General features: G+C 40.7%; 1 protein-coding gene across 1 annotated transcript; it reads right to left on the bottom strand.

Annotated features, from left to right (window-relative positions):
- Positions 1 to 46,356: 46,356 nt before the first annotated feature.
- Positions 46,357 to 48,382, bottom strand: LOC133663619 (uncharacterized). The gene is made up of 2 exons (XM_062068224.1): positions 47,551 to 48,382; positions 46,357 to 47,045 (listed from the first exon to the last, which is right to left on the bottom strand). The coding sequence occupies exons 1-2, from the start codon at positions 48,075 to 48,077 to the stop codon at positions 46,862 to 46,864; spliced, it is 711 nt and encodes a 236-aa protein (XP_061924208.1). The 5' UTR covers positions 48,078 to 48,382; the 3' UTR covers positions 46,357 to 46,861.
- Between the last annotated feature and the right edge of the window lie 12,566 nt (positions 48,383 to 60,948).

Genomic DNA, 60,948 nt, shown 5'->3' on the forward strand with positions numbered 1-60,948 from the left:
GGATGAATGAGAACACTCAAAAAAAAAACATACTTAAACAATGGCAGAGGTATTCTCTCCCGCAGATTATATTTTTCCTTTAGTGATAAAGACAACGTCCAAAACCCCCAAAATAATGCGTGTCCTTGGCCATATTTAGACAAATGTATGCGTCGAGAGGAAACAATGCCCAAAACCTTAGTTTTTAGTTGTTTACTCTGTAAACCAAAATCCTAACTGCTCTCTTCATTGAAGACGTGGAACACAAATTTAGGAACACAAATTTAGGAACACACATTAAATTGAGTTGAGTTCATGGAAAGTTTTACTGCACATAACTATTACCAACTGTTGCCATTAAACATAGAAGTCATTGTTTTTTGTCAAGATATAGATAGATGCTGTTTTCTTTTACTGTAGGTAGAGAACATTAAGAACCTTTTAGGGGTGGACCAAAGAAAAGGCAAACTAAATAAATACATACAGTGGGGTGTGGAGACCACTAGAGGTAGTTGTGGGGTATCCCAAGTTAAATGACAGATAGTTAATAGTAATGGATCCTTATTGGGTCATTTTGTACACTCTCAGTTACATTAACATTGATATTATACATGTAGGCCCATAGATAGAAATGCAGTTAAATGTAGCAAGCTAGTTTTGTCATGTAGCTTGTAGTGTAACTTGCTACAATACCCCGGGGATGGCTTCCCCTGTAATCGAGAGTAACTTGTAGCTTACCTTACTATATTTTACAAGTAGCTTGCCCATCACTGGCAATATGTTACTGCATAAGTCACCAGCCAAATTAGGAGCGTTTGTAACGCGTTTTGAAATGATTCTATTATCATTTATATGCCAAATAATACATTGTGATGTATATCGTTATCGCAGGAGGTTGCAATATATATTGCAATATAGACTTTAGACAAAATCGCCCATTCCTAGCAGGAACTTGCCTATGAAAAATCTACATGGAATGGCAAATTATGAATTATTGTTTAGAATTAAAAAAATCATCAAGCAAAAACCTGCTCAAAATAATTCCATACATAAGTACATAAGTGGGCTGCACAAAATATAGGAAACATATGTATGGCAATGGGCATTCACACTGACAGCCAATCTAATTTCTGAACTTTACCAGTTATTTTGTTTACTTAACGAGCTGCATCACAAACAAACACTAACATTGTACTCATGGACTCACACTGCATTGTCGTTGGCATGGCGCTGTACAGACTGGCACATCCTTCTCTCCCCGATCCCAAGCAAGCTTCGTCAGCCAGGGTGAGTTGGCTCTGCTACCCTGGTTCTACATGTGGACGGCTGATGCCACCTGTGGCTTCTTTCATTCATCTGGTCTTGGGATGTGTATTGCATTAATGAATTGGCTTTTCTGTGGACTTGTTTTCTTTATCATGTGCATGAAAGTAGTGCCTAGCCAGCAAGTGTGACAGGTTTTTCTTTCAGTTGTCCTCTGGAAGGCCATTGGACGCTTATTGAAAGGAGAACATGACAATGATTCAATAATAACACAATTATTTTCATTTGCGATACAATACCGATACTTGGAGCCCTGCGCAGTGGCCAATACAGATATTAATTCGATACGATATCAGTACAAATCATAGTATATTGTTTTATCGTGTAGAATTTTATTAAATACTTAATCAAGTGAAATTACTCAGAGAGCAATGGAAGGTATGAAAAATATTACCCTAATGACAGATTCATTCTTTTAAAGTGGAATCCCCGGGAAGAGCTGGACGAAGTGGCTGGGGAGAGGGAAGTATGGGCTTCCCTGCTTAGGCTGCTGCCCCTGCGACCCGACCTCGGATAAGCAGAAGAAGATGGATGGATGGATGGACACAGTAAGTTGAATGATGTGGTTTATTACTAAAGATTTTCTACATTTTATGTGTAAGTAATATGCAACTATAATTATATCATACTTGTTTATATTGACGAATGTTGTGTTTTACACGGCAATATTGTTAAATTAAAGACACTTATCATGTATGTCTAGCTTGTGTGCTATTGTGTCCTTAGCTCCTGTGTAGCTGCTTACTCATTATAGAGATATTTAGAAGTTAAGCTTTGCACAAGTAAACACGCTGAAGGATTGATTGATTGATTGAAACTTTTATTAGTAGATTGCACAATACAGTACATATTCCGTACAATTGACCACTAAATGGTAACACCCGAATACGTTTTTCAACTTGTTTAAGTCGGGGTCCACGTATATACTATCAGCATAATACAGTCCTCACACAAGTTAATCATCAGAGTATATACATTGAATTATTTACATTATTTACAATCCGGGGGGTGTGATGTGGAGGGGGGTGGTCGGGCGAGGGGGTTAGGTTTGGTTGATATCAGCACTTCAGTCATCAATAATTGCATTATCTGAGAAATGGACCATGAAACAGTGTAGGTCTGACTTCGTAGGATATGAACAGCGAGCAGTGAACATAGTGAGTTCAGAAAGCATAAGAAAAGTATATACATCTGATTATTTACATTTGATTATTTACAATCCGGGGAGGTGGGATGTGGAGGGGGGAGGGTGTTAGTCTAGGATTGAGGTGGGATGTGGAGGGGGGAGGGTGTTAGTACTGTTAGGACTGCCTCTATCAGCAAATTTAGATGCAAGCCGATATGATCCAATACTTGTTTTTTTTTTGTTGAGATCGGACCGATATCCTCTGATGATAATACTACGTTTGTAATTTAAAAACAGTGTTTATGGTAGGGACTGTGTGTGCATGTGAAAACAATCATCTCAGAGTATTGCAGACTTATAATTCTCACTAAGAAAATCCCTAACACTTAGTACACTCTTTTTTTCCCCCTGCCATCATATTCAATGAGATCACTGAAAAGCCCAAAGTCAGTGATGTCCCAGTAGCTACATATTAAAATAGAAAGATAAAGAGGTTACAAAGCAGGTGTAATATGAAATAATATGGTGAAAGGTGGTCCTGCTTAACAGATTCATGAGCTTTATCTGTCTCTTAGCTGTCACAAATTACTAGTAAATGCTGGCTGTGTATTCTCTTTTGTGGTAGAGGACAAAATGTGTTGTTGTTGTTAGGATAGAATAGCAGGCTTTGTCTTCACTTTCTATATGTGCAGGCCTGAGTTACATCCCAGTGGAGCTTCCTTTGTCCCTTCTTGGAGGACAGCTGATGTGTGGCTGAGCTGAGGCCTGCAGCGGGCGGGAGGAGAAGTGGAGCTGTGAAATAGATAGGACTCTGACTTCAGGTGGGGTCACCCAGAAGGCCGCGTGACACTTGGTAAAAACAAAGAGGATCTTGGCCTCAGGCTGTAGTTGGATTGTGACACGAGACAGTTTGTTTTTGTTCGACTTCCCTAAACCGCAGACGAGGCTCTTTGTGAAAGTTTCCTGAACGCTTCAGACTGTTTTGGGATTTGTGGTTGAGCTGAGACTAGGATTCCCCTCGGTGAAAAGCATTGAAACCATTTTTTTCATGCACATTTCAATCAAGCTCAATTGTTGGATTTTACTTAAATGACCATAACAGAAAATTCATTTTAAGGTCATGTTTTCTTTAGAAATCGACAGTATTGATCTACTAAGATCCAAATAAGAGCTAAACAGCGTGTGCAAACTATAAAATTGTTTGTACTATTGTATTTGAGTGTGTTGCGTGTGATTTACTAAGTTAAATTGATAACAAGTGCAAAATTGGTCTAGACCGCCCTATTTAAATGAGGAATTTGGATGTATACCGACTATCAACATGGAGACACTCATGTTGTCCCTCCACATTCCCTCTACAGTACATGTTGAACATGCAGCACTAGACTATAATCTACAATATAGAATCACAATCTAGACAACAGAACCTATTTCTAGCATACTGAAGGTGCGATTTAGGTGGCAAGTGTTTTTGCCACAACACCGCATGGTCATATAGAATTTTTTCATACAGCAAATATATTAACAATATAGAGGAGATACTGTATATTAAAGTATATCTCCTCTATGTTTGAAAAAGAAACGCCATTAAAAAATTGCAAGCAGACATCGTTTTGGTGTTTGTCTCTAAAACAGCCCTCAGGTCATTCATCAGCTCAAAGATGGAATTGCTGGACAAATGATTTTTATTTCTGACAGAAATATGTCGATTGTCGACTTCATCATGGGTGATTCTCTCTCCCCATCATCTGTCACAGCGAGCGCATCCTTCTGACCGCGGAAAGGCCATTTGTAGGGATGGGAATTGATAAGATTTTCCTGGTTCCGATTAAACTTTTGATTCTGCTTAACGATTCGGTTCTTTATCGGTTCACTTATCGATTCTTATTTGGGAAAAAAGAGAACAAAAAGGTGGATTAACATCAATTGTGTTTATTTTAGAGGTAACATGACCTTACAACGCCTAAATTGAGGTCTTAAGAGGCACATCTGTAGCATAGAAAAAAAATAACTTTAAATGATCATGGCTTGAATTTAGAAACTCAGAAAATGTGGGGTTTCAAAAACTGTAAGCCATGATCATGAAAAGTAAAATAAATAAAGGCATGATATATCTCACTTTGCCTGTAATGAGTTAATATCATACATTAAATTCACATTTGAAGTTGAATTGCTGACATGAATTCTTGTTTTCAAGTTTCACCTGTTTAATGGAAAAGACTGAAATCTGGTAGATGGAAAACATGCAACTTTTTATCCGAATACAATTTAACCTTCTGAACAACAACTGGTTTTCGATACCCATCCCAGCCGTTTGTGCCAGTTTGCAAGCACATTTTAAAGGTTCCAAAACAGAGGCCACAGAAAAGTTTTAGGGCTGATAAATTACTTTGCAAGTGCTAGACGCCCCCAAACTGAAAAAATAATAAAATCTGCGGTAATACAAACGTCATCCTACCAATCCACCCACACACCCAAAGCTAAGAGGTCAGATCGTGTCCAAATGGGATTCTGAAGATTCACAGAACGAAGACCATCCCTCCCTCTATTCATCTACCCTGGACTGGTCACCAGTCACACATAGGGTACATACAGACAAACAATCATACTCACTTTTACACCTATGGGACTAATGAGGTTGGCTGGGTAATCTGTTGCTTATGGCGAATTGTTTGCAGCTGATTGCAGGTGATTATTATATGATATCTACTTGTAAATTATTTACCATTCCAGGTACCTTCTGTGTGGACATTAAGGCTGGAACGATTAATTGATTAAATCCATGACAAAAATGCTCTGTTTTATATTCTGTTGCTTCAATTAATCATTAAATGAGTGCAACAAATAAAATGTGATAATATCCAGAATGCATGAAAAATGTGGACATAGTTTCCACACGCCTCTGCAATAGAGTGCACAGGAGAGCAGTGGTTTGTGGGTGGCGTATGTGGTCTTTTCTTAATGCACTCATTTATGCATTAATGAGAACAAAATGAAGGCCACGGCAAGCAGAAAGGTTATTGTTTATTTCAACTAGTTTCCCTAAAATACGCATCGAGGCTCCAAGGTGTGTTTATATTCGATTACCCAAGTAATCGAACAAACTAATCCATAACGAGGGACGGCGTGGCGCGGTTGGGAGAGTGGCCGTGCCAGCAACCAGAGGGTTCCTGGTTCAATCCCCAGCTTCTACTATCCTAGTCACGTCCGTTGTGTCTTTGAGCAAGACACTTCACCCTTGCTCCTGATGGGTCGTGGTTAGCACCATACATGGCAGCTCCCGCCATCAATGTGTGAATGGGTGTGTGAATGTGGAAAAAGTGTCAAAGCGCTTTGAGTACCTTAAAGGTAGAAAAGCGCTATACAAGTATAACCCATTTATCATTTATAAATTACTTGATTACTAAAATATTCCTAGCTGGCGCCTTAATTGACACACAGGTAAGGTAATTGCAAATTTGACCTGAATGACAATACATTTTTACATTTGTTATGCTTTTATAATATATTCATTTAAGAAGACATGTTAATGAATAACACCAAGTTAGTTGAAAAACAAACAGGCTGTTTTTCTACTACTAGGCCAGATAATCACCTTTTTACTGTGTACAGAGTCGAGATCTTTATCATTAGATAAGATGCAAGCCATCAAGCTGTTCATAAACAATTCCATTACTGCTAATGATTTCATCTCTCTTCAACTGATGTTTGTATGAGCTATTAGAAGAGAAGTAATCCCCAAGCAGGTGCTTAAAAGAAAGTGATAGCATCTTGGTTGGCCCACACACAACACCAATGTACACCGATGAACCGCCCACACAAACACATTTCCCTCCCTCTCTTGACCCTCCTACGTAAATAAAAGTAATTTACTGCCCCTGAACACAACGGTGCCTCGCAGTTTCTGCACGGCAAGTTCAACTTAATCAGTGCCGAAAGCCTGCTAGTGACAGCAGCTTCATCACAGAGGAGCGGTGTGGAATACGAGATTGGTTGGAGATGGCACACCACGAGGGGAGGCGGGACGCACGTCTATTCTGCTACATGGATGACTACACACACCCACACATGTGCATGACTCTTGTCCCCCCAGCCACACGCACATTGAAAAATAGGATCTCCACACCTTTTATTGCTTAGTTCCGATCTCAGCAGGGCAAGGATTATATTGTTCAGCGTTCAATAGGAAACAAAGCTCTGGTCACACTATGTCTCCACACATTTGCATTCATTTCTAGTCCTCAGAATTCTTTATATTTCATCATTCACATCCCCCGGCAGCATATACTGTATACAGTATGTACTTAGGCACCGATCTACATTTCTGCCAGTGGGTGCTTGGTGTGTGTGTATTAGTGTTGTCTCGATACCAATATTTTGGTACCGGTACCGGTACCAATAGTATTTCGGTACTTTTTGGTACTTTTCTAAATAGAGGGGACCACAAAAAATGTCATTATTGGCTTTATTTTAACAAAAAAATCTTACGGTACATTAAACATATGTTTCTTATTGCAATTTTGTCCTTAAATAAAATAGTGAACATACTAGACAACTTGTCTTTTAGTAGTAAAACATAGGCTCCTAATTTAGCTGCTGACATATGCAGTAACATATTGTGTCATTTATCATTCTATTATTTTGTCAAAATTATTAAGGACAAGTGGTAGAAAATGAAATATTAATCTACTTGTTCAATTACTGTTAATATATGGTTATTTTCCGTTTCAACATGTTCTATCTACACTTCTGTTAAAATGTAATCACTTATTCTTCTGTTGTTTGATACTTTACATTAGTTTTGGATGAAACCACAAATTTGGGTATCAATCCGATACCAAGTAGTTACAGGATCATACATTGGTCATATTCAAAGTCCTCATGTGTCCAGGGACATATTTCCTGAGTTTCTAAACATAATATACTGTAAATAAAAAAAAAAACGAAAGAAGATTTTGTGATGTTAAAAAATATTGATGTAATCATAGTAGTATTGACTAGATACGCTATTGTACATGTGGTGTAGATCCACCAATGGCGTTTGTTTATATTGTAGCATCCCAGAAGAGTTGGTGCTGCAGGGAATTCTGGAAATTTGTTCTGTAGTGTTTATCTTGTGTTGCGGTGCAAATATTCTTCCAAAATGTGTTTGTCGTTGTTGTTTAGTGTGGTTTCACTATATGGCACATATTTATGACAGTGTTGGCATTGTTTATACTTCCACCCTTAGAGTGACATGTATGACTGTTGAGTAAATATGCCCATCTTTCGTGCGTGTGCTGTGTGTGCAAAGTCAGGATGATTGTGTCATTAGTACATAATCGGCCACAATGGAATCTTGGTTAGGCTTTGTTAAAGGCCTACTGAAATGATTTTTTATTTATTTAAACGGGATCTGTTTAAATAATGAATAGCAGATCCATTCTATGTGTCATACTTGATCATTTCGCGATATTGCCATATTTTTGCTGAAAGGATTTAGTAGAGAAAATCGACGATAAAGTTCGCAACTTTTGCTCGCTGATAAAAAAAGCCGTGCCCCTACCGGAAGTAGCGTGACGTCACAAGCGGTAGTGCTGCTCACAATTCCCCGTTGTTTACAATGGAGCGAGATATATTTGGAGCGAGAAAGCGACGATTACCCCATTAATTTGAGCGAGGATGAAAGATTCGTGGATGCGGAACGTTAGAGTGACGGACTAGAGTGCAGTTCAAGAGATATCTTTTTTCGCTCTTACCGTAACTTAGGTACAAGCTGGCTCATTGGATTCCACACTCTCTCCTTTTTCTATTGTGGATCACGGATTTGTATTTTAAACCACCTCGGATACTATATCCTCTTGAAAATGAGAGTCGAGAAGGCGAAATGGACATTCAGTGACTTTTATCTCCACGACAATACATCGACGAAGCTCTTTAGCATGAGCTAACGTGATAGCATCTGTCTCAAATGCAGATAGACACTAAATAAGTAAATACCTGACTGGAAAGATAGACAGAAGTTCAACAATACTACTATCAGGAGACACCGAACCAAACACTGGACATGTAAATACACGGTTAATGTTTATTCCACGCCTGTCGAAGCCTAGCAATGCTGTTGCTAACGATGCTAACTTAGCAACGGGAGCTCGTCAGAGCTATGATAAAAACATTAACGCTCCACCTACGCCAGCCAGCCCTCTTCTGCTCATCAACACCCGTGCTCACCTGCGTTCCAGCGATCGACGATGCGGTCGGCGGCCCGGAGACGTAGGAAGTCAAGGTGAGGTCGCAGGCGCTAGTGTCTGCTATCCAACAAAGTCGTCCTTGTTGTGTTGCTACAGCCAGCCGCTAATACACAGATCCCACCTACAACGTTCTTCTTTGCAGCCTCCATTGTTCATTAAACAAATTGCAAAAGATTCACCAACACAGATGTCCAGAATACTGTGGAATTATGAAATGAAAACAGAGCTTTGTGTATAGGATTTTTCGGGCTCCGAATACTTCCCTTGTCCTCGTGACGTCACACGCATACGTCAGCATAATAAAACGTTTTCAAGCGGAAGTGTGGCGGGAAATTTAAAATTGCACTTTATAAGTTAACCCGGCTGTATTGGCATGTGTTGCAATGTTAAGATTTCATCATTGATATATAAACTATCAGACTGCGTGGTCGGTAGTAGTGGGTTTCAGTAGGCCTTTAATAATAGACTATATGATTGGTGACTTTTTAATATGTAAAACGGATCAAACTAGCTACAAAGTTAACAACAACAAGATTGATTTTTCAAAAATTATTTTAAAGATTGTAAATTGCCATCAGTCCCACGTGGGTGCTCGGGCCCCAGAGCACCCACGGGATCGGCGCCTATGTATGTGTGCATTTTTCCTTGGGAATTAATCTTTGCAAGCATATGTGTGTGTTTTGGCTCACAATAAATGAGCCAATTGTGCATGACTGGTCATGTGATGTGACGTGTGAGACGGGTAACTGCAGGCTCTGATGGGATGTTTTCCTTGTGATTCGGCCGACACATCTCGCCTGTGGTTAATGTTTTTTTGCCCTTTGAGTCATATTTGTTTGTACATGTGATATAGTATTCCTGTCGATGTGTGTGTTTGTGCATGTGCGTGTGTGTGTTTGTTATATAGAGGTTGAAATGGGCCTGTCAGAAGTGAATGATCAGACTAATCAGGTGGAACATAGCAGACGGCTGGATGATGACATACTGGAAGGCCAAACCCAAATAGTCAGGGTCAACAATATGTGTGTGTGTGTGTGTGTGTGTGTGTGTGTGTGTTGTAGTCTTGTATATGTCCAGGCTGTTTTTCCATTCAATTGCCGTACGCTATTAAGAAAATGAATCACAGAACTTTGTTTGGTCTTGAGACTAACACAAACAGCATCTATTGTAAAGTCAACAAACGTGCACTTCTTTCAAGCTAGGCTTTAATAGCATTAACTGTTAAGCAGCATAAATTGGGCCTGACACCTTGTTTACCTCCCATTCCATATCTGACATACTGGAGCCCAAACAGACAGAACCTGCGCAGCAAAGACAGTGGTCTGCCTTTATCTCCTACATCTATCCATTTAGTGATCCAATTACTGATAAATGTGCTTTGTCACGTTCATTCCCTTTGACAAATATTGATGTTGCTCTGAGTTGCAACGCTGTTGGGTGGAATACAACTACCACAATTAATGGAGATAATGCTCTTGTTCATTATCGTCTGTTAATGTTTGTTTACCTAATTTGATTGGACTATCACCTTCACAAAGGCATACCATGCCCCCACCCCGCCCACACTCATGTGTTGTTGACATGAGTGCAAAGTGTTAAAAAGAGTGGAAGGTAACTGACCTGAAAAGTGAACACACTCTGTGAAAGTTTAACAAACTGTTATAGCTTTTCTATCTTATCGAGACCTTGTTTATCACACTGGAGATTACAAAAGTATTATGGCACTTTTTTAAGGGATGTAACGATTCGGATACCTGAATTTTGATATTGGTCAATACCAATGCTATTACGATACCAGAGCTCTGTTTGCTTTAATGTTGTGTTATTATCATTACTTTTTGAGGCTGGAATAATGTCCTCTCTACATTCAAATATGATATCTATGCATTAGGTACATAACAATATGAACATTTTAATCAGGGTTATGACCAAAATTATCACAGTTATTATTATTTTTACGGTATTGTTAATTGCGCTCATAAAGTATTTATACCCACTATAACATTTAAAGCAAATTTTATTAAAACAAATTAAAAAAACCTCACAAGACAAACAATATACTTTTATTGGCAGAAAAAACTTTAAAAATTGTTCTGTCTTCTTAAAGGAGAACGGCACTTTTTTGGAATTTTGCCTATCATTTACAATCCTTATTGTAGAACAAGCACAGATATATTTTTCTTCTTTTATGCATTCTAACTAGTAAATAAATGCGAGCAAAATAGAGCCAACCGGAGTTGCACTATTCTGCCTATAAAATGCTTAGAAAACATCCAAACACATCCCAAAAGGTTTTATATATATGCTGCAAGTATATAAGTAATGTAGTAACAGGCACATTTATAATAACATAATATTTTTGTATTCTGCTCATTTTAAGCATACGCGGCACATTAATCTCAAAATACAATCACAAAGTTCGCTTTTACCTTTGACAACATCACAGATTACATCTCACTGCAGACTTCATGAGACCAAACAAACATAATAAAACATGGGGAAGGGGGGGCGTGGTTAAGAGGGGAGGAGTATATTTACAGCTACAATTCACCAAAAGTCAAGTATTTCATATATTATATATATATAATGTGTGTATATATATATATATATATATATATATATATATATATATATATATATATATATATATATATATATATATATATATATATATATAAAAATATATATATATATATATATATACAGTATATATATATAATATATATATATACAGTATATATATATAATATATTATATACATTATATATATATATATATATATATATATATATATATATATATATATATATATATATATATATATATATATATATATATATATATATATATATATATATATCCATCCATCCATCCATCCATTTTCTACCGCTTATTCCCTTCGGGGTCGCGGGGGGCGCTGGAGCCTATCTCAGCTACAATCGGGCGGAAGGCAGGGTACACCCTGGACAAGTCGCCACCTCACCGTATATATATATATATATATATATATATATATATATATATATATATATATATATATATATATATATATATATATATATATATATATATATAAGAAAACTTGACTTTCAGTGAATTGTAGCTATATATATTTTTGTATTTTATTATATATATATATATATATATATATATATATATATATATATATATATATATATTATATATATATATATATATATATATATATACATATATATAAGAAATACTTGACTTTCAGTGAATTGTAGCTATATATATTTTTGTATTTTATTATATATATATATATATATATATATATATATATATATATATATATATATATATATATATATATATATATATATATATATATATATATATATATATATATATATATATATATATATAAATAAAAGAAATACTCAGTGTTCATTTATTTACACATATACACACATAACACTCATCACTTCCTTGTCCAATTCCGGGGCAATGGCACCTATCAAATACATAGTAATGAAAACACAATTGTTCTACTAACTGTACTGTGCTTGCTGCTTACTAAAAAAAAAAAAATAACACTTACCTATCACTATTTGAGTAGCCATTGTTCTGCCATTTCAGTACTGGCAAGCGATCTCTGAATCCGGGAACATATCCTTCACGGATTTGTTGAAGACATCCGCAAATGAGAATGGGATGTTGCTTCCAGCTATCAGCATAGCCATCTTTGTCTCGGCATATGTTACACCATCGGGTCTCCATTTAGCGAGGTGGCCCATAACACTGGGCTGGGACACCGGTGCTGCGTTGTCGCCCCTTTGTGCTTCGCTGTCCGTTCATGAGTGAGTATATTCGTTCGGCCACCGTGTTCAATGGAGAAGTCTGTACTACAAAATTTACAGGCAGCATACATACCCCTTCCCCTTCGAACTGTCCTGGATAAACTGAAATTCTTGTTTCCATTCGTTTTGGAACTTACAAGCGTATTTCTTCATCTTACTCGTCGTTGGCGTCGCCATGGCTGTATCTTCCTCGTTCTTCTGCTTCGTCTCCTTGTTGTGTGCGCAGTTGTGCACTCTACTCTCTAAAATCCGTAAATGTTATAACGTGATTGGGCCGGCACGCTGTTTATATCGTGGAAAAGCGGACGTGAAAACAGGCTGTCGTCACTCAGGTCCGCATGGAGCTGGTAAGGCACGCCCCCTCCAGCTCCAGTTGGCAAGTATGTAATGCGCCACACATTTTCAATGGGAGACAGGTCTGGACTGCAGGCAGGCCAGTCTAGTACCCGCACTCTTTTACTATGAAGACACGCTGTTGTAACACGTAGCTTGGCATTGTCTTGCTGAAATAAGCAGGGGTGTCCATGATAACGTTGCTTGGGTGGCAACATATGTTGCTGCAAAACCTGTATGTACCTTTCAGCATTAATGGTGCCTTCACAGATGTGTAAGTTATCCATGCCTTGGGCACTAATACACCCCTATACCATCACAGATGCTGGCTTTTGAACTTTGCGCCCAGAACAGTCCGGATGGTTCTTTTCCTCTTTGGTCCGGAGGACACAACGTCCACAGTTTCCAAAAACAATTTGAAACATGGACTCGTCAGACCACAGAATACTTTTCCACTTTGTGTCAGTCCATCTTAGATGAGCTCTGGCCCAGCAAAGCCGGCGGCATTTCTGGGTGTTGTTGATAAATGGCTTTCGCTTTGCAGAGTACAGTTTTAACTTGCACTTACAGATGTAACAACAAACTGTAGTTACTGACAGTGGCTTTCTGAAGTGCTCTTGAGCCCATGTGGTAATATCCTTTGCACACTGCTTTTTGATGCAGTACCGCCTGGGGGATCAAATGTCACCGTAGCCTGATCAGTTTCACCGGACATGTCCTCTTTTGCTAGCATGCTAGCAGCTAACGGGCTACGATAGACTGACCATACGTCCTCTTTTCACCGGACATGTCCTCTTTTGCGGAGCTGTCCGGGCGGAGTTTCTTAAATGCCTCAAATGTCTGGCATTTTTGAGTATTGTTTACACAACGTGCAGTACGCTACTTAATATGTCCGTGTGGAAACTCGTTCGGTACACCTCCGCACCGAACCAAAACCCCGTACCGAAAAAGTTCAATAAAAATACACGTATGGTACACCCCTACACCCACCTGTTCCCAATTAGCCTGTTCACCTGTGGGATGTTCCAAATAAGTGTTTGATGAGCATTCCTCAACTTTCTCAGTCTTTTTTGCCACCTGTGCCAGCTTTTTTGAAACATGTTGCAGGCATCAAATTCCAAATGAGCTAATATTTGCAAAAAATAACGTTTCTCAGTTCGAACATTAAAGGCCTACTGAAACCCACTACTACCGACCACGCAGTCTGATAGTTTATATATCAACGATGAAATCTTAACATTGCAACACATGCCAATACGGCTGGGTTAACTTATAAAGTGCAATTTTAAATGTCCCGCTAAACTTCCGGTTGAAAACGTCTATATATGATGACTATATATGTCAACATATACATGTCTATATATGGCGTGACGTCAATCGTTGAAACGGAAGTATTGGTACCCCATTGAATCCAATACAAAAAAGCTCTGTTTTCATCTCAAAATTCCACAGTATTCTGGACATCTGTGTTGGTGAATCTTTTGCAATTTGTTTAATGAACAATGAAGACTGCAAAGAAGAAAGTTGTAGGTGGGATCGGTGTATTAGCGGCTGGCTGTAGCAACACAACCAGGAGGACTTTGACTAGCCGCCGCTAGCCGCCGACCGCACGGATGATCGGGTGAAGTCCTTCGTCCTTCCATCGATCGCTGGAACGCAGGTGAGCACGGGTGTTGATGAGCAGATGAGGGCTGGCTGGCGTAGGTGGATAGCTAATGTTTTTAGCATAGCTCTGTGAGGTCCCGTTGCTAAGTTAGCTTCAATGGCGTCGTTAGCAACAGCATTGTTAGGCTTCGCCAAGCTGGGAATTATTAACCGTGTATTTACATGTCCATGGTTTAATAGTAATGTTGATCTTCTGTCTATCCTTCCAGTCAGGGATTTATTTATTTTGTTTCTATCTGCATTTGAGCCCGATGCTATCACGTTAGCTCAGTAGCTAAAGAGCTTCGCCGATGTATTGTCGTGGAGATAAAAGTCACTGTGAATGTCCATTTCGCGTTCTCGACTCTCATTTTCAAGAGGATATAGTATCCGAGGTGGTTTAAATACAAATCCGTGATCCACAATAGCAAAAGGAGAAAGTGTGGAATCCAATGAACCCTTGTACCTACAAAAAAAGATACATCCTGCACTGCACTGTAGTCCTTCACTCTCACTTTCCTCATCCACAAATCTTTCATCCTCGCTCAAATTAATGGGGTAATCGTTGCTTTCTCGGTCCGAATCTCTCTCGCTGCATTGTAAACAATAGGAAAATGTGAGGAGTCCTTCCTCCGGTGATGTCACGCTACTTCCGGTACAGGCAAGGCTTTTTTTAAATCAGCGACCAAAAGTTGCGACCTTTATCGTCGTTGTTCTCTACTAAATCCTTTCAGCAAAAATATGGCAATATCGCAAAATGGGTTTTGTAAATAAAGCAGCATAAGGATGTTGCCTCTGTCTGATGAATGCGCCAGTAAAAGTAGGTACTTAACATTAGCGCTAATGATAACAATATCGCTAATACTTGGCTAATTTTCAGGTCAAGAAAGGTAAATGGAGTATCGTTGGCGTTGGGTTTTATGGGCACAATAGATGCAATGACGTCATTTATGGTTATTTACGAGTTAGAATGCATTTTAAAAAAGACATATACGTTTGTGTCTCTTAAAAGGATTGTGAACTGGACAAGTCGCCACCTCATCGCAGGTCAATGTTTATGCCAAAACAAACCTTGATGGGAAAGATAAAACTGTTGCCAAGTTTTGAGCAAATAAAATTCATACATTTAAGTAAAACATTAAAAAAATTCCTGGATGAAATTCTGACAATGAAACTGCATTTTTGACCAAAAGATTGGAGTCTTTTTTAAGTTAATTAAATTATGGTAGCCAGTAATAACCTCTGTAAATAATCATGATTAATCCAAACTCAAAAGTGTGATTGATCTGATTAAAAAGTGTATAATTTGACATCAATTTGTTTTTACAAGTTTAGATTGGGGTAGGCAAGGCAAGGCAAGGCAAGGCAAGGCAACTTTATTTGTATAGCGCTCAAAGTGCTTCACAGACAACAAAGTGAAATGAAAGAAAATAAAAGCAAAATTAAAATGCAGACAATGAAAATAAAAACAGTGCAGACGTTAAAAGTTAAAAGATTTAGCTGAAAGCTAAGGTGAACATAAAACTCTTCAGTCTATTTTTAAAAGTAGTCAGAGTTGGGGAAAGTCTGACATCTTCAGGAAGTTTATTCCAGCTATTTGTTGCATAGTGACTGAATGATGCTCTCCCTTGATTTGAGATTACTCTGGGAACCGCTAACAGATTGGTCTCAGAAGATCTTAGTGATCTAGAGGGCTTATATAGTGGGAGCATATCAGTGATGTACTTGGGCCCTAGACCATGTAGTGATTTATATGTGAGCAGGAGGATTTTGAAATCAATTCTCTGATGTACAGGGAGCCAATGTAAGGATTTAAGAATTGGTGTAATGTGCTCACATTTTTTGGTCTTTGTTAGAACTCTAGCAGCAGCGTTCTGAACAAGCTGTAGCTGCCTGACAGTTTTTTTTGGGAAGACCTGCAAGGAGACCATTACAATAGTCTAGCCTACTGGTAATAAAGGCATGTACAAGTTTTTCAAAGTCTTGAGCTGACATGAGCCCTCTAAGTCTTTTTACATTTTTGAGGTGATAGTAGGCCGATTTTGTTACTGATTTGATGTGACTGTCGAAATGTAAATCAGAATCTAAAATAACCCCAAGATTTCTGGCTTTATTTGATGTTTTCAGGGACAGTGATTGAAGGTGTTGGACGACTTTAAACCTTTCTTTTTTAGCACCAAAAACAATTATCTCAGTTTTATCTTCATTTATGGTATGGGTATGATGTTTGTATTGGGAAAACACGTTAATAAAAACTCTACTCATATGAGTATTTACGCTAGCAGTTAGCGCGCTACAGTAAATGAGCAGTATCATGGTTATCAATCACGGTTTTAAAAGAGTAATACTAATTACCGCAGTTGATCATTACCGTTACATCCCTAGTATGAATGCATGTCCCAAAACGCAACTTGAGGGAAGTATACAGTAAGAAAAGGAAGTCAGAAAAACGTCAAGTACTGTTAACAGGAAAAATCCCAATCTGAAAACAAAAATGCAACTGCAGATACAAAACATATACACATAAAGGGTAAACATCTCAACAATTGGAGGGGGACAAAAAATTATGTCTCACATGTCCTTGTTTCGGCCGTACACTGATGTAACAACAGCGTACAGGGTTTCATTTTCCTGCAGCTAAATGGCTTGTGACTACAGTACGTGAGCAGGAGTTGTAAATCGGTGACGATGGGATTAGGTCGCCAGAGGAGGTCCATGATTTAATTTATTGTGTTATAGGTCGCTACAGAGCTTTACAAACGTTGCTGTCTTGCTTTGCAGGGTTTAGAGCGTAAAATATTTTCACACAGCAGATATTTTGTGATAAAAAGTTGATTAACTTCGGTGCAAACAAGCAAACCTCCTGTCAGCTGATGAGCTAGCTACTTGCAAACTGTTGAATTGATTCCAGAACAGAGTTTGCAAGTGGTTTAGCAGCCAGTAGAGAAACTACTGGAGTGGAGTCTTTTCAGCAGACAACAATAAACTACAAATAAAGTTCACGTATCAGACTTGTTGGCAGGTTTTGAACATTTCCAGTACATGATTCATGCTTGTATTGGAACCTGATACCGATTTAGGATTGGATTGACCCCATTCTTGCCCCACCCTAAACATTTATCCTGTTAGATTATTTCATCAATTAGCGGTAGTTCTGAATATAAAATTGTCATGTAAGATATTTTGAACAATTCTATAGTGTTTGTTGTGGAATAACTTGAGGGTGCTGACCTGACCCCATGAAACACCTTTGGGATTAACTCAAACAGAGACAGTTCAGATTCAGCAGATCCTCTGTCAGGTGCAACATCAGTAACCTTTAACCGCAAATGTGTGAATGGACACAAAATGTCACAGTCAACATCTTGTAGTCGCCAGGAAGCTGCAAAGAAAGTCCACATTTTCACATCCTGTTGCTGTAACGAGCTGTTGTCCATATCATGTCTTGTATCATTTTGTTATGTAGTGATGCGCATAATTCTGTCCATTAAGAGTTGGGTCAACCGTGTGAAATTAATTGTTGATTCATTGTGTCTTGAAGCAGTTGAGTCGAAATGCAATGCAGAAATGTTCTACAACCAGATTCAGTCTTAATGAGTTAGTGGTCCAAAGAAAACAACAGGATGCGGGAAGTTGAGGTACATCCAGTGTTAAACTAAGTACTAGTTTAATTATATTTCTCAGCAGAGTGGTTGTAACATCGCTGTTTTCTACATCAAATAGCTGTTTAGTGCTGAAGCTACTTTCGGGGCCAAGTAATGCAGTAGCCTCCACAGAAGTTTAATTTTCCGAGGCATTTCCAAACCTTAAAAGCATCGCTCTTATATTACGTAAGGTTGCCAACTGTCCCATATTAGCAGGGACATCCAGAGTATCGGGCTAAATTGGTTTGTCCAATACAGACCTCAATTGTCCTATATTCTTCTTCTTGTTGTTTTATGGCGGTGCACTCAATGTCAAAGGTGTATTACAGCCACCTACTGTATTGGAGTGGGAGTTCCCTCCCTTCTCGCTTTGTCACATACATATACTGTACCTTCCCATACTTAATTCTAATGTATAAACCTGTCTCTTTTAGAACATCACTAACATTTTCTGGTTGCTGCTTAGTACCCCTTTGAGAGTAACCTACTTCTGTCCATTTATTTTAACTTCTTCTCTTAGTTTTCTCCTTTCTCCAGACTACTATATTTCCCACAATGAATGATTGCATGTTCCACTGATACTACCTCATTGCAGCTGTCACCTAATCCTGATGGTTGTTTGTTTATAAAATGCAATGTTGTATTCAGTCTGGTCTGTCCTAATCCAATACCTGAAACGATTCCTTCCTCATATGTGTTCTCCCTTACAGTTCCTCCCGCCCCTGTGTTCTGTATTGCTTATAAGTGTCTTCCTGATGTACTCATATCCCAATGTGATTGCCACTCCTTTAAAAGAACTGTCCCAAATATAGATAATATATATATGGATAAAAATGCAGTGGTAGATTATGTGCCATTTATACGATCTGTCATATCTAATTCGTCCTCAGACGAGCCTTCCATCGTCGTTTCCAGTCATCCCGGTACTCTATACCAGACATTTTCAACCTGTGTGCCGCGGCACACTAGTGTGCCGTGAGAGATCGTCAGGTGTGCCGTGAGAAATTATTTAATATCTCCTAATTAACCATTGTTGGGTGTCCGTGCTATAATAAAGTAAGGCAGATAATGTAATACTCATCTATTTCAGTAGGTGGCAGCAGAGGGCGATAAATACCTGTAAAGACAATCGAGTTAGCGCTGCGCATCACGTGACAGTGACAGTTTGGGATCGCAGCAAAAGGAGGCGAGCAAGTGACAGTGATGGAGAAGTTTTTGAGAAGGGAAAATGCAAATGCCGAACAGGGTCCTGGACAAAATTCTGTCCCAGATGAAGGCTCTAGTATGAGTGGTCTACAAAATAAAAAAAGACGGTGAGCTCGAGGCAATAAAGCGAAAGCTATGTTTCATTTGGATTGACTTTCACCGGGGATGCGACAGCACCGACTCCGCAGTGCTTGGTGTGTGGTGAGAAGCTATCCAATAGCGCCATGGTGCCAAGCAAGCTTAAACACCATCTCCAAACGAAACACCCCGATGGACTATTTTGTACGCTTACGTACAAATAATGAGAAACAGGCAACTTTTCTCAGAAAAACCACAAAGGTAAACAAGAGAGCCCTCAAAGCTTGCTACCTTGTTGTTGAACTCGTAGCTAAATCAAAAAAGTCCCACACTGTGGCAGAAACATTAATACTGCCAGCTTGTAAAGCCATTGTAATAGTAGTGAGTATAAATACATTTAGAAAACTATATTATTAACTATATGTATTATATACTGTGTTAGAGTGTCATTTTGTGTCATTTTGGTTGGTGGTGTGCCGCAGGATTTTGTAAATGTATAAAGTGTGCCGCGGCTTAAAAAAGGTTGAAAATCACTGCTCTATACGTATAACAGCTCGTTGGTGCATCTTCCTTTAGTACATCCACAAATGTTGCTGTGGGACGTCCTCGTGACCGGTGCCTATGTGTTGGTTCCCACAGGACAAGTGTGCTGGCTGGCAGCTCCTGGTGTCTTTGGCAGTGTCCTGTGCGTTTCATCCCCCTGCTATTTTGTTGCTCACCCTGAATATTCTAGCATGCACATTCATCCAATCATAGTACCACTCGCGTGCATCAGTTGTATACTGTGCAAATGTGCCGACTCACAGGGTTGCCAACTTCGCTTATTACTAGCAACTTTGGGCTTGTTTTTTTTAAAGGCACTTGCAAATTTCATAGGTTATAAGTTGCGTTTTTTGCAAGATGCTTTTATTTGTCATTGCATACAATGAATTGATTTACGTGGACCCCGACTTAAACAAGTTGAAAAACTTATTCGGGTGTTACCATTTAGTGGTCAATTGTACGGAATATGTACTGTACGGTGCAATCTACTAATACAAGTTTCAATCAATCAATCAATGCACTAAAAGAAGTACAACAAAATTCAACAGTCAGTTTTGAGCTTGTTTTTTAACCTGTAGGTATGTATTTGGGCTTGCTTTTCTACCTGTGTGGCAGGTAGTTTGTGCTTTCTCCACCCCCGCTTCTTGGTTATTGCAGTCGACGCAGAAAACCACTGTTCTGCACCGTTCCTCTCAAAGAGTTGTTGGTTCGTTATACTTTGTTATGTACTTTTTAGAAGTCATTCGGTAGTAATTTGATTCTAACATGGAAACAATCACTGACAGTAGTTCATTTGAATCAGAATATTTCAAATTTACACTAACTGTTGTAGCTTAGTTTAGCCATATTTCTCTAGTAGGTATCGTTGGTGTAGTGAAGCAACATTTAATATACAAAAACCAGTAACAAACTTCCAAGAAGTTTGCCCAACATTGGTAACATTTGTGCAGACTTCTGCTGTGACACAACTCCCCCATGCAGGCAGGGATAATCAACTCTGGTGCTGGAGTTGAAAGATAGTAGTCAATGAAAGATTCAACATCCTATTCAAAATAGTATACGAACAATAGCAATTGGTGGTTCATTTGATCAAATACACGTGCTTATGCCACTCACTTTTACATTTGTGCGGCATTGCAAACCACTAATTATTTTTTAGTAATTCTGTCTTTTATGAATGTTTTCACTTGTCATCTTCTCATCAGTGTTCCTTGTAGCTCATGAGGTATCCCTCCCTTCCTTGTCTTCGCCTCCTTCTCTAGGGCCGCTCTAATTGAACACGGGGTCGGTGGTGGTACAGAATCTTCCAGCTGAGTAGAGGAGAAAGGCTTTAATTCCAGCTCTCAGGATGGGACAATGGCCTTGCCATCCTCTTTGCCCCCCATAGATTCCCTGCTGAAAGCCTTCTCCTCAGGCAGCTTTTTAATAGGCTTCCGCTACTCCCCCACCCTACTACACACACGCACACGTTCGTACGTGTCCACGTAAACACACATGTATTGACGCATATACCCAATACACACATACACACACATATTCAAATCCTTGACCCCCGTGTGAGTCTGTCACTTGTGCTGCAGCTCCCACTGCTTTGGACTGTTTGAAGTGCTCCTAAGGCTAGATGACAGCCTTCTAACTCTCCGCATCATGCAGAGGCAGAGCTGCTAAGCAAAGACTACTGCTCTGACTAGCCAGTATTGTAAGAAAAGCACTCAACAGCAGACTTTATGTGACTAAAGGCTCTTGGCCGGTTCCCCCCTGCATTTTAAAAGCACTTGATGTGTGCTGATTTAGTAGGAAAAAGAACTGTTCAGCTGGGTAGTTCTTGATTTGGAACTAAGATCATTTCAATAAGAAAAGTGCATTTGAGGCCAGACGGTACACAGAATTGTGAGGGTTTTAGAAATGATTTCTGCTTTGGAACGTTTGCTACTTTCTTAGCCTTAGCATCATTCATTCATTCATTTTCTCTCCCATATTCTGTGAATAGCTGCTTCTTAAATAAATTAATATATTTATTATTTTTTCAACTAATCAATTCATCTGTAGATTTTGTTTCTTTCCAACTGTTTTTACTAGAGTATTACAACATATTTTACAAATAAATTCCACCCAAACACACCAAAACGTTCTTGTAATGTATGTAATAACTTTAAATGCATGTTGTTCACCTGGGTGTACACAAATAAATTACTTACAGAGTTGTTTTACTTCCTTTGCCATTCTGGAGAATCATCACTACATCTTTAAATTGCCCGTGCATTACAGCAGTTCTAATTTGCAAAGTTTACAGAGCATGATTTTTTTCTATTACTATGACATTTTGCCCCTCAAACGGCTCATTTTCTACGGTGATAACTAGGGGTGTTTCCTTTATGTTGCCAATTTCGATACCGATCACTCATAAGTGAGATCAAACCCGATGCACCAATGGCATGCAATAATATATATATATATATATATATATATATATATATATATATATATATATATATATATATATATATATATATATATATATATATATATATATATATAAGAAATACTTGACTTTCAGTGAATTCTAGCTATATATATATATTTATTTTATTATATATATATATATATATATATATATATATATATATATATATATATATATATATATATATATATATATACATATATATATATATATATATATATATATATATATATATATATATATATATATATATATATATATATATATATATATATATATAGATAAAATAAATACTTGAATTTCAGTGTTCATTTATTTACACATATACACACACATAACACTCATCTACTCATTGTTGTACTTGAAAGTGCAATGCTTTGCACCTAGAAGCACACCCTTATATACTGCATACATACTAAATACACAGTAATGAAAACACAGTTGTTTTACTAACTGTACTGTGCTTGCTGCTTACTTACTAAAAAAACAAAAAAACACTTACCTTTCACTATTTGAGTAGCCTTTGCATACTGGCGAGCGATCTCTGAATCCGGGAACATATCCTTCACGGATTTGTTGTAGACATCCGCAAATGAGAACGGGATGTTGCTTCCAGCTATCAGCATAGCCATCTTTGTCTCGGCATATGTTATACCTTCGGGTCTCCATTTAGCGAGGTGGCCCATAACACTGGGCTGGGACCGGTGCTGCGTTGCCGCCGCTTTGTGCTCTGCTGACCGTTCATGAGTGAGTATATCCGTTCGGCCACCGTGTTCAATGGAGAAGTCTGTTCTACAAAATTTACAGGCAGCATAACCCTTCCCCTTCGAACTGTCCTGGATAAACTGAAATTCTTGTTTCCATTCGTTTTGGAACTTACAAGCGTATTTCTTCATCTTACTCGTCGTCGGCGTCGCCATGTCTGTAACTTCCTCGTTCTTCTGCTTCGTCTCCTTGTTGTGTGCGCAGTTGTGCACTCTCTAAAAGCCGTAGATGTTATAACGTGATTGGGCAGGCACGCTGTTTATATCGTGGAAAAGCGGACGTGAAAACAGGCTGTCCTCACTCAGGTCCGCATGGAGCTGGAGGGGGCATGGTCTCCAGCTGCGGCTGAAAATCGGGAGATTTTCGGGAGAATATTTGTCCCGGGAGGTTTTCGGGAGAGGCGCTGAGTTTCGGGAGTCTCCCGGAAAATTTGTGAGGGTTGGCAAGTATGCACCACCGCCATGTTGACTTTCAAAAATGGCTGCTCTGACTGTAAGCAATAATAGAAGCTCCTGTAATATCCATTATTAGCACGTTGTACTGTTGGATGTATATTAAATTTGGTAATATTACTGTATTTTTCATATGACATATGTGTACTACATCTCTAACAATGGCGTCTTAGTGTTTTATCTTCATCCACCATGTTTGAAAGTTGCAGAAGGACCTCATATTATCCAGAAGTTTTTTTTTATATTCAGACAAAGCGATAGAAGACAATAATTTGTGGATTACTGGAACACTCCTAAATTGGCTGTGACGTCAGTTCCAGTTACGACTTCCAGCTTCAGAGTTAAATGGAATGCAGCAATTCTGCATATTTGGGTATCGGTCCAAAACTATGTAGTTACAGGGAAAGTATTTGTCAAACCAATACTGATACAATACTTTTTACTTTAAAATATTTAAAAACACAAAATCTTTTATTTTTTAAATGTTTAAATTACAATTGTTCTCTTTCATTTCATACAATTGTTTAATAAAATAAAGTAAATAGTGCACAACAACAAAACAAAAGCAACAACTAACATCTAATACTCATTTAAAGGCCTACTGAAATGAATTTTTTTTATTTAAACGGGGATAGCAGATCTATTCTATGTGTCATACTTGATCATTTCGCGATATTGCCATATTTTTGCTGAAAGGATTTAGTATAGAACAACGACGATAAAGATTGCAACTTTTGGTATCTGATAAAAAAAAGGCTTGCCCCTACCGGAAGTAGCGTGACGTAGTCAGTTGAACATATACGCAAAGTTCCCTATTGTTTACAATGATGGCCGCATGAAGTGAGAGAGATTCGGACCGAGAAAGCGACAATTTCCCCATTAATTTGAGCGAGGATGAAAGATTTGTGGATGAGTAAAGTGCAAGTGAAGGACTAGTGGGGAGTTGAAGCTATTCAGATAGGGAAGATGCTGTAAGAGCCGGGGGTGACCTGATATTCAGCTGGGAATGACTACAACAGTAAATAAACACAAGACATATATATACTCTATTAGCCACAACACAACCAGGCTTATATTTAATATGCCACAAATTAATCCTGCATAAAAACACCTGCGTGTTTGTTATGCTAGCTCCTAGCTCCTCTGCTAGCTCCTAGCTCCATAGAACACGCCAATACAATTCAAACACCTGATCAACACACACCATCACTCAGCCCAAAAGACCGTTTCCTTAACCCAAGGTTCATAAAGCTTATATATTTTTAAAAAGTTACGTACGTGACGCGCACATACGGTCAAGTTATCGAATGTTTAGCAGCCAAGGCTGCATACTCACGGTACCTGATATTCAGCTGGGAATGACTACAACAGTAAATAAACACAAGACATATATATACTCTATTAGCCACAACACAACCAGGCTTATATTTAATATGCCACAAATTAATCCTGCATAATAACACCTGCGTGTTTGTTATGCTAGCTCCTAGCTCCTCTGCTAGCTCCTAGCTCCATAGAACACGCCAATACAATTCAAACACCTGATCAACACACACAATCACTCAGCCCAAAAGACCGTTCACCTAACCCAAGGTTCATAAAGCTTATATATTTTTAAAAAGTTACGTACGTGACGCGCACGTAGGTACGGTATGTGTTATGCTAGCTCCTCTGCTAGCTCCTAGCTCCATAGAACACGCCAATACAATTCAAACACATGATCAACACACACAATCACTCAGCCCAAAAGACCGTTCACCTAATCCAAGGTTCATAAAGCTTATATATTTTTAAAAAGTTACGTACGTGACGCGCACGTAGGTACGGTACGTGTTATGCTAGCTCCTCTGCTAGCTCCTAGCTCCATAGAACACGCCAATACAATTCAAACACATGATCAACACACACAATCACTCAGCCCAAAAGACCGTTCACCTAACCCAAGGTTCATAAAGCTTATATATTTTAAAAAAGTTACGTACATACGCAAAAAAAAGCCAAAGCTGCATACTCACAGTAGCACGTCTGCGTCTTTGTCATCCAAATCAAAGTAATCCTGGTAAGAGTCTGTGTTGTCCCAGTTCTCTACAGGCGTCTGTGTATCCAAATCAAAAGTCCTCCTGGTTAGAGTCTCTGTTATCCGAGTTCTTCCATCTTGACTGCATCTTTCGGGAATGTAAACAAAGAAGCGCCGGCTGTGTACTGTTGTGGCTGACTACGTTCGAAAAATACGTCCATTTCGCACCGACAACTTTCTTCTTTGCTTGCTTGGCTTCCTTCTCCATAATGCAATGAACATGATTGAAACAGATTCACGAACACAGATGTCCAGAATACTGTGGAATTATGAAATGAAAACAGAGCTTTTTCGTATCGACTTCAATGTGGAAGGCATACCCGTGTTCGCCGGGCTACGTCACGCGCATACGTCATCCTCAGAGGCGTTTCGAACCGGAAGTTTAGCGGCAAATTTAAAATGTCACTTTATAAGTTAACCCGGCCGTATTGGCATGTGTTATAATGTTAAGATTTCATCATTGATATATAAACTATCAGACTGCGTGGTCGGTAGTAGTGGCTTTCAGTAGGCCTTTAAACCTTTGGATTTTGCCCTCAAAGTCTTCCTTTGTCTAGGGAATTATTCCCTGAGTTTGTAAACATTAACAAAAACAGATTAAGTGAAAATAAATTACCAATCTTATCACTAGTATCGATCATATACTGATACTACCATTGATATCAATGCCGCCAATTTGAATTTGAATTGAATCGTCCTTCCCTCACATGTACTCCTGTCGATAATGCCGAACAGTGTTGCCAACTTGGCAATTTTGTCGCTAAATCTGGCAACTTTTTTGTAAACATCTACTAGTGACAAATCTATCAACTTTTTATGGTGTTATTGGAGGCTTTTCTTGTGTCTTGGAGACTTTTCTTGTGTCTGGGAAACTCTTGAGAGGTGCTACAAAGAGGAATGGGCAAAACTGCCCAAATATAGAAGTCTATGAATGTTGTCATTCATCCAGGTCATTGTAATCTCAGGACATTCAATCCATCTCAACTAAGACAAACCAAACAGTCCGATTGAATGCCTTGAGAGTGCCCAAAGATCGGTATGCCAAGCTTGTGGCATCGTATGTAAAAAGACTTGATGCTGTAATTGCTGCAAAAGGTGCATCAACAAAGTATTGAGCAAAGACTGTGAATACTTGCGTACATACGTATATTTTTTTAGTTTTTAAAAAAAATGTAAAATACCTTTTTAAATTGTTGTTATGGGGTATTGTCTGTAGAATTTCGAGGTCAAAATAAATGTATTACATTTTGGAATAACGCTGTAACATAATGAAATGTGGAAAAAGTGAACAATGTAAATACTTTCAGGATGCACTGTACATTTAATAAAGTCAAATACAAGTAAGGCAACAAGAGAAGTATCCCACACTTCTCTTTTGTAAAGTAAATTTGGACATCTACATCTACAATATTATTTCTTAAGAAATTTTAAATGTATTTTATGTATTTATTTATTTTAATTTGGGACGTCCAGTATGCCGAACCCAATCTAGGGACACAATTGAAATACATTCAAAAAACACAAACTCAGAATCAACAGAAGAAATTCAATTTGTTGTTCTAATCATACATAGTATGATCTAAACTCAAACTAATCTTTCCCACAACATTACTCTTCTCTCCTACAGCGTCCATTGCAATAAAATATGCAAATGAGTAGATGACATCATCTAGCAACTTCTAGGACAGCCAATAGCTACTTTCATTACTGAGGAGTTGGCAACACTGGTGCTGACACACCAGTTACTGTAACATGGGCCTTTCGCCAGACTCTTATTCATCTACTCTTTCATTTTCTGTTAATAGCTGCTTACTTTCCACTGTAACACGGTTCCATCTACATATCTGTTGAAGTGAACTAAAAGCATGTCTTCTTCTATTGTTTCAAGCCAGCTTAGCATTAGCATGCATTCTTGCCACCTGCTGATCTCTTGCTTGATGTTTTACATTTTAGCCACTTTCTCCAGTCCCCCAGTGATAATAATGTTAGTAAGAAATGTAGTTTATTGTGATCAGCATTGATTGACATTTGGCGATCACATACTTTTCCACAGAAATTCGCCAGAAGGCATCTTTTTCTCAGTGCGCGGCTATCTTTTCTTGATGCTTGGACGCGTGGTACTTGACGTTGACGTATTGCCCCAGCACTACTCACGTGTAAGCTGGAGTCTATCCCAGCAGACTTTGGGTGAGAGGTGGAGTAGAGCCTGGACCGGTGACCAATCAATCACTCGGCCATTACCACTCATATCCACACTTAGAATTTATAGGCAAGGCAAGGCAACTTTATTTGTATAGCGCTTTTCATACACAAGGCAGACTCAAAGTGCTTCAAAGACAACAAAGTGAAATGAAAGAAAATAAAAGCAAAATTAAAATGCAGACAATAAAAATAAAAACAGTGCAGACGTTAAAAGTTAAAAGTTAAAAGATTTAGCTGAAAGCTAAGGTGAAAAATAAAAGTCTTCAGTCTAGTTTTAAAAGTAGTCAGAGTTGGGGAAAGTCTGACATCTTCAGGAAGTTTATTCCAGCTATTTGTTGCATAGTGACTGAATGATGCTCTCCCTTGTTTTCAGTTTACTCTTGGAACCGCTAACAGATTGGTCTCAGAAGATCTTAGTGATCTAGAGGGCTTATATAGTGGGAGCATATCAGTAATATAGTCTCCACTTAACCTCACATGCTTGTTTTGGGCTGTGGGGTGAAGCCTGAAGACCCAGACAAAACCCACACAAGTTGGGGAGAATATGCCAACAGGCAGAGGCAATGACTGACAATCCAACCCACAACCTCGAAGCTCGAAGTTTCTGTACAACTTTTTTAAGGTTTGTGCAACTTATTTCATTTTCTTTTCTTTGTTTATTGCTAATTACAGAAATATATTGCCACAATGTTGTCTAGCACAAGGCAAAAAGATCTGATCACAAGGCGTCACTCACAAGTGGGCCACATGAAAGCACACGCACACCATTACATCATCTATGTCATTGCATCATGTAACCGTAGTGTCACACTGAGCAGCTTGTTTCTTCTTTCAGATCAACACGGAGGGACACTAAACAATAGAACACTCAGCATGGAAGTGGGATATAACAGTTAAAGTACCAATGATAGTCACACACACACTAGATGTGGTGAAATTAGCCTCTGCATTTGACCCATCCCCATGTTCACCCCCTGGGAGGTGAGGGGAGCAGTGAGCAGCAGCATGCGCCGCGCCTGGGAATCATTTTGGTGATTTAACCCAACCCTTGATGCTGAGTGCCAAGCAGGGAGGTAATGGGTCCCATTTTTATAGTCTTTGGTATGACTCGGCCGGGGTTTGAACTCACGACCTACCGATCTCAGGGCGGACACTCTAACCACAAGGCCCCTGAGCAGGTTAGTTACTAGTTAGTAGCTAGTTAGGGTCTAATTATTCATGCGCTGGTTCAATTTTTTAGTTAAAGAGGAATTGTTTGTGTTCAAAAGGCATTTTGCAGCTGCAAAATACACCTTTTTTGTAAAAAAAAAGTCATGTATTCCTTATAGTTTTAAAGAAATGTAAAATGTTGCATTATTCCAATTTAACCTTCACATTCTAATTCATGGTATACATATTAGACACAGAGCTTCTTAATATCAAAATATTTAAAACTGGAAAAGCACTCCAAACATGTATGAAAATCTGCCCATAACGTTTGGAGTTGAGTTGCTAAAATATACGGAGTAGGTTATGTCAGTCATCCACACTCTGACTCTGTGGGTGGAGGCCTCTGGCATAAACACAGACAAGTTGTGACTCGTGATGTAAACGTAAGGTAACGTAATATCTGGATCACCCCCAAAATCTAATCCCTCGTTCCTTATCCCATTTGGGACATTTTCTAGAAGTTTCATGTAAATCTGCCCATACATTTAGGAGTTCTGTTACTAAATAACTAACTAGCTAACTAAATAACCTAAAAAACAAACCCTGGCAATTACATATTATTTATTACATTAAAAAAATAATTTTCATGTTTAGCTATAATATACCCATACTGACCTTACCTTGAAATGTCTACTGGGTATGAGTAATTGTAGGCATAACAGCACAATGAGCATGAAAAGAAAATTGTTTTTCCATTTATGTAGATAATTAGCTGCTGCAGTAGAGACATATAACAGAGAGGGAATGTCCCAGGTGTGAAAGAATTTGATGATGAGAAAAAGGCATATACTGAGAATAAATGCCGAGTTACAATTGAACAAAAGCAAGCTGTTTCAGTGAGGAAAATGCACAAATAACATTGGAATTGAGAATGAAAGAGATTTTGTCATCATGGGAAATGATTATCGTTTACATAATATCTGATACTTTGTACTTTTGAATCGTGCCAGTGCTTGAATCAGAATCAGAATCAGAAATACTTTATTAATCCCTAAAGGGAAATTAACATGTTCAGCACAATCCCATTCAAGATCAGACAAACATTACAGGGAGACAGAACAGGATCGCTGACGGGTCTGCCAACTTCCGGCGGCCCTTACAAAAAAGGTGAGAAACAGGTAAACAATGGGGGGGAGAAAAAAAATCGGTCTAAGCCTGGGCCCCTGGAGAGGGGGTCCAGACTAAGGCCAAGGGAAAAAACAACTCATAGCCATAGCACACATCCTTCTTACATGTGAGTAAAACGGAAACATCAAACATCAAAGAACACAAAGGACATTAAAGACATTAAAAGAGCACAGCTGATGCAACCAGCCACTTCTACATACAGCTATGAATAAAAAGTAAAATAAACATATACACTGTGGTGGCCTCTGCTGTGTTCCATGCCATCATCTGCTGGGGTGGAGGGATCATGGCCAGTGACAGGAGCAGACCCAACAAAGCAACCACTCTCGGCCGCCCACCAACTCTCGGCCAGTGTCCAGTCCGCATGGATGAGCGAGAATGCGTCTAAGGAGACTGAGGTGTCCGATACCTGCTCATTCAGCCAAGACACTGTGAAGCCTGTCCGTCCCGGCGCTTAGTGCTAGCTCCGCAGCCCTGTCTCTTCATCCGCATGTCCTCCAGTCTCTCCAAACCGACTCTGGTGTGACAGAGACGCAGCAGCTGGTCTCCATGGCCAAAAGGCTCCCGGTAGGCAGATCCAGAAGTCCACAAAAAAGCACCGCAGAAGTCACGAAAGTGCCACCCCTTGTCACACAGTCCCAAAGGGTCCTGAACCAAAAGGCAAAAAAATATATATATAAAAACACATGAAAATAAGAGGGAAACATCAGGAACACAAAAGGATGACACAAGAGCACAGAGCTCCTGCCAACAGCAGCCACTACAGCGGCGCCATCGTACCATCTTGTACGCCATTTTTAGTACCAAGAAGAGGGTACTTAAAAAAAACAACTAAACATTGTGTCCAAAAATATTGCCTTTTTAATTTTATTGATTTCTGTGACATACAATTAGAACAAAATAGTCATTTTGTTACTTCCATTTTTTTCATTTTCTGCTTTTTTCCTGTCAGAGGTCACCACAGCGACTCAATCTAAAGAACAGTTTTGTTTAGTTTTTACAGCGGATGCCCTGCTGATGCAACATTGTCAGAGTTCGAACCCATGCCCTGTGCTGTGAAGGGCAGAAGTGTGCACAATTACTTCACCAGAAATGTAATTTAAATACTTTAATAATTAGGGTTGCAGCTATTGATTATTTTGGTAATCGAGTGATCTATCAATTATTTTGTTCGATTAATCGAGTAATTAGATGAAACACATTTTATAGCCTCAATGTGTATTTTAAGGAAAATAGTTTAAATAAGTACCGGTAAAGATTTTTTTGCTTGCTGCTTTCATTCTTTTTTTTCTCTAATAAATGCACATCAACATTGAAATTGCACATTTGACTGTACTGTAGATTAAACCGTAGATTAAATCTATTATTCATTGCAGCCGCATTACTTATGTCGTACTTAAAATGATAATTAAATAATAAATTGACCAATATGAAATACAATCTACAATAGTGGTCACCAACCACTATTGTAGATCCCTGGTCTCAGGCCAAAAACCTGGAGAGTAACCAATTACTGATGTAATTTTTTTTTTCTTGGAATATTTTTGTGGTCGATCGTTAGGGTCCCGAAGATCGACTGATAGATCGCGATGGACGGGTTGGTCAGAATTATCCTAGCAAAACCAGCAGCTACACGGAACGGGGCGAACGCAGGGAATGTGCAAACCATTTGTAAAATGTTACAGTACTTGAAATGCATACCATTTTGTCGTGTAAGTGCATACAGTCTGCACAATTTGAGCAGAAATGCGTGGGTTCCCTCCGGGTACTCCGGCTTCCTCCCACCTCCAAAGACATGCACCTGGGGATAGGTTGATTGGCAACACTAAATTGGCCCTAGTGTGTGAATGTGAGTGTGAATGTTGTCTGTCTATCTGTGTTGGCCCTGCGATGAGGTGGCGACTTGTCCAGGGTGTACCCCGCCTTCCACCCGATTGTAGCTGAGATAGGCTCCAGCGCCCCCCGCGACCCCGAAGGGAATAAGCGGTAGAAAATGGATGGATGGATGGGATGAATATACAATTGTGGTGATGTTAGACAACAGTTAAAACACTTTCATCATTGTCATGTTCGTGTTTGAAGGATGAGGCTGTTGATAGCAAGTGACCAACTTTTAATGCTCCATGTTCTCAACAACATACATGTGTCTTTCATGCAGTCTTGTTCTACCACTTTATGTGGTACGGTAAGCAGCATACTAACCAGTACTGCCCCCTAGCGGTCATACCTGTAATACATCTGATCATAACATCCCCCTTTTTCTAAGACAAAATGTATTGACCTAACTAATCACATTAGCTGGGTCAGTTATTTTAACAAATTCTCATTTAGTCTAACTCTGACACATATGTGCAGTATGAACAATTTCAAATTGCATAGGCTATCTCAAATCTGAGCCAATACTATTTATAACACTTTCACAACAATCAATATACATTTTGTTCAACACATTTAACATGCATATTGACTTTTCTTTGTTTACAAGTTCAGTCTATCAGGCCTTTTGATTTCTCTTGTGGACCTTCTTAACTCAGGTTCATTTGGAGTAGGCGTTTTACAGTCAGCGTTACAGTCCATAACAGGTATGGGTATTACCTGAGATTCACCACAAGTTACACTGTGCTCACCAACAGTCCCTTGAGGAGTCTTTAACAGACTGCGACGATTGCGTCTGAGGATTTGTCCATCATCAGTTCTCACCGTGTACGATCTTGGAGCAACTTCTTGCAGGACTGTTGCTTTTGTACTCCATCCATCAGTATCCTCAATCCTGACTGTGTTGTTGGTAGTCAGTGGAGGAAGACGCTTGGTTGTTTTGTCATAAAATGACTTTTGCATCATCTTCTGTTGTCGTAGTTTATGTTCAATCTTTGAGGGATTATTTTGCTTTATTATGTTGTTTGAATGACTCGGCAAGGTTGTTCGTAGCTTCCTCTTCATCAGCAGTTCAGCTGGTGATAGTCCGCACTGAAGAGGTGATGCTCTGTAGCTCAATAAAGCCAGATACGGATCCAAGTCACTGTCAGCTGCTTTCTTTAGGAGTTGCTTTAGAATGTGAACTCCTTTTTCCGCTTGCCCGTTTGATTGTGCATAATGTGGGCTAGACGTCACATGCTGGAAATCATATTGCACCGCAAACTTCTGCCATTCTTTGCTGCTGAAGCATGGGCCGTTGTCGCTCACTACAGTGTGTGGAATGCCATGTGTTATTACACAAGTTGACGTTAAGCCTGCTAGTAGCGCCATTTCAGGGAAGTTTGAGTAGTAATCTACTACCACTAAATAGTCTTTACCTCTGAGATGAAACAAGTCCATTCCTACTTTGTGCCATGGTGCGGTTGGCACCTCAGCAACCACCATAGGCTCTTTGCTCTGCTTGTTCCTGTGTTTCTGGCATGTTTCACATTTATTTACGAGTGTTTCAATGTCTTTGTTCAGTCCGGGCCAGAAAACCGACTCTCTCGCCCTCCTTTTGCATTTTTTAATGCCGAGATGGCCTTCATGTATCCTGTGCAAAATGTCCATTCTCAAAGCCTGTGGAATAACAATCCTGCCCTTTTTCAACAGCAGTCCATCCACAGTACTGAGCTCACCTCTGACGTGATAAAATAGTGGACATGAGCCAGCCGGCCATCCCTCATCCATGTTCCTCATGACATGTTGTAGCTCAGCATCCGTTGCTGTAGCCTCAGCTATTTGTCTTGACTTTGTGTCTGACACAGGCAGTGTAGCCGACACCATGTTCACATGACACTGTATGTCCTCATCTGTTGCACTCACACTGTCGCCTGTAGTTGCTCTGGATAAGGCATCAGCAAGGATTAGGTGTTTACCTGGAGTATATATCAGTTCAAAATCATACCTTTGCATTTTCATCATCAACCATTGAATCCGCGGTGACATTTCATTCAGATTCTTTTTGATGATGGCAAGGACAGCGGTCGGTGATCAGTTTCAACTGTGAAGGACGGCAGGCCGTACACATAGCTATGAAACCGCTCCAAACCACATGCCAGTCCCAAACATTCTTTTTCGATCTGAGCGTACCGACATTCCGATTTTGTCATAGCCCGAGATGCATAGGCTACCGGTTTCCAGTGCTCACCCTCAGCCTGGAGTAGAACGGCACCAATACCATCTTTGGAAGCATCGGTTGACACTTTCATCCTCTTTGTGTGGTCATAAAATGACAACACAGGTGCTGTAGTCAGTGTGTTCTTGAGTTTTTGCCACTCATGCTCATGTTTCACTGTCCATTTAAAATCACAGTCCTTGTGCAGAAGCTCTCGTATGCAAGATGTCTTTGCTGTCAAATTGGGAATGAATTTACCTATAAAATTGACCATCCCCATGATGTGTAGCACACCGGTTTTGTCTGTGGGCCTTGGCATGTTCTGTATTGCACGTATTTTTTCTTGATCTGGTTGGACACCACGTGCAGACAGCTTGTCTCCGAGGAAAAGGATCTCCTGAACACCAAACTCACATTTACTCTTGTTTAGTTTTAGTCCATACTTTTTTATGCGTTCCATAACTCTGTTTAGTCTCTCATTGTGCTCTTGGGCTGTGGATCCCCATATGATGATGTCATCAATGTAGACTCGAACTCCATCCAAGCCCTCGATGATCTGCTCCATCGCTCTGTGAAATATTTCAGGTGCTGACTTTATTCCAAAGGCAGTCTGAGAAAACAGTGTCTGCCAAAGGGCGTATTAAAGGTACAGTACATTGTGCTGCTTTCACTCAGTTTCAGCTGCCAGAAACCTTGTGAGGCGTCAAGCTTTGTGAAGTAGCTGGCACCTGACATTTCACTGATGATCTCTTCACGTGTAGGTATTTGATAATGTTCACGCTTAATGCTCTCATTTAGATCTTTAGGGTCCATACATATTCTCAACTCACCATTCTTTTTCTGTGTGATGACCATTGAGTTGACCCAGTCTGTAGGCTCATTAACCTTTTTGATCACCCCCAGCATGATCATTCTGTCGAGTTCTTTCTTTAGGCTGTCTTTCAGTGGGGCTGGAACTCTGCGTGCTGCATGCACAACTGGTTGGGCATCTTCTTTCAATTGTATTTTATATGTGAAGGGCAAAACACCAAAACCCTTGAAAACATCTGAAAAGTTCTGAACAATTGTTTCCATAGAGTCATTTTTTGGGATAATGCTATACACTCTTTTCACAAGTGCTAGTTCTTCACAGGCTCTGTCACCCAGAAGTGATTCACGTCCCTCATTCACAACAAAGAAGCATAGGTGGTGCACTTTTCCTTTAACTGTGACACTCAACCTGCATGTGCCCAAACATTTAATTGGTTGTCCATTGTAGTCTTTAAGTCCAGATTCTTTTCTTTTTATTTGTGGCTTGTTTTTCATTGCCTTTACATCACACATGCTTATGAGATTTGCTTTTGCACCCGTGTCCAATCTCATGGTGACTTCAGTCCCATTTATCATTAGAGGAGCTATCCATTTATCTTCTCCAGTGACGTCATTTACATTGTCTGGTTTACTTATTTGTTCACTTTCCAAATTTACCATGCCAACAAAGAACGTGTCACTGAGATCAGGCTCATCTACTATGTTTACAGTTTTTCCTTTCTTCCCCTCTTTCCATTTGGAGAAGCACTGTTTAGCAAAATGATTCTTGCCTTGGCAACTTGAGCATTGCTTACCAAACGCTGGACATTGTCGGGGCTTGTGCTTTGTGCTGCAGCGCTTGCAGCTTATCATCACGTCCTCCGTCTGCCGTGCAGGCCGGGTCTGTGTGCGCTGTCTCCGCTGGTACGACACTGCTCCTACCGCTGTCGCTCTGCGCCGAGGCGACTGCAGACATCTCGCTGAACGTCCTCACGTGCTTTTGGGACAGCTCACTCGCCTGGCAGATCTTAATGGCTCCCGCCAGCGTCAACTCCATCTCTCGTAGTAGCCTCTCTCTGACCTTTTTATCCTCCACGCCGAAGACTATCTGGTCCCGGATCATGGAGTCCTTCAGCGTCGCGAAGTTGCAGGACTGCGCCTTTAGCCGCAAGTCCGTCAGGAAGCTATCAAATGGCTCATGCTGCCGCTGCGTACGAGACCGAAACACGTACCTTTCGTACGTCTCGTTCTTCTTCGGAGAACAGTGAGCGTCAAATTTGCTAAGCACTACATCCAACTTTCCATTATCGTCAGGAGTGTCAAACACAAACGTGTTAAATACTTCTATGGCCTGTGGCCCTGCTATTGTTAGCAGTAGCACTACCTTTCTCGCCTCCGCCTCCGCCGCAATGTACAGGTGAAACTGCTGTTTGAAGGTGCGCCAGTTCTCGTCGACATTCCCCGTTAGTTTCAAACTCTCCGGTGATTTTAAATCCATGTCGTCAAGTCGAGTTTACTCCTGGTACCATGTCATGTTCGTGTTTGAAGGATGAGGCTGTTGATAGCAAGTGACTTAACTTTTAATGCTCCATGTTCTCAACAACATACATGTGTCTTTCATGCAGTCTTGTTCTACCACTTTATGTGGTACGGTAAGCAGCATACTAACCAGTACTGCCCCCTAGCGGTCATACCTGTAATACATCTGATCATAACAATCATGTCATGTATTTGCAGTGACGGGCAAGCTACTCTGAAAATGTAGTAAACTAAGCTACAAGTTACTCTTGATTCAAAGTAGTTAAGCTACAGGGGAAGCTATCTCCAGAGAATTGTGGCAAGTTACACTACAAGCTACACGGCACAAAAGTAGCTTGCTACATTAAAGCTACGTTATATAAATATTTAACGTAATTTACAACTTTCTGCCAAACGAGAAAAAATGCTCACTTTGATTTTTTATTAAAATAAACACTAGCTAGGAACATGCCCTCTGTCTGGCTTTTTAACATTTCTTTTAAATTGTGTACCATGTACACAATGAGGGGAAAAAATGCAGGAAACTAATGGAGACTTTTCAACACAGGATAATTACTGTTTTAACAGAAACCACAGTGGCATAATGACAATAACCAGGCCAAAGGAACAAAACATTTGTCTCCCAAAAAAGCATTAAAGGGGAACCACTTTTTTGGAATTTTGCATATCGTTCATGAAACACATAACAACGGATGTATATATATTTTTAATACGTTCTAACTCTTAAGTAAACGTAAATAAAAGTCAGCCTACAGCCGGAGCCAATGGGGGGTCCTCTATTTTGCCCATAAAACCCAATAAATAACCATCCAAAAAGCGCCAACAATACTCCATTTAATTTTGTGACTTGAATATTAACCAAGTATTAGTGATATTGTTATAATAAGCGCTAACACAGACAAACTACTATTTGTAGCGGCGACGTGATCACAAGTTTATGCTGCTATGTTTACATCATCAAGTGGCCAGCTGTTTCTCGCTTCCCTGCGCCTTGGAAGTTTATTGTAGATCGTAAATCATTTATCTCACCTGGCTAGAAGAAGGCTGAGGCAAATTCCATCAAGTTGGTACATTTTGATAGCCAATTTAGACCCAGTAATGCTGAGAACAACACAAAAAGATGCTTGGTTCCACCTCCCTTTTCTTTGTGAGGATTATGAGTTATTCTTCATCTAAACGGTAATATAACAAGATTCTATCAGCCAGCCTCCTAATGACAGCAGACCTTGTACAGTAAGTGATGTTTTATTATGTTTGTTGGCTCTCATAAAGTATGCAGTGAACAGCCATCAGTTATGTTGCTGGATAAAAAGCAAACATTGTAATGCGTTTTTAAAAATGAATGCGCCGCGTATGCGTAAAATTATCAAAATACGTAAATATTACATCCTATATTACTGTACATGTGCCTGTTACTACATTACATATATAGTTACACCATGTATATAAAACCTTAATGGAGGTGTTTACATGTTTTAAGGGCTTCATAGGCAGAATAGAGCGGCTCTCTTAAGGCCTACTGAAACCCACTACTACCGACCACGCAGTCTGATAGTTTATATATCAATGATGAAATCTTAACATTGCAACACATGCCAATACGGCCGGGTTAACTTATAAAGTGCAATTTTAAATTTCCCGGGAAACTTCCGGCTGAAAACGTCTAGGTATGATGACGTATGCGCGTGACGTCAATCGTTGAAACGGAAGTATTCGGACGCCATTCAATCCAATACAAAAAGCTCTGTTTTCATCTCAAAATTCCACAGTATTCTGGACATCTGTGTTGGTGAATCTTTTGCAATTTGTTTAATGAACAATGAAGACTGCAAAGAAGAAAGTTGTAGGCGGGATCGGTGTATTAGCGGCTGGCTGTAGCAACACAAACAGGAGGACTTTGAGGTGGATAGCAGACGCGCTATCCGACGCTAGCCGCCGACCGCATGGGTGATCGGGTGAAGTCCTTCGTCACACCGTCGATCGCTGGAACGCAGGTGAGCACGGGTGGTGATGAGCAGATGAGGGCTGGCTGGCGTAGGTGCATAGCTAATGTTTTTAGCATAGCTCTGTGAGGTCCCGTTGCTAAGTTAGCTTCAATGGCGTCCTTAGCAACAGCATTGTTAAGCTTTGCCAGGCTGGAAAGCATTAACCGTGTATTTACAGGTCCATGGTTTAATAGTATTGTTGATTTTCTGTCTATCCTTCCAGTCAGGGGCTTATTTATTTTGTTTCTATATGCAGTTAAGCCCGATGCTATCTTGTTAGCTCCGTAGCTAAAGTGTTTCACCGATGTATTGTCGTGGATATAAAAGTCACTGTGAATGTCCATTTCGCGTTCTCGACTCTCATTTTCAAGAGGATATAGTATCCGAGGTGGTTTAAAATACAAATCCGTGATCCACAATAGAAAAAGGAGAGAGTGTGGAATCCAATGAGCCAGCTTGTACCTAAGTTACGGTCAGAGCGAAAAAAGATACGTCCTGCACTGCACTCTAGTCCTTCACTCTCACGTTCCTCATCCACGAATCTTTCATCCTGGCTCAAATTAATGGGGAAAATGTCGCTTTCTCGGTCCGAGTCGCTCTTGCTGCATTGAAAACAATGGGGAAATGTGAGGAGCCTTTCAACCTTTGACGTCACGCTACTTCCGGTACAGGCAAGGCTTTTTTTAACAGCGACCAAAAGTTGCAAACTTTATCATTGATGTTCTCTACTAAATCCTTTCAACAAAAATATGGCAATATTGCGAAATGATCAAGTAAGACACATAGAATGGATCTGCTATCCCCGTTTAAATAAAACAAATTCATTTCAGTAGGCCTTTAGGCTCCATAGTAAGCTGACTTTTTGATCACATTTATTTAATATTTGCATTAAAAAAAATCCATCCATCTTCATGTCTTTCATAATGATTGTGAAGGATAAGCAAAATTCCAAAAAAGTGCACTTCCCCTTTAACAAACTCCATCTTTACATGAATCAATAAAACTGAACATATTTAAAGTAAACATATTTTCCTGACTGTGGAACAGAGTCAAACAAAATGAAATTTTCCACCAATTTCTACATTTTAAGTTCTAATACAGGTAATGTTAAAAGTAACTGAGAGTGTACATATGGAGCTAAATGGTCCCAATAAGGGTTTCTTTCTCACTGGCACAAATCAAGGGCAGACGCTCCCCTTTCTTCCCCCTTATCTCTCCTGCTTGCTTCTTTGTCTTGTCTTGTCTTAACTTTCTTGTTGCCTGTTTTTGCACTGCTCTCCAAATCTTAACAATGGAAATATTTAACTGGCCTAATTGACAAGATCTTGGGTTTGGAGGAACCTGCCTGTCGTGATGGAGCTGTTGTTGCTGGACACACGACGGACTCTTGGGAGAAGAAGGAGTGCCGCGTGCCTGGCGACCCTTGCAGTCGAGGATGTGAAGATATCCACCTATTCATAATTATAACAGGACATCTGCTAATTGGAGTAAGTGTTGCGAAGATATCCACCTATTCGTAATTATAACAGGACATCTGCTAATTGGAGTAAGTGTTGCTATGGTTTGTAGACAAATTGGAAGTTGCTGGCAGTCTTCAAAGTACCCCAAAGCTGCCACAAATGATTGGAGGATGCGGGCACAACTGTGGACACTCTTGTGATTTGGATCACATCGGACTGTCTGCCTCACAGGATGAATTTTGAGGATCAGTCATAGACAATTTAGAGTGAAAATACATTTTTATTTTCACTCACATACAAAACATTCTAACTTGGATTGTTTCCTTGACTTTGAGACTCTCCTGAAGGACAGTGCGGTGAAGACATAACAAACTCCCTTCTTTTCTCTAAAGGACACACACCTGTTGTTGTTGACTTTGGACTAGCGAATGCACAACATCATGGCCTCGGAATACGCGGCAAGCTTACACACACACACATGCATCCACGAAAATATACGCCACACACACATACCCCACTCCCCATCCAACGCCCTTGACGCTAATCCCTTAGGGGTGATGGACGGATGGGCAGCACCTGAAGAGCTGCAGCCTTCCACCGTAGCCCCCACTCACAAGACACAAGTCTTGAGATGGATGTTTTAATATGTATATGTGCTTTGCTATGAAGGTTTTTTCCCACTCCAGACTGGGCCCCCTTAAGAGCCCAGTCTAGATTGTATTTTTTTATTCATCCTCCCCCAGCGTTTACCTTTTTCCCATCTTTTACAGGGTGCCTTGTGGCGACCCATCAGCGTTCCTGTTCTGTAACCCTGTACACTGTTTGTTTGTCTAATCTTGAACGGGTTTGTGCTGAAAACAAAGTTTTGTTGTATTTGTGCAATGACAATAAAGACCTACCTACTTATTACTATTAACTGGCATTTAGCAGGGGACACCCTACAACTACCTCTGGGGGTCCCCACACCCAACTATATGTATTTATCTTAGTGTGCTTTTTCTTTGGCCCACCTCGATAATGTTATTCATTTTCTTTGCCTACAGTAAATAAAAACATCGTCTATCTACATATAGCTTGACATAAAAACAATGACTTGTGTGTTGTTTGACAACAGTTGATAATAGTTATGTGCAGTAAAACTTTGAACTCAACTCACCTTAATGTGTGTTCTTAAATGTGTGTTCCACGTCTTTAATGTCAAGAGCAGTTTTGATTTGGGCTTACAAGGTAAACAACTAAAATGAATGTTTTGAGCATTGTTTTATACAAACGCATACATTTGTCCAAATGTGACCAAGTACACGCATTGTGGGTTTCCAGGACGTCGTCTACATCGCTAAAAGAAAAATCTAAGGAAGAGAATTCCTCTGCCATCTTCCACTAGGTTTTTCTTTTCTTTTTTTTTAATCGCCTGCTTACCTTGATTATTCTCTCTCCTCTTCTCCGACTCTCTTGATGTCATTTGGGATGTGCATGTCTGTTGTGATTTCCCTTTCTGGTTCGATGACTCGCCCTATCTTGCCTCTGATTGGCCAGTCCATAATGTTTTGCCCTAATCTTAAACAATCGTAACTCACCATAGTAAACCAATCAATCATCATGGATTTTTCTTGTATATTTCTGTCCCCTGCCCGTGGAGTTGCACTCGTCCATTTCTCTCTTTCTTTTCTCTTTCTATTCTCCCTGACTGTTATTTTGTAGCTTGTAGCTTTGTAGGTAAGCTACCCGCTACATTGGTCTCGAAATAGCTAAGCTACGAAAAACGCTACTTGTTTAAAAAGTAGAAAACCTACTGCCAAGCTACTGGGAAATGTAGTTAAGCTACGTAGCTTTGCTACATGTTACAAGCTACCGCCCAACACTGTGTATTTGTGAAACATTAAATTACTTACGAGACATTTTTTGCACAATTTTACCTTCAAGCAGTTGTTACAGATGGCTGAGTTTGCATCCTTTGAGGTGAAGTACGACACACAGAGTGTTTCAGCCTGACCATTTCAGCTAGAGGCTCATCGCGGTCTGTGCAGTTGAAAAACTAAGTAAAAGTTAAAGTACCAATGACAGTCACACACACACGAGGTGTGTCGAAATTATTCTCTGCATTTGATCCATCACCCTTGATCACCCCCCGGGAGGTGAGGGGAGCAGTGAGCAGCAGCGGTGGCCACGCCCGGGAATCATTTTTGGTGATTTAACCCCAAATTCCAACCCTTGATGCTGAGTGCCAAGCAGGGAGGTAATGGGTCCCATTTTTATAGTCTTTGGTATGACTGTCAGGCTAATCTACTAAATTAATTTAGTAACACTTATTTTTTGGTCTGGTTCCTACCGTTTATATCGCCACTGGTGGTATTACACGTTTTGGTACAAATCCCTAGAAATGATGAGATGGGCTGTAGGCAACAATTGTCCATTGTTTAGACATTATTAATATGCAAGTTCTAAGCAGATATTCCCTTACATTACACACGTTGAGAAGCACCTGCATAAACAACCGTGCAATTATGGTCCAGATCACTGTTAGGCATAAATAGACTTGGACTTCCTGCAACATTGCTGAGTCTTTTTCCAACTAGTGCTAAAAAAACAGTCATTGAACAGCAGCATTAAACAATACATTTGAAAAGCTATGTGTATGTTTTTCAACAACTAGCCACATATATATGATATGCACATTACAGTGGGCTTCTTTTAAATACTATGTGGGTTTGTGCTCCTGGCAACAGAAGTGGTGCGGTGCTGTAACCTCGCTGCCAAGGCTATTGGATCATTGTTGTGTTTTTGCCCTGAATATTAATTCTGCCTGCTGGAAAGAGTAGAGGTTGTTGTGCAACATCTTGGCAGTCATCTCTTCCCGCTTTCCGTGCCATCGTCTCTCCTCCGTCATCCTCTGGTCTGGACTCCTCCATTTCCTCCCAGCCAGCGTCTTCCAGTCCCTCTGGACTAGACATGTGCCTCAGCAACATAAAGGGACAGTGTTCTGTCGGGACGGGAAGCGGCAGAGACAGCTTATCTGCTCAGTGTGACACCTATTTGCTATTGATCTGGACAGTGTGCAGGGGAGCAAGACCACCTTTCGGAAAAGTAGGAAAACATACAAGAGTTTGTTGTTGCTGTTCTATTTGCCTCAGCATTCTGATCGGCTTGATAAACAAGGTCGTCTCTAGGATGCCACACAGGCAGAAATTGAGGCAGCTGATACAGCAGCCTGCTTGCAAACTGGCTTCATGTGCCAATGAGACCATTGATCTGCAGGGAGAATTAATTTGCTCTAGCACTAAAGCGGGGTGAGCTAACTTTATGTTGTTAGCCTGTGTCTGAACCAAGCAATGTTCAATGTTTCTGCTAACCAAGCATTTACAACAGTCTGACATGATGCGATTGGCACACTTGCCTGCATTATAATCGCAATTCGTCTCAACAGCACAACGTTTTGTACATCTAAGTAACACTTTCAGGCACACTAATGAAATCCCATATTGTAAGAATGTATGTGCAATGATATGGGTAGAGTGTTAAAGTAACAATAAAACCACCAAACAGTGTAAATTAAATAACATACTCTAACATAATAAGGTTATTGCCAAGGCAACCCTGCATGGTCTACTTTTGTGGTTGGTACTCCTCTTCTGTTGTGGTTGCAGTAACATTGGTGATTCCATTTTTGTACAGCATTGTGTGTTGTGTATAAACAAACTTCATTGGAAACTACAATGATTAGAAAGTACTGTCAATGCATTTGTAGATGGGCATATAATTTCCTTAGCAGACCATATGGAAAAATAATGATAAATTGATCCAATGTACTGCACTCCATTTTGCCTTAAACGATTAATCAGCAGTCTGCAATTGAATTAAACCAAGCCAACAATCAAACAATGATTTTTTATTTTGTCCATCCCTCGTTGTTTGCATGTACATTTATTGACTTAAGTCACTTTAAAATAACTTACTGTACTCAACATCTGTAGGGAGGGATGAGGGACATAAAATACATCCTTCCTGATAATTGACTCAAAATATTTATTTGTGTACTTGTGTTATCTTAGTTGCAATGTTTTTGGATACATGTTAGGTAACCATAGCTCAACATTTTTTATTTCTACATGATTGGAATATTAAATGCCATAGAGTGGAAGTTATAGAGACTAATACATGCTAAATATGAATAAATACATAACTACAGTAAAATGGTACAATCCAATTAAATCACATTTAATTAAGAGTTGCCTTAAAAGGTGTCATACTATGATTCTAATCTACATTCAACACACTTCATTGTGGTCTTCAAAAATGTCATCGTGGTGCTTTGGTCATAATTTTGCATACATTTTGCTTTAGAGACCCTCTTGAAGCCCTTTTCTGACTGTCTCTTAAAAATGAGTTATTTTGGGGGCTGTCTTTTTAGATGCAAATTATTCCTCCACGCCTCGCCCCCTCTAACTGAATGAGATTGCTTCTCCGCCCAGTTAGTCATTTTTTTAGTTTTAGAAGTACGCATCTCGCTAGTTACCAAAAAAAATAGCTACTTAATTCTAAGCTACTTTTTTTTAATTAGAAATGGCAACAGCGGAGGATTTTAGCATCCAACCGTACATGGACAAGACTGAGTCTGATCTGGTGCGAGAGAAAACCGAAGACGATGAAGAAAATTGAGCACGGAGGCTTTAAATTAACACATCACAAAGGGTTAATAACCGTTAATGTATATCCATGCAAGGATATACCGTATTTCCCGGGGTATAGAGCGCACCGATATTTAAGCAACGCCCACCAAATTTTAGAAGAACAAAATATTTATGGTAAAAATATGGTACCAACGATTTTGTGAATGTTTATTTACATACCTTTATTGTTTCAAAACTGTGTCTGTAGCACAGCAGTAAAACGGCTGATCAAACAAAACCGAAGTCATTGTCATTGTTTAGCTCTCCAATCAACTAAACAGACTCAATAAGTCCACGGTGACAGTTTTGGTGAATTTACAAAAATACAAAAAGAATGTCATTGTAAGTTAATAATGCTAACCCAGACACTTGTAAACGTGTAAGCATATTCGCTAATGCTAACAATGCTAGCTTGATTACTGATAACCAACAGTAACAACTTTTCAGGGTCTTTGTCAGCGTAAATTGAAAACTATTTGTTAAATACAAATCATTATGGCGGTTAAAGGGAAACTTCGGTTTTTTTCAACCTGGGCCCTGTTTTCATAATTTTTTCTGTATATGTGAGTGCTGGATAAAACATTTTTTGAGGTCGCGCCAGTATTGAGCAGGGCAGGCAGCCTCCAGCCCAGCTAACGCTCGTACACAGGGCAACTGGCTCTCGTCAAAATTCGGCCTATAAACATGCATTTTTTTCACACTGACAGGCTCAGATAGTTACAATGAGTGTCCGACAACATACTAGAAAGGAGAAATTAACGTATGTCTCTACCTTTAGCTGGAGATCGCTGTTTGTTGTGAGCTGTGTCCAAATCTCACCACGCTACAAATCTCGTTCCGAAATCTCGCGATAACTCGCGACAAAACACCGGTGGAAAAACAGTTACCTGACTGAGGTGAAGAGAGACGACCGAAGTGATTTTGTATTGGACTAAGTTACCGAAGACTGTTAGTTTAGTTTTATAGAAAAGGATAAAAGTAAAACAATGGTTCGTGAGTGCGCATTTCCAAACTGTGGCAACAAAATGTTGCGCTACTCTTCGCGCAGCTTTCATAGACTACCTTACTTCAACACGGACACACTGAAGTTATGGCTAGCTGTGCTACAAATGGATGCCGACACTCCTGTTGATGTACTGCGCCGTGCCGACCACAGGGTCTGCAGTGATCACTTTGATCGGGATGACTACTGCCAGTCAAAGAAGAGACCAAATCCGAAGCACCTTTACCTAAAGAAAAGTGCAGTCCCAAGATGGGAGACACCAGCTGCATGCAGAGTGCAGGTAATGTTACGTTATTAGCTAATATGTTGTGTTGATGTGATATCAGTATACACGAATGATAGTAGCAAATATAAGCACTGTATTAGCACCTTTACTAGCAAATAGCATGTGTAAACTTTCAACTAGTGTAAAAATCAGACAAAGGATGCTCATACGTAGCTGACAGCATCTATAATTGACCTAGTTTGTAATTTCAAACACTGTGCATATACTTTATCAATGAGTTGAATGTGTGATCGCTGTTTTGATGTTTTTCTTAGTTTGTAAATTCAGCTACAGCACCGCTTATAAGCATTTAGTTTGTAACTGTATTTTCTGGTATAAAAAACATTCACCTAAAACTACCTGAAAAATGAATATGCAACAATGACATGGTACACTACAATTTATGTTTTTTTCTTTTTGCCTTAGGAGAATGCCGGTACAGGTTTTCCTTCTCTAAACAAAGCGCACAGTGGGTTGCAAAGCCCATCTATGAACGGACCAAGCAAACCTTCCGTACCAACCTCATGGAGAGAGTCCTGAAGAGAAGGGATGACCACACTGTTGTTTATACAGAGCCTTTGCCCTGTCGCAAACCACGCCGAAGATTACTGCACAACATAGCTCCTGTTCCGAGGCCTGAAAAGGCAGACTTACTTGCACGGCACAGTTCACGGTTCAAACCATACTAAAGCTGACAAAAAATAATGTATAGAACATTATTGGTGTGTGTGGGGGTGTGGTTGTGGGGGTGTTGGTTTGTGGTTTAAAATAAAGAGATAGAAACACAGCTGTGCTATTGTTATTACTTTATTGTAAAAGATTGAATCTTACAGTGATATGTACGTGTACAGAAATATTTACAGTATATTGAAGATGTCCTCTGCCTCGTTGAAGCCAGTGTAAGTGCCGGTGGGAGAGGGGTACTTGCTTCTTATAGCCATAACTATACATCTAGGCAACACTCTCCTATTGCCACGACCTAGACGCTCTCCTCTGAGCGCCCACTCCAGCACCACACGGTAAGCCACTAGTCTGCATTGGCTGGAGAAGAGGAAAGAATCAAGTTTATTTGTGAAAAGTATGATGACTAAATACATACTGTAACAGTTATGAAGACTAAATACATACAGTTCTGAAGACTAAATACATACAGTTCTGAAGACTAAATACATACAGTTCTGAAGACTAAATACATACAGTTCTGAAGACTAAATACATACAGTTCTGAAGACTAAATACATACAGTTATGAAGACTAAATACATACAGTTATGAAGACTAAATACATACTGTAACAGTTATGAAGACTAAATACATACAGTTATGAAGACTAAATACATACTGTAACAGTTATGAAGACTAAATACATACAGTTATGAAGACTAAATACATACAGTTATGAAGACTAAATACATACAGTTATGAAGACTAAATACATACTGTAACAGTTGTAATGACTAAATACATACTGTAACAGTAATTACTCATACCAGAGACCTTTCTCAGTAAATAAATTACACAAAGCTAAATATGTCACGTATACTCACTCAATAGACAGCTGGCCGTTTTCTCCCTGTGGTCTTGGCCGCCTCTTCCAGTTGATTTTGGGAACATGGAAGAAGGTCTCTAGCACTGCCCTGTTGATCAAGGAGGGGAAATCCTCTGATGACGTTACACAGCGTTGTGTACCGTCCACTGGGTAATCCCCAAACACAGCTGGCTGCAAAAGGTCCCATTCCCTGCAACAGAGGCATTCCTCCTCTGTAGGCAAAGGTACACAGCACCCACAGGAACACCACCAGTTTCCAGTGTTTCGCAGCCTTGCAGCAGCTGGTTCCGTGCCCTCTGCCTGTTGCCCAACTCCGTCTCTCCTCGTCCGTTCTTCAATTTCTTGAAGCTCTTCATCTGTGTACTCCGGCTCAAATAGATACGGCCGGCCATCAAAATCAAATGCAATTTCATCCACGTCGTCCACATCAGGCAAAAATTCAGCCATGACAGACAAACAAACAAACTTTTCTATAAAACTAAAATAACAGTCTTCGGTAATCCAACAGAAAATCACTTCAGTCATCTCTCTTCACCTCAGTCAGGTAACTGTTTTTCCACCGGTGTTTTGTCGCGAGTTATCGCGAGATTTCGGAACGAGATTTGTAGCGTGGTGAGATTTGGACACAGCTCACAACAAACAGCGATCTCCAGCTAAAGGTAGAGACATACGTTAATTTCTCCTTTCTAGTATGTTGTCGGACACTCATTGTAACTATCTGAGCCTGTCAGTGTGAAAAAAATGCATGTTTATAGGCCGAATTTTGACGAGAGCCAGTTGCCCTGTGTACGAGCGTTAGCTGGGCTGGAGGCTGCCTGCCCTGCTCAATACTGGCGCGACCTCAAAAAATGTTTTATCCAGCACTCACATATACAGAAAAAATTATGAAAACAGGGCCCAGGTTGAAAAAAACCGAAGTTTCCCTTTAACAAAGAAAAGTCCAATAATTAGCCGCACTGTTTCATAAGCCACAGGGTACAAAGCGTAGGAAAAAAGTAGTGGCTTATAGTCCGGAAAATACGGTATATGTAGTCTCAGCAATTAAATGTAGTTTGTGGTAAATCCTTCTATATATTTACCTCGGACGAGGCGAGGCTCCGTGCTTCATGCCTGGTGGTGCGTCTCGTTGGGCCCCGTGTCCGAGTAGGTACATTGTCACGAAACAGGTACTTCTGACTTCTTTCGATGTAGTGAGCTGTGTTAATTAATACAACCAATATCAGAGCATTTTAGCTTGTGGGATCACATCTTACCTGGAAGTACAACACAAATAAACATTGTGGACTCACACAAAGAAACAAAACAATCACTTGCCATGTATGGAGATAGCCGCTGACATCCCAAGGTACTTCATAAAACGGTAACAAGGCACAATTGTTTCGTAAATATCACCACAATGCCTCCATGGCTTGAATTAAACCCATCCATCCATCTTCTTCCGCTTATCCGAGGTCGGGTCGCGGGGGCAGCAGCCTAAGCAGGGAAGCCCAGACTTCCCTTTCCCCAGCCACTTCGTCCAGCTCCTCCCGGGGGATCCCGAGGCGTTTCCAGGCCAGCCGGGAGACATAGTCTTCCCAACGTGTCCTGGGTCTTCCCCGTGGCCTCCTACCGGTCGGACGTACCCTAAACACCTCCCTAGGGAGGCGTTCGGGTGGCATCCTGACCAGATGCCCGAACCACCTCATCTGGCTCCTCTCGATGTGGAGGAGCAGCGGCTTTACTTTGAGCTCCCCCCGGATGGCAGAGCTTCTCACCCTATCTCTAAGGGAGAGCCCCACCACCCGGCGGAGGAAACTCATTTCGACCGCTTGTACCCGTGATCTTGTCCTTTCGGTCATAACCCAAAACTCATGACCATAGGTGAGGATGGGAACGTAGATCGACCGGTAAATTGAGAGCTTTGCCTTCCGGCTCAGCTCCTTCTTCACCACAACGGATCGATACAGCGTCCGCATTACTGAAGACGCCGCACCGATCCGCCCGTCGATCTCACGATCCACTCTTCCCTCACTCGTGAATAAGACTCTGAGGTACTTGAACTCCTCCACTTGGGGCAGGGTCTCCTCCGCAACCCGGAGAAGGCACTCCACCCTTTTCCGGACTTGGAGGTGCTGATTCTCATCCCAGTCGCTTCACACTCAGCTGCGAACCGATCCAGTTAGAGCTGCAGATCATGGCCAGATGAAGCCATCAGGACCACATCATCTGCGAAAAGCAGAGACCTAATCTTGCAGCCACCAAACCAGATCCCCCCATCGCCTTGACTGCGCCTAGAAATTCTGTCCATAAAAGTTATGAACAGAATCTGTGACAAAGGGCAGCCTTGGCGGAGTCCAACCCTCACTGGAAACGTGTCCGACTTACTGCCGGCAAGCTCTGGCTCTGATCATACAGGGAGCGGACCGCCACAATCAGACAGTCTGATACCCCATACTCTCTGAGCTTCCCGAGGGACACTGTTGAATGCCTTCTCCAAGTCCACAAAACACATGTAGACTGGTTGGGCAAACTCCCATGCACCCTCAAGGACCCTGCCGAGAGTATAGAGCTGGTCCACAGTTCCACGACCAGGACGAAAACCACACTGTTCCTCCTGAATCCGAGGTTCGACTATCCGGCGTAGCCTCCTCTCCAGTACACCCGAATAGACCTTACCGGGAAGGCTGAGGAGTGTCATCCCACGATAGTTAGAACACACCCTCTGGTTCCCCTTCTTAAATAGAGGAACCACCACCCCGGTCTGCCAATCCAAATGTCCACGCGATGCTGCAGAGTCTTGTCAACCAAGACAGCCCCACAGCATCCAGAGCCTTAAGGAACTCCGGGCGGATCTCATCCACCCCCGGGGCCTTGCCACCGAGGAGCTTTTTAACTACCTCAGCAACCTCAGCCCCAGAAATAGGAGAGCCCACCACAGATTCCCCAGGCACTGCTTCCTCATAGGAAGACGTGTTGGTGGGATTGAGGAGGTCTTCGAAGTATTCCCTCCACCAATCCACAACATCCGCAGTCGAGGTCAGCAGAACACCATCCTCACCATACACGGTGTTGATAGTGCACTGCTTCCCCTTCCTGAGGCGGCGGATGGTGGTCCAGAATCGCTTCGAAGCTGTCCGGAAGTCGTTTTCCATGGCCTCCCCGAACTCCTCCCATGTCCGAGTTTTTGCCTCCGCGACCGCTGAAGCCGCACACCGCTTGGCCTGTCGGTACCTGTCCGCTGCCTCAGGAGTCCTATGAGCTAAAAGAACCCGATAGGACTCCTTCTTCAGCTTGACGGCATCCCTCACCGCCGGTGTCCACCAACAGGTTCTAGGATTACCGCCACGACAGGCACCTACTACCTTGTGGCCACAGCTCTAATCAGCCGCCTCGACAATAGAGGCGCGGAACATGGTCCATTCGGACTCAATGTCCAGCACCTCCCTCGTGACATGTTCAAAGTTCTTCCGGAGGTGGGAATTGAAACCAACTCACCACCAGGTGCTGATCGGTAGAAAGCTACGCCCCTCTCTTCACCCGAGTGTCCAAAACATGAGGCCGCATATCCGATGACACAACTACAAAGTCGATCATGGAACTGCGGCCTGGGGTGTCCTGGTGCCAAGTGCACATATGGACACCCTTATGTTTGAACATGGTGTTCGTTATGGACAATCCGTGATGGGCACAAAAGTCCAATAACAAAACACCTCTCGGGTTCAGATCCGGGCGGCCATTCTTCCCAATCACGCCTCTCCAGGTTTCGCTGTCGCTGCCAACATGAGCATTGAAGTCCCCCAGTAGAACGAGGGAATCACCCGGGGGAGCACTCTCAAGTACTTCCTCGAGTGAATCCAAAAAGGGTGGGTACTCTGAGCTGCGGTTTGGCACGTAAGTGCAAAACACAGTCAGGACCTGTTCCCCCACCCGAAGGCGGAGGGAAGCTACCCTCTCGTCCACCGGGTTGAACTCCAACGTGCAGGATCTGAGCCGGGGGGGGCAACAAGAATTGCCACCCCAGCCCGTCGCCTCTCACTGCCGACAACGCCAGAGTGGAAGAGAGTCCAGCCCCTCTCGAGAGAACTGGTTCCAGAGCCCTTGCTGTGCGTCGAAGTTCAGTCCGACTATATCTAGCCGGAACTTCTCCACCTCGCGCACTAGCTCAAGCTCCTTCCCCCCCGGCGAGGTGACGTTCCATGTCCCAAGAGCTAGCTTCTGTAGTTGAGGATCGGACCGCCAAGTGCCCTGCCTTCGGCTGCCGCCCAGCTCACATCGCACCCAACCTCTATGACCCCTGCTATGGGTGGTGAGCCCATTGGAGGGGGGACCCACGTTGCCTCTTCGGGCTGTGCCCGGCCGGGCCCCATGGGTACAGGCCCGGCCACCAGGCGCTCGCCATCGTGCCCAACCTCCGGGCCAGGCTCCAGAGGGGGGCCCCGGTGACCCGCATCCGGGCGAGGGAAATCTGGGTCCTTTGTTTTTATTTTTCACGGAGGTCTTCGAGCTGCTCTTTGTCTGATCCCTCACCTAGGACCAGTTTGCCTTGAGAGACCGTACCAGGGGGCATAAAGCCCCCGGACAACATAGCTCCTAGGATCATTGGGACACGCAAACTCCTCTACCACGGTAAGGTGGCAGCTCAGAGAGGAGTGAATTAAAATACAAACAAATACACAAAAACAGGTAACAACGGGCAATAAAAGTGGGTTTTGCATAATATGACCCATTTAAACTGGACTGGAGGTTTATGCCACTATTGTTTCTTATTGTTACATATGATATGACAAATAATACAGTCCTAGTGCAACTTAATATGGTCTCATGTATAGTGGCGACAATGGTTGGCCAAGTTATGCAATCACACTGAACACTAAAACACGACGCATGTCTCAACAAGATGTTTTTCAGGGCCGTGTGTCTCAAGATTCTCTTAAGATGAATAATGCTTAGCGAATCGACTGAGTGGTATTCATATAACTGACATAATGCACTAGTTGGCATATAAAAATGATTACATGTCACAAAAATATGAAGTTAATTAATCAAAATGTGGCTCTAGAATACATTTCATAAAATAGAAATATAGCTAATTTAGTCACCTATCAATCACTGAATATAAGTATATGAACATAACACATTATCCATCAAGTGGATAGCACATAAAGCAGTAATGACATTGGGATAACTTATTTATGGTGAACAGGAATTGATGAGGCTGCACATTGGTTCATCTATAAACCACCAAGAGTCATGCGTTTGTCTCCGTCTGAATTTATGATTTGCTGTCTGGAATTGTTCCCATGTAACAGACTGTACTGTTAATGTTGCAATGGTACATATTTTTAAGGTTTAATGGCGGCAAGTCTGTTTGAGGTATTAGATAACTTCTACAAAGTATCGTCATTTATCGTCATTTTGGATAATTTTGATATACTTTGGTCGTTAAACTTGTCAGCCAAGTTCTTGTATTGTGAACACTCATCCGTCAGTGATTCCCATGGATCAGCAATCTATTTGTGGCGGCGGAAGGGTGGACAGGAATGTGGTGGGTGTATTTTTTTAAAATGATATAGAGATGTAATACATATAAGCGATATATTAGCAGCACCCATTACATTTTAGAAGAAAAACATATGTTTCCATATATTAGCCGCACCAGACTATAAGCCGCAGAAATATACGTTGTAAAATTAGTTATTTTCACAGAAAGATTTTTTAGATGTTTTTTTACATACCTTAATTGTTTCCAAACGGTGTCTGTAACGCGGCAGTAAAACGGCTGATCAAACAAAACATACGTCATTGTCATGGACCCACTAGCTGCTGAAGCTACCTCTCCAATCAGCTAAACTGATTCAATAACTCCACGGTGACGTCTTGGTGAATTTACTGAGGTATTTAGTTATTGGCATTGTAAGTTAAAGGCCTACTGAAACCCACTACTACCGACCACGCAGTCTGATAGTTTATATATCAATGATGAAATCTTAACATTGCAACACATGCCAATACGGCCGGGTTAACTTATAAAGTGCAATTTTAAATTTCCCGGGGAACTTCCGGTTCGAAACGCCTCTGAGGATGACGTATGCGCGTGACGTCGCGAGGTCCACGGAAGTGTTTGGACCCTATTGGACACAATACACAGAGCTCTGTTTTCTTCGACAAAATTCCACAGTATTCTGGACATCTGTGTTGGTGAATCTTTTGCAATTTGTTTAATGAACAATGGAGGCTGCAAAGAAGAACGTTGTAGGTGGGATCGGTGTATTAGCGGCTGGCTGTAGCAACACAACAAGGAGGACTTTGTTGGATAGCAGACGCTAGCGCCGGCGACCTCACCTTGACTTCCTACGTCTCCGGGCCGCCGACCGCATCGTCGATCGCTGGAATGCAGGTGAGCACGGGTGTTGATGAGCAGATGAGGGCTGGCTGGCGTAGGTGGAGCGCTAATGTTTTTATCATAGCTCTGACGAGGTCCTGTTGCTAAGTTAGCGTCGTTAGCAACAGCATTGCTAGGCTTCGACAGGCGGCACAGCATTAACCGTGTATTTACATGTCCAGTGTCCTGATAGTAGTATTGTTGATCTTCTGTCTAACCTTCCAGTCAGGGATTTATTTATTTTGTTTCTATCTGCATTTGAGACAGATGCTATCACGTTAGCTCATGCTAAAGAGCTTCGTCGATGTATTGTCGTGGAGATAAAAGTCACTGTGAATGTCCATTTCGCCTTCTCGACTCTCATTTTAAAGAGGATATAGTATCCGAGGTGGTTTAAAATACAAATCCGTGATCCACAATAGAAAAAGGAGAGAGTGTGGATTCCAATGAGCCAGCTTGTACCTAAGTTACGGTCAGAGCGAAAAAAGATATCTCTTGAACTGCATTCTAGTCCGTCACTCTAACGTACCTCATCCACAAATCTTTCATCCTCGCTCAAATTAATGGGGTAATCGTCGCTTTCTCGCTCCGAATATCTCTCGCTCCATTGTAAACAACGGGGAATTGTGAGCAGCACTACCGCTTGTGACGTCACGCTACTTCCGGTAGGGGCAAGGTTTTTTTTTATCAGCGAGCAAAAGTTGCGAACTTTATCGTCGATTTTCTCTACTACATCCTTTCAGCAAAAATATGGCAATATCGCGAAATTATCAAGTATGACACATAGAATGGATCTGCTATTCCCGTTTAAATAAAAACAATTCATTTCAGTAGGCCTTTAATAATACTAACACAAACACTAGTAAACATCTTAGCATTTTAGCTAATGCTAACAACGCTAGCTTTGTTACATTACGATAGCAACTGCATATTTCCATGAAAACACTCCTGCATACATCACACATCAGACGGTGTAATAAGTAAGAATTGTTTTAGTTATATTGTAAAACTTACAAAGGTTGCTAGGAGTGATGAATAAAGAATCAATGTGAGTAGAAACTATATGGACGACGAGTTATAAAGAGTGACAGGTAATAATGTAGTTGGTACACCTCTCCTGCTGTTCGGCGCCGGTGCAGACCGTCGTCGCGGAGCACAGGGCAGACATTCCCTTCAGGGTCGATGTTTTCGCCAGGTTAAAACGTTTCACTTTACCCGTCAATGGGTCTGCTAAGCTCAGTTTTCAGGTCAGAGTGACGAGGCCACCGATTTGTGACCATCTTGTTGCTTTATTGTTAGTTTTGCAGGACACAACCAGACCTGTTCATCACTCTACTGCGCAGCGCATACGCTACTTTTCTCTCTCTTTACTCGCCCACTCACTCACTGACGTCACTCAGCCAACAGGTTGCCATTCTCTTAAACACACACACATGCTACTCTCAGGAGTAAACCAGCAAATCTGTTGTGCACATGTAGATACATAACATGTAGATACATAACATGTATATACATATCATGTATATACATAGCATGTAGATACATAGAATGTCGATACATAACATTTAGATACATAATATGTAGACATAACATGTAGATATGTAGACACGCACACAGCTGCTTGGATTGATGCCAAATATTAGTGGAGTTGAGACCGCCCATCTAACGTCAACTCCTGCAAGTGAAATGACTGAATTTTGTAACAAATTGCTACAATTTGTGTTTTATCTCTAACAGATGTGTGTTTTACCTGCTACATGTCTTATCTGTGTACATTTATCCATAATTTTGTTTTTAGTACTTACTAATAATTGTATTTTTCTTAAAATACAGACCAGGAGTGGCAAACATAAATCACAAATGATTTAATATAATGTCAATAAAGCTTTTTTATTATATTCTAATCTAATCCTTGATTATGGCAGACTATATGTAATATGGAAAATTGTAAATTGTTATTTGAGTGCAACAAGAAAAGCCCAATGTGTTTAATGCCCTTAAATTTATATTTTAACCTTCTAAAATTGTTCTTTGAGTGTAATAGGAAACATATGTTTATTGTATTGTAAGATTTTCTGTTAAAATAAAGCCAATATTGAATTTTTTTGTAGTTCCCTTAATTTTGAAAAGTATCGATATACATTTTGGTACCGGTACCAAATTATTGGTATCAGGACAACCCTAGTTGAGAGTAAGGTAGAATAAATGGGCCCCATTCAGCAATAAGTTCCTAACTTTTCCACTTATATTTCTCCCTAAGTGATTTCCTAAGAGGTGTTCATTCAAATTCATGACATGTTCTTAAACGGCCAAATTGTTCCCACCTGCTGTTCTTAAGTTGCTGATTGCCAAATGGTTAAAGTTAAGTTAAAGTACCAATAATTGTCACACACACACTAGGTGTGGTGAAATGTGTCCTCCGCATTTGACCCATCCCCTTGTTCACCCCCTGGGACGTGAGGGGAGCAGTGGGCAGCAGCTGTGCCGCGCCCAGGAATCATTTTTGGTGATTTAACCCCCAATTCCAACCCTTGATGCTGAGTGCCAAGCAGGGAGGTAATGGGTCCCATTTTTATAGTCTTTGGTATGACTCGGCCGGGGTTTGAACTCACAACCTACCGATCTCAGAGCGGACACTCTAACCACTAGGCCACTGAGTAGACGCGTGTCCATCATAATTTGCATATAAACACACCCTTATTTCCCCAATATGCATATGTAAACACCCTTATTTCTGTAATTTGCAAAAGTAAACACCCTTAATTCCCCATATGAGGGCACAATTTCGGCGGAAAAGCCGAACATCAAACACACGGGGAAAACACAAACAGATTACAGAAGAGAAATTCGTATTATCCCCCAGGGGAAATACATAATGTCAAAACGTAAGTTTAGGAAAGGGGGGAATGCTGAGATAGCCCCGAAGCGGTCTTTTAAAGAGTCACCAATCACTATATCAACACTCTGGTAATTGATGATTGTGTGTGTGTGTGTGTGTGTATATATATATTGCTCATTTTGCTATATTGTCTGTCCGTCTGTCTCTGTCTCACTGTCTTATCTATATCTATCTCTATCAATTTATCTATCTATCTATCTATCTATCTATCTATCTATCTATCTATCTATCTATCTATCTATCTATCTATCTATCTATCTATCTATCTATCTATCTATCTATCTATCTATCTATCTATCTATCTATCTATCTATCTATCCATCTATCCATCTATCTATCTATATATCAGTGACGTGCGGTGAGGTTCATGGCTGGTGAGGCACTGACTTCATCACAGTCAGATTTACAAACATGAACCCTGAAGAGTATCTTATTCACCATTTGATTGGCAGCAGTTAACGAATTATGTCTAAAAGCTTATACCAGTATTCTTCCCTGCTTGGCACTCAGCATTAAGGGTTGGAATTGGGGGTTAAATCACCAACAATTATTCCCGGGCGCGGCGCCGCTGCTGCCCACTGCTCCCCACTGCTCCCCACTGCTCCCCTCACCTCCCAGGGGGTGAACAAGGGGATGGGTCAAATGCAGAGGACAAATTTCACCACAATCATTGGTACTTTAACTTAACTTTAACTTTACACATCAATCAATCAATCAATCAATCAATGTTTATTTATATAGCCCCAAAAAAACGTTATAATGGTCTTACCTTTACTTATAAATGAAGTCCATGCCCCGCTGTTGTGCTGGATTAATGCACTCCCGTCGTAGAATGCACCCCCTGACGGGAGTGTTATATCAACTAAAGCCCACACTTAAACTTTCCACGTGCAAGATTTAATCTATTTAAAAAAGTTACTTAATAAGAAGCCAAAAAGTGCAAAAACAATAATGTTCGTGTTGGAGGAGTTGTGAATGAATGAAATATGAAATCCGTGCTGCAGTCTGCAGGTGTACCTAATGTTGTGGCCCTGCGGTCATTCACAACTCCTCCAACATAAACATTATTGTTTTTGCACTTTTTGGCTTCTTATTAAATAACTTTTTTAAGTAGTGTAACCGAGGGTTTATAAATGTCGTCTATACTGTATGAAACTACAAAATAATAAACACGGAGGCTCCAGTTTACACGAGGACCACTTTATTTACCTTCTTTCAAAAACCTCCGCTCCACTCCAACGTGTCATCACTTCCGCTCTTAGTGCCTTCAAAATAAGAGCGCAAGGCATATACTGTATAACAGCGTGTAACAGGAATAAATATCACAAAGAGGAAAGCCCAAAAAAATAGGTTACAATAGATTCAATCTTGTACGTGGAAAGTTTAAGTGTGGGCTTTAGTCATACTTGCCAACCTTGAGCCCTCCAATATCGGGAGGTGGGGGGCGGGGGGGCGTGGTTGGAGGAGAGTATATTTACAGCTAGAATTCACCAACTCAAGTATTTCATATATATATATATATATATATATATATATATATATATATATATATATATATATATATATATATATATATATGAAATACTTGACTTTCAGTGAATTCTAGCTATATATATATGTATATATATATTTATTTTATTATACATATAAATAAAATAAATACTTGAATTTCAGTGTTCCGGGGGCTATCCAGTAGATGGCAGTATTCTCCTCCGTTCATGACTCGGCCACCGTGTTCAATGGAGAAGTCTGTTTTACAAAATGTACAGGCAACATAATTACATACCCCTTCCCCTTCGAACTGTCCTGGATGAACTGAAATTCTTGTTTCCATTCGTTTTGGAACTTGCAAGCGTATTTCTTCATCTTGCTCGTCGACGGCGTCGCCATGTCTGTAACTTCCTTGTTCTTCTGCTTCGTCTCCTTGTTGTGTGCGCAGTTGTGCACTCTACTCTCTAAAAGCCGTAGATGTTATGACGTCATTGGGCAGGCAAGCTGTTTATATTGTGGGAAAGCGGACGTGAGAACAGGCTGTCCCCACTCAGGTCCGCATTGAGCTGGAGGGGGCGTGACCTCCAGCTCCGGCTGAATACCGGGAGTTTGTCGGGAGAAAATTTCTGCCGTTTTCTACGGCGGGGGTGCACCGGCACAAGGAGGCGGGATTACTGCGAGGCGAGCCTCAGCTAGTGTGTCTTCGCAACAGTTTTATGATCGCTCAGCACAAGAAATACTTACACACATATAGTTGTTGACAAAATACACTGTACATTATATACCTCAGCTAACTAAACTATGGAAATGTATAATATAGTTCATATAGCAATACGGTCTCACTGCACAGCAGGCCAGCAGTTAGCCGAGTCCGCAATCCATGTTGAGGCACAATGCAGTGACGTGCCTCAACTGGCTGCTGATCACCGCACCGTCTCTTCTCAGTATTTCAACGGCAAATGTGAAAATTCAGCGATTTTGAATAAAAATAATCTAAAACTGGTGAAGTTAAATGGAAAATAACTTCATAGTATAATCACTGGATACATATAACAATTTAATTATTTTTTTTTCTTTTTACATTTTTTTTCTTTCCATGATGGCAGGTGAGGCCCCGCCTCACCTGCCTCTAGTGACTGCACGTCACTGCTATATATATCTATTTATCCATCTATCTATCTATGATATTAATTTTACATTAGACAATAGAAGTAAGGGAACTTGTCACACTTAAAGGCCTACTGAAACCCACTACTACCAACCACGCAGTCTGATAGTTTATATATCAATGATGAAATCTTAACATTGCAACACATGCCAATACGGCCGGGTTAACTTATAAAGTGCAATTTTAAATTTCCCGCTAAACTTCATGTTGAAAACGTCTATGTATGATGACGTATGCGCATGACGTCAGTAGTTAAACGGAAGTATTCGGACACCATTGAATCCAATACAAAAAAGCTCTGTTTTCATCTCAAAATTCCACAGTATTCTGGACATCTGTGTTGGTGAATATTTTGCAATTTGTTTAATGAACAATGAAGACTGCAAAGAAAAAAGTTGTAGGTGGGATCGGTATATTAGCGGCTGGCTGCAGCAACACAACCAGGAGGACTTTGACTTGGAGAGCAGACGCGCTATCCAACGCTAGCCGTCGACCGCACGGATGATCGGGTGAAGTCCTTCGTCCTTCCGTCGATCGCTGGAACGCAGGTGAGCACGGGTGTTGATGAGCAGATGAGGGCTGGCTGGCGTAGGTGGAGCGCTAGTGTTTTTATCATAGCTCTGTGAGGTCCCGTTGCTAAGTTAGCTTAAATGGCGTCGTTAGCAACAGCATTGTTAAGCTTCGCCAAGCTGGAAAGCATTAACCGTGTATTTACAGGTCCATGGTTTAATAGTATTGTTAATTTTCTGTCTATCCTTCCAGTCAGGGGTTTATTTATTTTGTTTCTATCTGCATTTAAGCACGATGCTGTCACGTTAGCTCCGTAGCTATCGTGGAGATAAAAGTCACTGTGAATGTCCATTTCGCGTTCTCGACTCTCATTTTCAAGAGGATATAGTATCCGAGGTGGTTTAAAATACAAATCCGTGATCTACAATAGAAAAAGGAGAAAGTGTGGAATCCAATGAACCCTTGTACCTAAGTTACGGTCAGAGCGAAAAAAGATACGTCCTGCACTGCACTCTAATCCTTCACTCTCATGTTCCTCATCCACAAATCTTTCATCCTCGCTCAAATTAATGTGGGTAATCGTCGCTTTCTCGGTCCGAATCGCTCTCGCTGCATTGTAAACAATGGGGTAATGTGAGAAGCCCTTCCGCCTGTGACGTCACGCTACTTCCGGTACAGGCAAAGCTGTTTTTATCAGCGATCAAAAGTTGCAAACTTTATCGTCGATGTTCTCTACTAAATCCTTTCAGCAAAAATATGGCAATATCGCGAAATGATCATGTATGACACATAGAATGGATCTGCTATCCCCGTTTAAATAAAAACATTTCATTTCAGTAGGCCTTTAAGAACAAATAGGCCACCCTAAGAGTGCTCTGGAGCACAGATTTTGTTGTTACCTACGAACAAATCCCAGCAAAGAAAACATTGGTGAATACAAACATTTCCTTAAAAACTTTGTAAGTGG

The sequence above is a fragment of the Entelurus aequoreus genome, linkage group LG02 (assembly GCF_033978785.1).
Source record: "Entelurus aequoreus isolate RoL-2023_Sb linkage group LG02, RoL_Eaeq_v1.1, whole genome shotgun sequence".
In the NCBI taxonomy this organism is placed as follows: domain Eukaryota; kingdom Metazoa; phylum Chordata; class Actinopteri; order Syngnathiformes; family Syngnathidae; genus Entelurus; species Entelurus aequoreus.

What these genes read in the sequence shown, in the direction of transcription:
- LOC133663619 (XM_062068224.1), bottom strand. Translation starts at nt 48,077, where the DNA reads ATGACTGAAGTGATTTTCTGTTGGATTACCGAAGACTGTTATTTTAGT. An exon ending in AACGGCCAGCTGTCTATTGA is followed by an intron (nt 47,046 to 47,550) that starts GTGAGTATACGT and finishes CCTCTTCTCCAG; the next exon opens with CCAATGCAGACTAGTGGCTT.